The 72,089-nt window shown below is 37.0% G+C and overlaps 1 protein-coding gene across 4 annotated transcripts; it reads right to left on the bottom strand.

Annotated features, from left to right (window-relative positions):
• Positions 1-23,745: 23,745 nt before the first annotated feature.
• LOC122052299 lies at positions 23,746-39,606 on the bottom strand. Of its 4 annotated transcripts, XM_042613761.1 has the most exons (9): positions 39,107-39,605; positions 38,969-39,021; positions 38,177-38,311; positions 37,156-37,242; positions 34,160-34,294; positions 33,991-34,080; positions 27,802-27,951; positions 25,076-26,700; positions 23,746-24,988 (listed from the first exon to the last, which is right to left on the bottom strand). In XM_042613761.1, the coding sequence occupies exons 3-9, from the start codon at positions 38,261-38,263 to the stop codon at positions 24,067-24,069; spliced, it is 3,096 nt and encodes a 1,031-aa protein (XP_042469695.1). In that variant the 5' UTR covers positions 38,264-38,311; positions 38,969-39,021; positions 39,107-39,605; the 3' UTR covers positions 23,746-24,066. The 4 variants fall into 4 exon arrangements, with proteins under 4 accessions (XP_042469695.1, XP_042469697.1, XP_042469698.1 ...); XM_042613763.1 differs by lacking the exon at positions 27,802-27,951 and having other exon boundaries at positions 39,107-39,606; XM_042613764.1 differs by lacking the exons at positions 33,991-34,080; positions 34,160-34,294.
• Between the last annotated feature and the right edge of the window lie 32,483 nt (positions 39,607-72,089).

Here is a 72,089-nt window from a genome sequence, read left to right as displayed (position 1 = left end):
CATGATGAAAATAAGGATGAATTGGTTAAGGAAGACTAAGTAGAGGTTTAAGTTGATGTTTGGTTTCAATATTGAATTTTTGAACCTCAAAACTTCTAAATTTGGGTTTCTTATATGTTTAGGGATTCCAAGTCATTGTTGGTGTAATGACAGAAGTTTGAAGTATGTCTTTAGGGGGAGTTACTCTTTAAGGACATGAAAATCTATTTTTTCATATATCTTGGAAGGTGGTCAACCTTCTTTAACGTAAATGCTCAAAGTTGAGCTTTTCAAATACGGTGAAGAGTGGATATCTTCATTGTTTAGTTGTTCATGCTCAAGGGTAAGCGTTGGAGATAATGAAGGGTACGGGACCTTCATTATTGTGTTGAACACAACTAGTAAAGTTGTGAACAACGGTGAGTGACTCTTTAGGGGGAGAGTTTTTGATGTGTACCAATAGGGGGAGAATGTGTGGTTTAAGTTAGGCCTTCATTACCTATAGAGGGAGTTTGCCCTCTAGGAAAGGGGGAGAATGAAGGAAACCCTCATTCATACATTGACATGAAGGAAGTTGAGGCTATGGGATTAGCCTAACTTAAAGGTATTGTCAAACATCAAAAAGGGGGAGATTGTTGGTGCAATATCCCTAGGTCAAGGATGACCTGGTTGACTAAGCTTGAGTTGGCTCAAACTTGAATCTTTATGTTTGGGTTTCAATGTTTGACAATACAGATAATACGTGGAGATTACAGGTGTAATCATCCGATTGGGGAGATTGTTGGAGCAATTCCCCTCTATTTAGGGTTTGACCAGTCTGAGTTTGAAGAAGAGGCAAGTAGGTCAAGATTGATCGGATACTTGACTGGGAAGTCCTAGTGAGTGAAGCTAGGCAGAAAGAAAAATCCTGGTGAGTGAAGCCAGGTGAAAGACCTAGTGAGTGAAGCTAGGAAGTTGGAAAATCCAAGTGAATGAAGCTAGGTGAAAGTCCTGGTGAGTGAAGCCAGGCAGGTGGAAAGTCCCGGTGAGTGAAGTCGGGTAGTGGAAAAATCCCGGTGAGTGAAGCCAGGTGAAAATCCTAGTGGTTGAAGCTAGGTGAAAGTCCTGGTGAGTGAAGCCAGGCAGATGGGAAGTCCTAGTGAGTGAAGCTAGGCAGATGGAAAGACTTGGTGAGTGAAGCCAGGCATGTGGAAATCTAGGTGGGTCAAGGTTGACCGGACACCTGGTGTTTGGAAGTCCAAGTGGGTCATGGAGGACCGGACACTTGGCATGAGATGGTAAGTCCAAGTGGGTCAAGGTTGACCGGACACTTGACACAAAGAGAAAGTCCAGATGAGTCAAAAGTAGACCGAATTCTTAGCGGTCGTAAGTCCAATAGGGAGTTAGCATGGAACTAGGAAGTTCGGACGTAGTAAACTTCCGAAGGCCATAACTTTTGACTCGGATATCGGAATGAGGTAATCTCAGATGTGAAACGAAGCTAATTTCAAGCTCTATCCATTTTTCTGCTTTCCAATCGATTGGGGGGGGGGGGGGGTTCAATCGATTGGTTGACGTGAATTCGTGCAGAAATAGGCTGAATCGATTGGGTAATCGATTGAAACTTCCCCAATCGATTGGTCAATCGATTGGGAGAGTTTCTGAGCGAACAGTAAACTTCTGAATCGATCAGTTGATCAATTGAAACCTCCAATCAATCGACCGATCGATTGGAGCGCTGGAAATTGCTCGAGAAGTCTTGAATCGATCGGGTAATCGATTCAGGGTGATTCCAGAGAGCACAGAGGCGCTCTGGATCGATCGGTCGATCGATCTAAAGCCTCCCCAATCGATTGGGAGCAATCTAATCGATTGGGATTCGACCGTTGGCGCAAATAAAGTCGTTGGCGAGCGTGTCTTCGGGAAGCTCTTCGATTCTTCTCCACGGGCGATCACAGCAGCTCTCTATAGCGATCTTTTCTTCCTCACCGCCAGTTCTTGAAGGTTCTTGGAGGCTCATCCAAGTCAAGAGGCGAGTTGCAACCAGAAGAAGAAGAAGCTAGGGTTTTCATTGTAATCTTGTAAGATTCATTTGTATTCTGCTTATTTCTTTCTCATTGTTGTATTGTGAGGTTGTAAGGCTTCTCCGCCTTCAGTAGTTACCGAGAAGGAGTGTTTTTATAGTGGAGGGTGCGTGAGTGTGTGGATCCTTGGACTAGTCACCTCTTCTTGAGGTAGATACCAAGTAAATCCTAGAGTTAGCGTTGTTATTTGTGTTTCTTGTATTTCCACTGCACATCATCCCAAGAAGCGAGCAACGACGAGCACGACGATCGCGACGAGCTATTCACCCCCTAGCTACATTTAGGTCCCAACAACTTCGTTCGGAGCCTAACTCGACTCCTACTCGAAGGCCCGTGGTCCTTGACCACACCGATGGGCAAAACACTATAACCCTTTTTTCCGAAATCTTCAGAAAGAAGCAGATCGTACAGATACAAAAGGTATAAGATAGTAACAACCCTACTATCTTATTTAAAATTAAGTGCAATACAAAGATTATACCAACAGTAGTACTCGTAGAATGTACCTTGGTCGGTACTTCCAGACGGAGTGGCTTGCTGAGCTGATGTAGACGTGTAGCACGATTCGTATGCAAAGAAGAGCTTTTAAGATGATCAGAAGTATTATTCAACCTCAGACTTCGAGCCTCCTTTTATAGGTGTACTGGACGTTCGGTCGACCGAACCTCCTATTCAGTCGACTGAACACGCTCCCCTCCTTCTCGGCTGGAATATGACGCTGGCTTGATATTCTGCATTAACTAGTCTTTAATGGTTCAGTCGACCGAACAAGCTCTTTCCCTGTTCGTCGAAATCTGCCGAGATCTTTATTTAATGCGCCTTTAATGTTGATTGTATCGGTCGACCGATCCACGGGTTAGGTCGACCGATCAACCTAAATTTCCTTTTCCTTCTGATTTACACTGATGATCTGTTTTGTGCTGAGTCATCATGATTCGGTCGACCGATAGTCTGGTTTGGTCGACCGATCAAGTTTTGACCGAACCCTGGTCTGATCTGTTCTGAACTGATAACTGCTTTGAGTTGACCTGGTTCGGTCGGCCGATCCTCCTGTTTGGTCGACCGATCGGGCCGGACCTGCAAAACAATGTTAAGCAAAACATCCTGCAAAACAAATGTTAGCACAATAACATTATAATGTATAAGTAATATAAAAGACAGTAGAATTGTCTTGATCTCAACTTGAAAATATTCCCGGTTTCTTCAGTTGGATCAGTGACCTAAGGTTGTTCCCTACGGGAACCCGACCTCACTATCGCTCCTCTAGTTGTTTACCTCAACCTACCTGCCAAATTTAGATCCTCCAGATCTAATTTGGACTTTTCACTTGCTTTGATCGGCTCGCCAGGACTTTTTCCTTGATCTTCAGTCCTCCAGACCTCTTGATCGCACCGCCAAGCTTCGGGTCTCCTTGACTCACTTGGACTTGCACTTGGGTTCCACGATCTGCTAAGATTTCTCCTGCCTTGCCTCCAACTAGGTCTTTCAGATTGAGTAAACAGTCTGCACACTCAGTCAACTTGTTAGATCACAACAAGACTTAACTTGAACCTTTGACAACATCAAAACTTATGTTTGATTCTGGTGCAACTTGCACCAATAGAATCTTCCCCTAGGTTCAAATACCAGAAGTGCAAATGTTATACGGTCACATTGGCACAATACAATCCAAAAGAAGGTATATCAATTCAACGCAAATTACAATAGTGTTTACAGTTTATATCGAAGTGGTCATAGTGACGAAGATATATTGAGGTTTGCGTACGAAAATATCGATCCAAAAACAATGGTGTTGCATTCAATCTTGCACATGTGTGGAGAATTATCAAAGACCGTCCAATGTTTACTCCACAGTCCGCTGATCACTTTTTGGCTACAAAGAAGACGAGGACCTCAGAGTCAGGAGCAAGCAACACCTCCTCCAACCAAGATATGAGTATAGACTTAGATGATGAAGATACTCGTCCAATGGGACAAAAGGCAACAAAAAGAAAGGGAAAAGACAAAGTAAAATCGACCATGGAGGATCTCATAGTAAACTACAATAATATTATCACAAAGTTCACTGAGTACACAAGCGTGAAGAAGTTCGAAGTCGATTTGAAACAAAAATAACTCAAAGTAGAGGAGATTAAGGTAAAAGCTGTCTTGTCCAAATCTGAAGCTAAGAATCGTCGCTTGAAGTTAAAAGGAGTATGAAATATTGAACAAAGACACCTCGCAGATGACAAAGGAGTAGCTTATCATACATGAATGTCTATATCGGGATATTAGGTTGAGATGGAATATCTAAATTGTTTACTCAACGTTCATTTTTTAGTATTATTGTATTTTTGAGTGATTGTAATTTTTAAATATTATATTTCTAATTTCGATTAATGTGATTTTCAATTATTATAATTTTACAAAATAGTCTTTGTAAATTAGTCGTTGGAAACTAGTTGTTGCAACTAGCCATTGGAAACTAGCCGTTGCAAACTATCCGTTATAAACTAACCGTTGCAAATTAGCCGTTGCAACTAGTCGTTGCAAACTAGTCATTGCAAATTAGCCGTTGCATGAGAAAAACAATATATATAGACACATTGTTCTACGAGATTTTCATTCGACTATCATACCATTTCTCAAACATATATACTAAAACGTGTTTCCTTCAAAAATATCTCATTCTACAAGCAGCTCTAGCTCAAGTTCTAGCTTGACAAGCGAAGACGAAGTTCATGTTGAAATCGATGAGCAAACTTATGATCCTGGTGAAGAACTAATGTTATTGGTTCTTCAACAACACCAACAATTTATGGAAGCATATCAGAGAAGGGACACACGCAAAAGAAGATTCGTCCAAAGAAATCGTGAAGCCGGGCATGAGAGGCTCGTCAATGATTATTTCTCTATAAACTCGGTGTATCACGATGAAATATTTTGAAGATGATTTCGAATGCGAAGAGAGTTATTCCTCCGCATAGTGAATGCATTAAAGAATCATTCAGCATTTTTTCAACATAGGGACGATGTTGTGCTAAGAAAAGGGTTATCACCATTACAAAAACGCACCACTGCAATTCGTTAACTAGCTTACGGAGTCCCCGTCGATCATCTTGACGATTACCTACGTATGGGTGAATCAACTACCATCAGGTGTCTTTTCAAGTTTTGTGAATACGTGGTTAAAATATTTAGTGATAGGTATTTGAGAAGGTCAAATGCTGATGATGTTCAACGTCTTCTTCAAATGCATGATGAGAGGCATGACTTCCCTGACATGTTAGGTAGCCTTGATTGTATGCACTGGAAATGAAAAAATTGTCCAGTTGCTTGGAAAGATCAATTTATAAGGGGACATGGGTCACCAACAATCGTACTTGAAGTAGTCGCGTCTCATGACTTATGGATATAGCATGCATTCTTTGGGGTTGTCGGTTCATGTAACGATATTAACGTATTATATGAATCTCCCATATTCAACAACGTCTTGCAAAGAAATACATCGGATATTAATTTCACGATGAACGACACTACATATACAAAGTGCTATTATCTAACAGATGGAATATATCCCCGAGTGGGCTACTTTCGTTAAAGCTTTTCCTTGCACGGAGGATCCCAAGATAAAGTTGTTTAAGGAAAGACAGGAGTCTGCAAGAAAAGATGTCGAACGGGCATTTGGGGTACTCCAATCTCGATGGGCGATTGTCAGAGGTCCAACTCATTATTAGTATAGGAAAAAGTTAAAATAAATCATGTTAGCATGTATTATTTTGCATAATATGATTGTTGAGGATGAGGAAGGTCACGTGACAAATTGATACGATAATGAAGGTAATGAACCCGCACAACCTATCCATGGCTAAAACTGAGGATTTCAGGATTATTTTCAAACAAATTCTGAGCTACGTGACACTCAAGTTCATTACCAACTTCACGCCGACTTAGTTGAGCATATCTAGGGCAATACAACAACAATCCGTGAATTAATATTTCATATATTATTTTTAATTTCATCATAGTGTGATTTATTTAAGTTATTGTTGCATTTCAATTTCATATTTGCATGGTAATTTAAAATAAATTTTATTTTTCTAATTTTGTAATTTTAATCGTTCAGTTGTAATTTCATTTTCCCAACTTTGTAATTTCGTTTTCCAAACTTTGTAATTTCATTTTCTCACAAACATCTATTTTTATTTAATAAATATATTTAAAAAATTAATATTATTTTTTAAAAATAATAAAATTATATTTTTAAAAGTAAGATTATTATTAAAAATAATGTAGTATTGTGGATGTCCTAATAGAAAAGAAAAGTACTTAACACAATAGTTAGTTAATCATGTGAAGGCTTCAGGGGGGATAGCGAGCGGGGCTTGAAATCGTGACAATTTTTTAAAAAGTTTAGAAATGAAATGTCAAAATAAGAAAGAGGTCCAATCAAAGATTGTATTAAAATTGAAAATGAGAGTTTTTAAAAAAGAAGAAACTGCTGGGAATTTCGGACCATAAAAACAGTTTTTTTGCGTTGCGGAAATCCCGAACTCCAAGCCACCGGATCCGTGCGAAGTAAAATAAAACAAAAATTTTACGAGTACGAGTTTCTTACATCTATATCTACACTAGGAGAAGGAAGTTACCCTCGATGCGATGCCCTTCGCAATCCCGCTCGTCCAACGGTTCGCCGGATCTCGAAATCGTCAAGCGTACGATCCTCTAGAAATATCCACACGAACAAACTAGGTGGAGAGGCCAAACAAAAGGTGTGCTAGCACCTATGAAGTGTTCGGCCAAGGAGGAGGAGAGGGAGAAGAGAATGAGAGCAAGAGGAAGAAGATGGAATAAAATTGCCTTGAATGAAAAATGAATTCCATTCATCACAATAAGTGGCCGACCACTATTGTAACCTCCTCTCATTTAATGTGGTCATTAAAATGAGGAGGAGATTTGTAACCTCCATGAGGTGGCACACACATGTTCTAAACATGATGATGTGTAACATCATTATTGGCCACTTAATGCCAACTCACAAATGATGTGGCATAAAGTCAAGTCAAACTTGACATTATAACTCCCATGGTTGATCCAATCCAACCATTTGATTCAAGTCAATTTAATATAATAAATCTAATTCATTTAATTAAATTGATTTAATGAGTCATAATCTAAATTAGACTCATTGAACACATGAATCAACTTGAGTCCAACTCAATTAGTACAATTAAGATTACTCTTAATCCAATTTGATTCATCACATGAATCTAACCCTCTTGGTTCATCATATGAACCTAATCTCCATCTAATTGTCCTTTGTGTGTGACCCTATAGGTTCTTATAACGTTGGCAATGCTCCTAAACCCATTTAGAAGCATAAGTAATGAGCGGTATCTAGCAACACATCATTACTACCCAAGTTATAAGAATGTTGAGATCCAACATCACCTTGTGACTACTAATTGTGACTCCTCACAATATATGACATTGTCCTTCTATCCTAGACATCTAGATTGATCAATGTGAGACATAGACTGTGTCATCCTCTAATCAATCTAAATCTTGAACTCCAAGTAGACTCACTAAATCAAATGAGCTCAATATCTTATATTGACTCATTTGGGCATGACCATGCACTTCGTGGTCTCACTCTATCAAGAATACCGATGTCACTCCCGTCATATAGAAGGGATAGATCTCATCTACATCACTCACATCCCTCCGCATAATTTGTTACATACCCAGTAATCGCCTTTATAGTCCACCCAATTACGGGTGACGTTTGACGAAACCAAAGTACATAACTCTTTATGTAGGGAACCATGGTGACTTCAGGTCTAAGGATTAGTAGTCATACTAATAGTCACATGAGAAAGTATATGACACTCATATAACGATCCATGATACTTTCTCATGGCGGGTCATTCAGTATACATTCTCCAATGCATACTCATGTGTCAACTTGATATCTCCATATCCATGACTTGTGAGATCAAGTCATCGAGTTGACCTACATGCTAGTCTTATTGCATTAACATTGTCCCTGAACGTTAATACTCGAATATGAATGATTAAGAGTAGTGTTCCCTATATCATCTCACTATCGATTCAACCAATCGATTGATATAGGTAAGAATCTTCTACTCAAGGACGCTATTATACTTAGTTTATTTGGCACCAATACAAGTAAGCATAATAACCAAAAATCAAATGTCTTTATATATAAGAAATATGATACAATGAGTCCATACAACAATCATCAAATGATTGGCTCTAGGGCTCTAACTAACAATCTCCCACTAGCACTAGTGCCAATCAGTGTAGGCTCTAAGCCCCAATGACCTAGTGTGACCATCATGCTTCCTCTGTGCCAAAGCCTTAGTCAAGGGATCTGCGATGTTAGCCTCTGTGGGTACTCTGCAAATCTTCACATCTCCTCTCTCGATAATCTCTCGAATGAGATGGAAGCGCCGTAGTATGTGTTTAGTCTGCTGGTGTGAGCGAGGTTCCTTAGCCTGTGCTACAACTCCATTGTTGTCACAATAGATCTCAATAGGGTCAGTGATACTAGGAACCACCCCAAGTTTAGTGATGAACTTGCGGATCCAAACTGCCTCCTTTGCTGCCTCTGATGCAGCAATGTACTCAGCCTCTGTCGTAGAATCAACTATTGTGTCCTGTTTCGAACTCTTCCAGCTCACAGCACCACCATTTATGCAAAACACGAACCCTGACTGCGATCGATAATCATCCTGGTCGGTCTGGAAGCTAGCATCACTGTAACCATTTACAGCTAGCTCATCATTGCCTCCATATATCAAGAAATATTCTTTAGTCCTTCTCAAGTACTTAAGAATATTCTTGACCGCTATCCAGTGACTTTCACTTGGATCTGACTGGTATCTGCTCGTCATGCTCAAAGCATACGAGACATCATGTCGAGTACATAGCATGGCGTACATGATAGATCCTATGGCTGAGGCATAAGGGATCTGATCCATGTGGTCTCTCTCCTCTCTAGAAGAGGGACCTTGAGTCTTCGAAAGACTCACACCATGTGACATCGGCAGAAATCCCTTCTTGGAGTTCTGCATGGCAAACCGTAGGAGTACCTTGTCAATATGTGTACTCTGACTTAGGCCAAACAATATCTTAGATCTATCTCTATAGATCTGTATGCCTAGAATGCGAGATGCTTCACCTAAGTCCTTTATTGAGAAACAACTCCCTAGCCAGGTCTTGACAGACTGAAGCAAAGGGATGTCTTTCCCAATGAGTAGTATGTCATCCACATACAATATGAGGAAGATAACTATATCCCCTACAACCTTCTTATAGACACAAGGTTCATCTTCATTCTTGATGAAACCAAACTGTTTGATTGCATCATTGAATCGAAGATTCCAGCTCCGAGAAGCTTGCTTTAGTCCATAAATGGACCTATGCAGCTTGCATACTCTGCTAGTATGTTGTGGATCTACAAAACCCTCAGGTTGTGTCATGTACACATCCTCGAGTAGGTTTCCATTCAGAAACGCGATTTTGACATCCATCTGTCATATCTCATAGTCATGGTATGCAGCAATAGCAAGCATGATCCGAATGGACTTAAACACCGCTACTGGAGAAAATGTTGTTGGTGCGGTTTGCACTAACGATTTAACCCAGGTTTTGATGAATGACAAATCAGGTTAAGTTAGCTTGTTGTTGTCTAACACTCTGATCGAGTGTGCAGGAAAAGTCCAGCTAGGTCGACGGGCTGACCGGATAACTGGCGAGAAGTCCAAGCGGGTCGACGGGCTGACCGGACGCTTGGCGAGAAGTCCAGCTAGGTTGACGGGCTGACCGGATAGCTGGCGAGAAGTCCAAGCGGGTCGACGGGCTGACCGGACGCTTGGCGAGAAGTCCAGACGGGTCAACGGGCAGACCGGACGTCTGGCAGGTAAGTCACTGGAGGGGAGTGACTGCGAGGACGCGTTCCCGGGAAGGGAACATTAGGCGTCGATCCGGCTTAGATCCATTTCGGATATCTAAGTCGAGATCGTGACTAGATTCCGGTCTCGGAAAGACGGAATCTAAGTCATACTTTGCTTATCTATAAAACTGTGCTAACAATCTTTGCTGCAGGGTACATTTGCCTCGGACTAACCTTTTCTTGCAGGAGAAGGACTTTCTGGAGAAGAGGGGTCCGGGCGCCCGGAGGTCTGGGCGCCCGGAAGGGATCCGGGCGCCCGGGAGGCAAGTTTTATCCCGATTGTGCGTCGCCACGTGGAGCTCACTGGTTGGACCTGCCACGTCTCACCAGGGCGCCTGGAAGGGATCCGGGGCGCCCTGAGCTTCATATAAAAGAAGGGGCAAGGGTAGAGCTTCAACAAGAACTTAGAATCCAAGATCTGCTGCTCTGTGCTCTTGCGACGCCACGAAAAGCTCTCCGACTCAGCTCTGGTTTTGTTTTAATTCTATTGTCGGTATTTTCTTTATCTGTCAATTCTTGTACTTAACTCTGTAATATTCGAATTGATAGTGATTGCCCAACGAAAGTGGTCAAGGACCACAGGCCTTCAAGTAGGAGTCGTCACAGGCTCCGAACGAAGTAAAAAAACATCTGTGTCTATTTTACTTTTCCGCTGCGTTTAAACTCGTTGTTTTTCGAATCGATATTCACCCCCCTCTATCGAATCTAACGGTCCTACAAGTGGTATCACAGCAGGTACCCCTCTATATATACGCCTTTCGTTTTTTCCCTCCAAAACTGGTTTTGAAAAATACATCGTCATCTTTTCACTATTATTTAGTATCGACAAAATATTACATTTTCAAAAATTTGAGATAATATTTTTTATTAATATTTTAATAATATTTTATTATTTTTTTTAAAAAAAAAATTTAGTGAAATATTATTTGTTTTCCAGCACTGCTAATCCAAGACCAAGTCTTGGGATTTTGTCTTTGTTTCATTGTGTGCAAGAACAATGTCTTTTCAAGAAGGATGGAACCCCAATGAACCACCACCGTACGATGAAGATTTCAACTACTAGAGGCGAAGAATGGAATGCTTCTTAGGAAGCGTAGATATCGATTATATGCTAATATTGAAAAAACCTTCTCAGAACTCGGAGCTGAATAAAAACGTAAGTAAAATTATTTATAATATTTTACCTAACAATATTATATGCAGACTAGAAAAATACAAGAATGCATATGAGCTATGGACCCAGTTGATCAAGCTTCACGAGACGCCAATGGAGCTAGAAGATCAAGTTAAAATCGAATTCGGACTCGAGTCAGATCCAACGGAGAAGCCTGCTGAATTAGGGGTTGCGCTCAAGGTTAGTAATATTTACCAAAACACCCTTGCTAGTAGTAGTTTAAAATATGTGCATGTTAATTTGGATATGTCTGAAAGTATATGTGAAAATAGTGTACATGACAATACTTGCGAAAATACCCCTAGGATATTCTCTGATAAAATAAATATAATTAATTCAGAAAATATAGAAAATACCCCTAGGATATTTTCTGATAAAACAAATATAATTAATTTAGAAAATACAGAAAATCTAAAAATAATCAATAAATCTAAAAATTTGAATTTAAACCTAAACAAATTTGAAAATTCAAACAAAAAGGATGACAAGGTCAATATTAATCTAGACATAATTAATAAATTATTTAATAATCTAGACAATATCAATCTGGAAAATTCTATCCAAACCCAAGATAATTTAATTAACAAAAAATTAAATTTTAATGATAAGACTTATTTAATAAATTCCACTAATTATATCAACTTAAAAGGTAAAGAAAATATAAGGATAAAATCAAACACTTTGATAAAATCAAAACGAAAGTTAACAAACTTAAAATTAAATGTTAAAGATAACATATTAAACAAAAATAATCTAGAAAATTTAAAATTAACAATTAATAAAAAGTTAAAAGATAAACCTTTAAAGAAATATAATTCAAACAATTTAATTAACTCAAAAATAAATAAAAACCTAAACTTTAAAAATAAGCTATTAAAGAAAGATAATTCAATTAACCCAATAAAATTGAAATTGAAATTGAAAGAAAATTTAAATGTTAGATATACTCTTTTAAAGAAAGATAATTTGACCAATTTAATTAATTCAAAATTAAAAACTTAAATTTAAATTACAAATTAAACATTAAAACTTAACTAAAACCAACTCTAATTATACAAGAAATCTTAAAAAGAAAAATCAATAATTTAGGGGGAGGCTCCAGAATAGCTGGCACCTCCAAAAAATAACCTACCCGACAGGGTAACCCAAATAAACTAACCCGGCAGGGTAATTAGGATTAGTTAAAAAGGGACCCAGTTTAACTTGAATCACGGTACGGGTAAAGTTTTTGGATGATAGTACGTTAGGGAAGCTTGGGCATCGCATGTCTAGAAAGATATGGCTTCGATCTGGTGCATTTGGCCAAGTGGAACTGACCGAAGCTACCCTTAAACAGAACCTAACTAGTTAGACCAAGGTTTAGTACTAAGCTCCATGGATAGGACTATTCGGAAAACCTCGAAAGGTTGGTTACTTCTAATGACGTCCAAGTGACTCGCCAAGCTTAGAAGTTTATCCGAAGAATGCCTATTTGTTGATACCAAAGCTAAACCTGAATCTAACACAAGTTAAATCAAACTCTATAATTAAATCTAATTCATCTCACAAAATTGTAGGATTTCCTGATTGAAAATATAGATCAGGTGAGATGACTAAGGACCTAAAAGAAATTAATTAAATTAAATTAAATTAAATTAAAATTAAATCAATTAAATTAAAATATCATTTTCTTTAATTTAAAATTTTATTTTAAAAATTAAATTAAAATTTTCTTTTACTTACAAATTTATTTTAAAAATTAAACATAAATTATCTTAACCTAAAAAATTATTTTAAAAAAAAAAACTTTTAAAACTTATTTTAAAAATTCTTTTAAAAAAAAAATTTTAAAACTTATTTTGAAAATTATTTTAAAAATTCTTTTAAAAACTTTTAAAACTTATTTTAAAAATTCTTTTAAAAAAAAAAACTTTTAAAACTTATTTTGAAAATTATTTTAAAAATTCTTTTAAAAAAAAAACTTTTAAAACTTATTTTGAAAGTTATTTTAAAAATTCTTTTAAAAACTTTTAAAACTTATTTTAAAAAATTATTTTAAAAATTCTTTTAAAAACTTTTAAAACTTATTTTAAAAATTATTTTAAAAACTTTTAAAACTTATTTTAAAAATTTATTTTAAAAATTCTTTTAAAAAACTTTTAAAACTTATTTTAAAAATTATTTTAAAAATTCTTTTAAAAACTTTTAAAACTTATTTTAAAAATTATTTTAAAAATTCTTTTAAAAAACTTTTAAAACTTATTTTGAAAATTATTTTAAAAATTCTTTTAAAAACTTTTAAAACTTATTTTAAAAAATTATTTTAAAAATTCTTTTAAAACCTTTAAAACTAATTTTAAAAAATTATTTTAAAAACTTTTAAAACTTATTTTAAAAATCATTTTAAAAATTATTTTAAAACTTTTAAAACTTATTTTGAAAATTATTTTAAAAATTCTTTTATAAACTTTTAAAACTTATTTTAAAAATTCTTTTAAAACCTTTAAAACTAATTTTAAAAAATTATTTTAAAAACTTTTAAAACTTATTTTAAAAATCATTTTAAAAATTATTTTAAAACTTTTAAAACTTATTTTAAAAAATATTTTAAAACTTTTAAAACTAATTTTAAAAAATTATTTTAAAAACTTTTAAAACTTATTTTAAAAATCATTTTAAAAATTATTTTAAAACTTTTAAAACTTATTTTAAAAAACTCTTTTAAAAATTATTAAAACTTATTTTAAAAATCATTTTAAAAATTCTTTTAAAAAAAAAAACTTTTAAAATTTATTTTAGAAATTCTTTTAAAAATTACTTTTAAAAACTTTTTTTTTTTTTTTAAAAAAAACCCCTTTTAAAAATTACTTTGAAAACTTTTAAAACTTATTTTAAAAATTCTTTTAAAAATTACTTTTAAAAAACTTTTAAAACTTATTTTAAAAACTCTTTTAAAAAAAAAATAACTTTTAAAACCTATTTTAAAAATTCTTTTAAAAATTACTTTTAAAAACTTTTAAAAATTATTTTAAAAACTCTTTTAAAAAATAACTTTTAAAACTTATTTTAAAATTTCTTTTAAAAATTATTTTTAAGATTATTAAAACTTATTTTAGAAAACTCTTTTAAAAATAACTTTTCACTTTAATAATAATAATAATAATAATAATAATAAAAACTATTAAAAATTATGATTTTGACTTTAGGCATATTTTTAACATTAAACATTATTGTAACCTCAAACATTATTTTAACTTTAAAACTTTAAAGTTAAAACATATTTTTATAGTTAAAACTTAACATTAAAACTTTAAAGTTAATTTAGGTTTAAGACTTAAAATTTAAACATAATTCACAATTAAAATCAAACTTAAATTACCTTCAAAAACTATGTTAAGAATAAACTTAAAACTAAATAAAATTAAATAATTAAATTCAAAATTACATTGAAATATGTTGTTAACAAATAATTAAAATTTGATTAACTTAAGATTATAAACTCAATTAAATAAGTAAATAATTGAAATAAGAACTTAAAAAATTAACTTACACTAAAGAGTTAATTAATTCTTAATTTAACTCAATAAATCTTAATTTTAACGTTAATCAAAATCCTAATTTCACTATAAATTAAATCATAAGTTATCCTTATTAACTATTAATTCAAATTGAACTTTAACTATGTTTAATAATTTTTTTTGTACTTCAAATTACTACTAACTTTAAACTAAGTTAATCAAACTTAAAAGGAAGTAAGTGAAAAAATCGAATTATAACTAATACTTTTATTAACCAATTCAATTAATTAATACAAAGGTTAAATCATTTTAAATAAGTATTAAATTATTAAATCAAGTAAAAATTAATCGATAAATTATTGATAATGGTTAACTATTATTGAATTAATAAAATCGTATCTTATTTAACCTTAAACTAAAGCTTACAAGCCTGAATCTAAAATTAATGATTAATCAAACTCAAATAGATAATTATACCAAGGATACAGAGATAATAATATAAGTGTTACTAGATAGACAAATGTGTCAGGGCTTGAAATTTAATACACTCAAACCTTAGCATTATATTAAGGGGAAGTAATAAATAAGGAGGATTAATATATTAACGGAGTATCAAATTCAGGGGGAGGTTTATTTATCTCCTTAAGTGTTAGTTTTTAATCTTCTCTTTAAAATCTCTCTAGAAAATTCTACCTCAATTTAAAAAAAAAAAATTACTTTGAATATTTTTAGCAAATACTTTTAAAATTTTATGTCAAGTTCAGGGGGAGAGATTAATTAAAATTTTCCCTTTATTTAAAAATATTTTAAAATTTATGTTTGAAAAATGTTTTCTTAAACCTATTTTTGAAAAACTAAGCTGTTTTACTTTTTATTGAAAATTGATTAGATTTAACTTAGTTTTTGAAAATTGAATTTAAAACTCTAGCTCTTAAAATTTGATTTTACTTAATTTTGACATTTTGATTTGAAAGTTAACTTTTACAAAAATTAGTTTTAAAAATTGCTTTGTTATTGAAAATTGTGGAAATTAGATTTCTTTCAAAACTTAAGTTTACAAACTAAGCTTCTCAAAATCATTTTCCTTAATTTTGAAAATTGATTCTTTTACAAACTTAGTGTTGAAAAATAAATTTCAATCAGTTTTGAAAACTTAGTTTTGGAATTTTGATGTTGAGAACTTATGTTTGAAAAGTTGAAACTTACTTTGAAAATTTAATTTGCAAAAACTTAGTGTTGAAAATTGTGGAAATTAGATTTTTCAAAAACTTAAGTTTACAAATTAAATCTTTTAATCCTTTTCAAACTCAGTTTTGGAATTTTTGAAAACTTATTTGAAAAGCATTTCAAAATTAAAACTTGTATGTGAGATTTTGTCTAAACTTGGCTATTTTTCTAAAATCTAAAAGCTAACGCTTTAAACAAGTTTCAAAAGTTTAAACTTCCCCAGATTATCTTGACATGTTTTTTGTTTAAAGTCTATGCTTAGTTAATCCATGCTTATTTTTGATGAATGCCAAAGGGGGAGAGTTAGGTGGTTAAGTTAGCTGAACCAAACTGAAAATACAAACTAACTTAAAAACCACATTAAATGCATATTGTTTTATGTATATGTTTACACTAACTTAACCAGGTTGTCATTTCATCAAAAAATGGGAGATTATTGGTGCAGTTTGCACTAACGATTTAACCCAAGTTTTGATGAATGACAAATCAGGTTAAGTTAGCTTGTTGTTGTCTAACACTCTGATTAAGTGTGCAGGAAAAGTCCAGCTAGGTCGACGGGCTGACCGGATAGTGGCGAGAAGGGAGATCCGCAGGCGCGCCGTCCGCGGCGAGCCAGGGCGTCCGCGGTGGCCCATGATCGTGCTGCGCAGCCCCAAGGGCTGGACGGGGCCGGACCGGGTGGACGGCAAGCCCGTCGAGGGCACCTGGCGCTCGCACCAAGTGCCCGTGGAGGGAGTGCGGGACGCGTTCCCGGGAAGGGAACATTAGGCGTCGATCCGGCTTAGATCCATTTCGGATATCTAAGTCGAGATCGTGACTAGATTCCGGTCTCGAAAAGACGGAATCTAAGTCATACTTTGCTTATCTATAAAACTGTGCTAACAATCTTTGCTGCAGGGTACATTTGCCTCGGACTAACTTTTTCTTGCAGGAGAAGGACTTTCTGGAGAAGAGGGGTCCGGGCGCCCGGAGGGGATCCGGGCGCCCGGGAGGCAAGTTTTATCCCGATTGTGCGTCGCCACGTGGAGCTCACTGGTTGGACCTGCCACGTCTCACCAGGGCGCCTGGAAGGGATCCGGGGCGCCCTGAGCTTCATATAAAAGAAGGGGCAAGGGTAGAGCTTCAACAAGAACTTAGAATCCAAGATCTGCTGCTCTGTGCTCTTGCGACGCCACGAAAAGCTCTCCGACTCAGCTCTAGTTTTGTTTTAATTCTATTGTCGGTATTTTCTTTATCTGTCAATTCTTGTACTTAACTCTGTAATATTCGAATTGATAGTGATTGCCCAACGAAAGTGGTCAAGGACCACGGGCCTTCGAGTAGGAGTCGTCACAGGCTCCGAACGAAGTAAAAAAACATCTGTGTCTATTTTACTTTTCCGCTGCGTTTAAACTCGTTGTTTTTCGAATCGATATTCACCCCCCCCTCTATCGAATCTAACGGTCCTACAAATGTTTCATCATAGTCAATACCATGAATTTACTTGAAACTTTTAGCAACCAAGCGACCCTTATAGATAAGTCCATCCATGTCAGTCTTTCTCTTAAAGACCCACTTACACCCAATGGGTTTTACCCCTTCATGTGGATCAACTAAAGTCAATACTTGGTTAGTGTACATGGATTCCATTTCGGATCTCATGGCCTCTAGCCATTTCTCGAAATCTGGTCTCATCACAGCTTCCTGATAGGTGGTAGGCTCATCCTCTATGAGCACAACGCCATCATGGTCAGACAAGATAAATGAGTATCTCTCAGGCTGACGACGTACCCTATCAGATCTGCGAAGAGATATGTCTACTTGAACTGGTTGTTGTTCCTCAACTCCTTGTGGAACAACATCATCCACAACACTTTGTGGTTCTAGTTCAACTTCCATCGAGGCTTCAGTGCTATTGTTCGCATCTTGAACTTATTCAAGATCGAACGTACTCCCACTAGTCTTTCTAGAAACAAAGTCCCTTTCTAGAAAGACCCCAGTTTTTGCCACAACTACCTTGTGCTGACTGGGAATGTAGAAGTAATATCCCTTAGTTTCCTTGAGATATCCAATAAAGTAGCACTTGTCGGATTTGGGTCCTAATTTGTCTGAGACTTGACGTCGAACGTAAGCCTCACAACCTCAAATCCTCATAAAAGACACCTGGGCATCTCTCCCAGTCCATATCCTATATGGTGTCTTTATCACGGCCTTGGATGGAACTCGGTTGAGTATAAAAGCTGCCGTGTCTAGAGTATGGCCCCAAAGAAATGTAGGAAGATCTGTGTGACTCATCATAGACCGTACCATATCTAATAGAGTACGGTTCCTCCTTTCGGATACACCATTCCACTGTGGTGTTCCAGGAGGAGTGAGTTGGGATAGAATCCCACACTCAACTAGATAGTCACGAAACTCATGGCTAAGGTATTCGCCATCTCGATCTGATCGAAGTATCTTAATACTCTTGCCAAGCTGGTTCTGTACTTCATTCTTGAATTCTTTGAACTTTTCAAAGGATTCGGACTTATGTGTCATCAAGTACACATAACCATATCTACTGAAGTCATCAGTAAATGTGATGAAGTACCTATAACCGCCTCTAGCAACGACATTGAAAGGGCCACATACATCACTATGTATAAGTCCTAACAAATCAGTCGCTCTTTCGCTGTGCCCACTAAAGGGAATCTTGGTCATCTTGCTTAGTAGGCATGACTCGCACGTCTCATAAGATTCAAAATCAAATGAGTCCAGCAAACCATCCTTATGGAGCTGGGATAAGCGCTTGTCATTTATATGACCTAAGCGACAGTGCCAGAGATAGGTTTGGTTCATGTCATTTGACTTGAACCTCTTGGTATTTATGTTATAGATAGGGCTTTCAAGGTCTAGAATGTAGAGTCCGTTCATCAGAGGTGCACTACAATAGAACATATCTTTTAAATAAACAGAACAACATTTGTCCTTTATTATAAAAGAGAAACCTTTCTTGTCCAAACAAGAAACTGAAATTATGTTCTTAGTTAAAGCAGACACATAACAACATTCATCTAATTCTAATACAAGCCCAGAGGGCAGAGATAGAAAATAAGTCCCTACAGCAACACGTGCTCCATTGCCTACGCGTAGTTCCACCTCGCCCTTTGCCAATGCCCTGCTATTTCTCAGCACTTGCACATTAGTACAAATGTAAGAAGCACATCCGGTATCTAATACCTATGATGAAGAAATAGATAGATTAACTTCTATAACATATATACCTGAAGTGGAAGTCTCACTTCGCTTCTTCTTAAGATCTTCCAGGTACACCTTGCAGTTCCTCTTCTAATGCCCGGTCTGACCGCAGTGGAAGCAGGTAGCATCCTTGGCGACCCCTCCTTTAGGCTTCAGTGCCTTGCCTTTGCCCTTGGCTTGGGACTTTCCCTTGCATTTGGACTTGCCCTTGCCCTTATGTTTCTGAACCATCAGAACAGAGTTGGGCTTAACCTTCTTAAGGTTGAGCTCAACAGTTATTAACATGCTAAGTAGCTCGAGCAGTGACTTGTCAATTTCGTTCATGTTGTAGTTTAGAACGAATTGACTATAGCTATCCGGCAAGGATTGCAAGATCAGGTCAGTGGCCAGCTCTTGGCCAAGCGGGAACCCCAACCTCTGTAGGTTTTCTATGTACCCAATCATTTTGAGTACATATGGGTCTACGAGAGCCCCATCTGACATCTTGCACTGAAATAGTACCCTTGAGATCTCAAATCTCTCGTGCCTCGCTTGTCCTTGATACAGTTGACGAAGATGTTCAACCATATCGTAAGCGTCCATCAACTTATGTTGCTTCTGAAGCTCGGAGTTCATGGTCGCGAGCATCAGACAGGACACATCTAATGCGTCATCTTGATGCTTCTTGTAAGCATCTCGGTCAGCTCACGTGGCAGTGGCAGGAGGAGCCTCTGGAATGGGCTGCTCCAGAACGTTTAGTTTACGTTCCTGAGTGAGAACAATTCTCAAGTTCCTGTACCAGTCCAGGAAACTTGCTCCGTTGAGCTTGTCCTTCTCAAGGACAGAACGCAGGGAGAAAGAGTTCGTATTCGACGTCATGGTTATCTACAACAAAAAAATGTAAAAAATAAATATCATATTCTTTTAAATCATTTAATTAGGCCTTTAACTAAATGATGCTCCCACTGAATTCTATAATTCATGTGGGACAAGATCCACATCATACTACGCCTTGAGTTAGCTTTGGCTAAATCACCCAAGACTTAGTATGATCGGTAGGTAACAATTTACTAATTACATCTCTATGCAACTCTTGTTTATAGGATCAAGATCCGCATTTATATTAAAACACGAGTTAGCTTTGGCTAATATGCCCAAGAATTAATATAAATGTGATTTTGACCTATCTACCAACCATTGGAAAATGCCTATAGTTAAACTCGATCCAATTGAGTTAACTAGTTACTCAATCTAATTGAGTTGTACTCACCCATGCGTTGATAAGCGGGACCAAGATTGTCCCTCCATACCCTACCAAGATAATATGTGTTGCTCTGCTTTGACAGATTCAACAACACATGTGATCGAGGTAGTGATAGATATCACGGCACGGTAAACATTTGAGTTGACGCGATTAAGATCTAATCTAATCGAGAGGGTGCATCTTGTACACGATTTAGATCTAATCTAATCGTTAGGCACTAATTAACTACTAATTATGCATCACATACACACAAGCAATTAATTAAATTATTTGTGATTAGTCATGGCCCTACTACGATCTTCTCAAGCCAATGAGAAGATCGGATGGTCAACCTAGGGTCAACAGCTTCTCAAGCTCCTCCCTTTGACCACCTTGTGTTGCTCGCGCCCTCCTCGTAATTCCGTCTCGAGTGGACCTTCCACTGCTCCAATTTTGTACATTACAATTTTTGAAACTCGAGTTACATTCGAGTCTAAACTAATTTACAACAAGAATATAAAAATAGAGAAAGGCACGACGCGCAGGTCGCGAATCAAATATACAATACACACATCACATGACGGCACGCAGGCCATATTATGAATTACAACACATTTCCAATCAGATTGGGTCTTTTTGGGCCATGACTATCACAAAATAATACATAATTCTAAATTATCTATTTTCTATAATTTTCTGTAATTTTTACTACAATTTTTATAATTGTTATGAGTAAAATTCCCGGCGGTTCCGTTTAGCGGATTTTCGGGCGCAATCGCGGAACGAATCCCCTTGCGGGGCCAAGGGCAGCGCCCCTACCCGCGATCTAACCATCGCGAGTGTTCCTTAGCGATCCTACAGCGCCTTAGCCCGCTGTCCCAAAAAGATTTGGGACGAAACCTTGCCGTTTCGGAAAAAACTTCTCGGTAGTCGAAGCCTGCAAGTGTCGAAACACTTGTGCTTCGCTTCTACGAGAAAAATACCCATAAAAACTATAAAAATAGGAAATTTACAGAATATTACAAAACTGTTATTTTTCATAAAAATACAAAATAAACTCGTACAAGACTTCGTACGTGGCTCTGATACCACTATTGGGAATTTCGGGTCGCAAAAATCGCTTTTTTCGCGTTGCGGAAACCCCAAACCCCAAGCCACCAGATCCGTGCGAAGTAAAATAAAACAAAAATTTTACGAGTACGAGTTTCTTACATCTAGATCTACACTAGGAGAAGGAAGTTACCCTCGATGTGATGCCCTTCGCAATCCCGCTCGTCCAACGGTTCGCCGGATCTCAAGATCGTTAAGCGTACGATCCTCTAGAAGTATCCACACGAACAAACTAGGTGGAGAGGCCAAACAAAAGGTGTGCTAGCACCTATGAAGTGTTCGGCCAAGGAGGAGGAGAGGGAGAAGAGAATGAGAGCAAGAGGAAGAAGATGGAATAAAATTGCCTTGAATGAAAAATGAATTCCATTCATCACAATAAGTGGCCGGCCACTATTGTAACCTCTTCTCATTTAATGTGACCATTAAAATGAGGAGGATATTTGTAACCTCTATGAGGTGGCACACACATGTTCTAAACATGATGATGTGTAACACCATTATTGGCCACTTAATACCAACTCACAAATGATGTGGCATAAAGTCAAGTCAAACTTGACTTTTCCTCTTCCTCTCAAGTCAAGTCAAACTTGGCATTATAACTCCCATGGTTGATCTAATCCAACCATTTGATTCAAGCCAATTTAATATAATGAATCTAATTCATTTAATTAAATTGATTCAATGATTCATAATCTAAATTAGACTCATTGAACACATGAATCAACTTGAGTCCAACTCAATTAGTACAATTAGGATTACTCTTAATCCAATTTGATTCATCACATGAATCTAACCCTGTTGGTTCATCATATGAACCTAATCTCCATCTAATTGTCCTTTGTATGTGACCCTATAAGTTCTTATAACGTTGGTAATGCTCCTAAATCCATTTAGAAGCATAAGTAATAAGCGGTATCTAGCAACACATCATTACTACCCAAGTTATAAGAATGTTGAGATCCAACATCACCTTGTGACTACTAATTGTGACTCCTCACAATATATGACATTGTCCTTCTATCCTAGACATCTAGATTAATCAATGTGAGGCATAGACCGTGTCATCCTCTAATCAATCTAAATCTTGAACTCTAAGTACACTCACTAAATCAAATGAGCTCAATATCTCATATTGACTCATTTGGACATGGTCATGCACTTCGTGGTTTCACTCTATCAAGAATATCGATGTCACTCCCGTCATATAGGAGGGATAGATCCCATCTACATCACTCACATCCCTCCGCATAATTTATTACATACCCAGTAATCGCCTTTATAGTCCACCCAGTTACGGGTGACGTTTGACGAAATCAAAGTACATAACTCCTTATGTAGGGAATCATGGTGACTTCAGGTCTAAGGATTAGTAGTCATACTAATAGTCACATGAGAAAGTATATGACACTCATATAACGATCCATGATACTTTCTCATGGCGGGTTATTCAGTATACATTCTCCAATGCATACCCATGTGTCAACTTGATATCTCCATATCCATGATTTGTGAGATCAAGTCATCGAGTTGACCTACATGCTAGTCTTATTGCATTAACATTGTCCTTGAATGTTAATACTCGACTAGAAATTATTAAGAGTAGTGTTCCCTATATCATCTCACTATCGATTCAACCAATCGATTGATATAGGTAAGAATCTTCTACTCAAAAACGCTATTATACTTAGTTTATTTGACACCAATACAAGTAAGCATAATAACCAAAACCAAATGCCTTTATATATAAGAAATAAGATATAATAAGTCCATACAACAATCATCAAATGATTGACTCTAGGACTCTAACTAACAGAAACTATGAGAGTTAAACCTATTTTTTTAAAGAATTAAAATTCTAAATCAGGAGAAAGTTTAAGAGTTAAAAGGGCAATTTATCTTATACCTAACTTTAAAAAATATCAAAATATATATATATATATAAACTCCAACGACACCAAGAGCATTCACAGATGCAAACTCATGGCGGAGCTTATGGTAGCTGTAAAATCATGGCCTTCTAGTGGCAATTGTGCCACTGCCCGGCAGCTAGGTAGCCACAACCAGCCGCAAAATCACAGCTAGGTTCAAATGACCGAAACCAGCCATGAAATCACGATCAGGAGGCAGGGACCGGCCGCAAAATCTCAGTCCAACCTAGTAAAATTAATCATCCAGATTCAAACCTGGGTAAACTAAACAAGGGTTGGTTGATGAAATTAAATAGACTTCATTGTCACTTTCAGCTCTTGGCCATTTTTTGTTGTTGAGGAATTAATCAAACAAACAGTACACATTTGTGGTAAAGCAAGGTAGTGAGCAATAAATCAAGCGAGCTACCCTTGTTCAAAGAGATTTAGACCAAAGATACAATCGACTAAAATTTAACTAATATAGGATTCATCTAATTTTGCTCCAATCAAGGATTAGCTACAGTTTGACCACAGTGCATTCCAAGTTCACAGTTCTCTACCAAGTGAAGGAAGATGCTGAAAAACATACCGAAATGGATTAAATTTGTCTTTGCTTTCTGAGTATCAACTAAGTTCACAGTATGATGTAGGTTATCGCAAAGTTGACAATAGAATCATCAGCAGTCAATATCCTTGCAGCAATATTCTGGTCTAAGTTATGTCATTCTTTTCCCAGGCATTATCTGAATTGTACTCAATCCGATTCGTTAGACCTGTTAAATGAGACAGCATATCCTCAAGGGACGAGACATGCGGTGAGAATGTATTTTTCAAATCTGTGGCATCAGATTGAGCAAGTGCATTGTTCATAACCTTCAGTCCATTCTGGAGTAGCCCAATTCCTTCAGAAATTCTATCCACAAGCTTCCTTTTCTTGTTTTTGTCATGGTTCACACTTTGTTTGGAGAAAGAAACCTGTGAATTAGTGACAATTAGTTTGGCTACTACTCTTCTCAACTCGGTCCCTTCTTGCACAAGAACTAATAGTTCTTTGGCTGGAACAACCCCGTGTAAAGCTGCAGATTTTTCAAGAACACATTTCAACTCAGACATAAACCTATCTTCACTTGGATCAGTGCCTGTGCAGGTATCAAATGAAAGAGTCGCATCACAAGGAACAAATCTCCAAAGCTGCGCACAGGAAGTGCGAGCAGCAAAATAACTGAAAGCTACTAGAGCAAGATGAGCAATTGCCCAATGGCGTTCCCTTAGTAACATATGATACAGATCCCATATCGAACAACAAAGTGTCTGACTTTCATCTTCTGCTATTTCCATGTAGCTAAGACTAGCTATGAAAGAAGAAATGGATCCCATGCAGTGATGCAATGCATCATCAACATCTGAAGGACATCCCACAAGGTTGCGTAACTCTACAATTAGTTTTTCAAGTTCCAGAGAACCATAATGATTCCTCATGCTTGAGATGATAAACAAAATTGCACTAAGAAGTTTAGCCAAAGGGTACTTGTTCACATTAGTTGTGCTTCTATACTCGTGAATGACCAAGACTGCAAAGTTTACAATCTTTGGCATATTCTCGTCACCAGCAATATCAGAATCCTTAACCTGACTGCAGAATGCCAAAAAGAGTTACATATATTCCAATTACAAAAAATTAATGCAAATATTTTTTTTTGTTTATGCGCGAGTCGCTTACCTACACTGTAAGGCAGAGGATAGTGCATGCACAGGTAGTCCAAGGTTACTGGAATCATATACATCTGACTCATTCCATAGCAGTGCCTGTTCATTGGTTTTGCTCTCTATGAAATGATAAAATGAAGTAACTAACTTTTGGATGGCAATCAATTTGCTATCATCAACTAATAAATCCAGAGGGAAACCCTCCATGAGTAATGCTACAGATACAATCTTTGTCAAATTAGAGTTATCTTCACTGAAAAAAAACGTATTGTAAAATCTGTCAATGGAAGCGGGAGACACATAAGAAAGCAGGATGCATACGAGCCGTGATATCTTTCTCAGAACACTTAGAGGTCCAAGATTGGGATCTGATGATGCTACAAGCTTTAGTATTGAACCAACCCTATCAAGAATGAAATCAGACATACTTGTTTCAGCATGACTCAAAAGGAAGCACCACATTTCCGTGATAATTTCTAGACAGAGAAAGTGAGGGTGAAAAATATTCTCAAATAGGAAGGCTTCAACCTTCATCCAAGCTGCAGAATAAGAAGCTGAAATAATCATAAAAGTCTTCAAGGATAGCAAGATGAAAGAGAACATTGGCTGCCAAGTTACTCCAGAGCCTTGTGCCAAACCACAAAAGAGGGGGATCTCAAGACCAAGAGCTAGGGAGTACACTTCTTCATGCATCAACATATCTAGAAGTAGTTCTAGCTTCCCAGAGATTGCAACTACTATTTCCTCTTTTAGAACTGCAGAAGTCTTAAAAAGATTTAGAAAAAGCACAAGTCGTCCTATTTTTACAGCTTCAGCAGTGAAAATATTATCACAGTTTACAAGAAATATGCTCCCTAGCATATCTGATCTAGCAGAACTGTAAACATCTTCCACAGAAGTAGATGTAGGATCATTTTCAGCACAGAAAAGTGCATCCAAAATTAGGAGTCTTGACTCCAATTTTATATTGCTTGTATTTAGAAGTGTATGCAGGAGAAGTAATGATGTCGGTTCCAGAAACTCTGCTAGAGCTTCACTTGCAGCCCTGAATTTGGCGTCTTTGCTAAATGAAATGCCTAGAGATAAAATGAGCAAAGAACAACGAATTAAATCCCTGTGTACCGCAAGGGACTCATGTGGATAGTCAGATGAAATCCGTACAGCATTTATCAGGTAAAATTTTATTGGGAGAAAGGTTCTTTTAGCATCAGCACTTGCAATCTTTTCATTTAACGTCAAGGACCATGCTTCAGCAGCACATCTCAAAGATTCAATGGCCATAGAAACAAGGTTCAAAATAATATCAGCTACATCTATCTTTCCAGATAAATACCCTTTGGCAAGCTGCAGCAAAGAAACAACACCTTTCCATGACACATTGAGTAGAGTAACCAGACTTCCTCCACCAGAAGCAGCAAACAATCCCAGATCATACAAGTACTTTATAGTGCTTACTACCATGTCAATTGCATGGCTAGCAATATCTAATTCTTCCTCAGCGCTTCCATTGTTTTTGCAATTTTTTATTCCACAAGTTTCCAATTTAATGGCTTGAAAATAAGTCCTGCAAAGCTTTACTGCAGCATCTGATATGACTTGGGACAGCTTAAGTACCTCTGAAGCAATTGCGGGAATTTTCTGTTCGAAAGAATGTTCTGTCAATAAGCAGAATAAGTAGAGGCAATAATTGACATGGGTGGGGTAACCTGTTTATATTAAAGGTACCAATTATATATTTAGAAAAATGATAAGGAAAAGCATAGAGAATAGTCATACAAAAGGGTAAAATATGATATATTAGAGGATATGGAATATGAATCTGTGTGCTTCTGAAAACATCATGGCCTGCTATCAAGAGTGAAATTTAAAAGTAAATGCCTCTCTCATGAGCTAGTCACTATGCCAAGGGCTAATAGGCACCCGTGATTTACCTCCTCCGTGTTGATCCTAGGATGGATTGGCGGGGGTGCTTGGGACGAGCGCAGTCGCCTTTTGCCAACAAGAGTGAAATTTAAAGGATTTTCCTTCTTATTATTGACATTAAAACAAGTTTATAGAATTAGCAATGTCAATATCATGCTATCTAGACATTTCTGCAGCTGAATAATTATAATGATTTCACACAACCATCTAAGTTACCCAATCTTACTCAGTTTTGTAATATTAACTGTTTATAGTTGATATAATCCATTAGAAAATTGTTTTAGTTAGGCAACCTTGCAGAAAAAAAAAAGTAGTGTGCATGCAATTGATCTTTCAATATGACACTTGACTTAATCAGCCAGATGCCAGCTAGGCAAACTATCATCCAATGATATTATACGTAGACACTAGATAAGGGTTATGGATGTTTACAAATTACATACTATAATCTTTTCAATATACTTAAGCAGAGAAATGCCATATCACAAAAGCCAAATAAATAGTAAATATGTAAAATAGAGAAAAGCAATCAGCCTAAAAATCTAGGAGAGAGAAATAAAGAGGAAAGGAGAGACAGCATATGACCAGTACGCATGTAAACTGACAATGAATCCTTGATTTTCCTACAGATTAATATTGACTGAAAGGTTTCATGTCATTCATATGGATCCCAAATGGTTCATCATTAATTCTTAACAACTTCCCTTTAAAATTTATTGGTACAGCAAGTTATCAATTGTAACAATTCAGTTAAAATGACAGGCACTGGTCATTGCAAATTTAACATGACAGCTGCAAATTTAGCAAGATAGTCACCTTAATCTCCATTATTGAAGTTTTTGTCAAATTTAATAAGTCTGAAACATATTCTTGAATAATGATGATCAGCATCCTCTCCTCTAATATAGGGGATTTTGTCCAAGCAAAGATAAAAGTAGAAGAGAGATTTAAGGAATCTAAAATTATCTGCAAAGGATCAAATATGGAAGTAAGTTCAGAATTTGGTATTTTCAACAAGTACATGGATGAGCATTGAGTGAATTATTTCTAAATAGTCATATTTGACATAAACAAAACTGGAGATACATTAGATTGTTCAATTCAAATGGCATAAGGTTTTTTAAACTATGAATTTCCTGGAATAAACAAAAATGCTTGTGTTACTTGTATATCTATTTTGTATTTGTCTTTTCATAAGACTGGAGGTTATGTTCAAGGCAACCTTGTTATCACATACAATTTTATCTTCTCTACAGAAGCACTACCTAACTCAATTATCAATACACGTGGTCAGAGCCATAGCCCTCTATTATACCTCTGCAGGATTTGGCCACTATAGTTTGCTTAGTGTTTTCCCAGATATCAGATTGACTATCAGATTAACAAAATACATCATGGGTGAGAACAGGCTCAATCAACATCTATGGACCCTGTTATCTAAGATGCCCACAATAACAATTTGAGAGACCCTTTCTAGAGGCATTCTTGTGGTTATGAAGTATTCTTAGAGCTTGTTTTACTGAATGAACTAATACATTCCTACTCACACCAAATTGGAGGAAAGCAAAACTAAATTTAACAAACCATACTCTAGGAGATTTCTTTAGGCCGTATCAAGACTTTCCCCTCAAATTGTAAATATTTAGGAACCTAAGCGTAAACAAATGATGGTTTATTTGTAGGCATTTCAATTACATGGATGTTGTTAGAATAAGTATAGGGGTAGTTTGGTCTTTTGGTTTATTCTTCTTTTCTATATAAAGGTCTAACTCGTGGTTCCTAATACACGAGATTTTAGGTTTTACTTTGTACATGGTATCAGAGCAAGGTTAAAACCCTAAACCTAATTTCCTTATCTCTCGCCGCGCCTCTCCCTCGTCAACGCCGCGAGCAGCTCCTTGCGCTGCGCCCGATTTCCTCCGATCCCAGCCAGCGAGCTTCCGTTCAGCGCGAGCTTTCCTCGCCGCGCCTCTCTCCTCCGATCCCAGCCAGCGAGCTTCCGTTCAGCGCGAGCTTTCCTCGCCGCGCCTCTCTCGCCGCGTCTCTCCCTCGTCAGCGCCGCCCGATCTTCCTCGCCGCGAGCAGCACTCTGCACCGCCGCCGCGAGCAGCACTCTGCACCGCCGCCGCCGCCGCGAGCAGCACTCTGCACCGTCGCCGCGAGCAGCACTCTGCCTCTGTTCGCACATTTCTTCTCACGTGAAGCTAGGGCCCGCGAGCTTTCCCTGCGCCACCTCCTCTTTCTTTCTTCTCTCCGGCCGGAGGCTTCTTCTGCTCTCTCGCGAGTTGCGCTGCGCAGGGAGAAGAACGCGATCTTTGGTGGTCAGCCGTCAGACGCCACAGTGAAGGAAGCAGCGCAGGTTATAAAAAAAAAGAAAAAAGAAGAAGCTCTGCTCGCGTCGGCTAGGGCACACGGCAGATCCGGTAGAGGGTTCTGGGCTCTGCCGCTGTTGGTTCTCCTGCCTTTCCAAAACAGATCCGGTGCAATTGTCAGCTAGTTTCCTAATACGATCAGTGCTTTCTTCTTCTGTGGATTGGTTGCTAAGCAAGCTCACATCATATATTCCAGCAGTCTGGTTCACAGCTCTATTCATGGCTACATCTGGCGCCCCAAAGCCAGATACCTCAATCTTTACCAACCATATAACTGCACCTCTTTCTTCCGAGCAGTTGGATGGTAAAAATTATATCTCTTGGGCATCTCACATTGAGCTTTGGCTTGTTGGACAAGGTTATGAGACGCATCTCACTCAAACTGAAGAAGATGTTCAAGTCGCCGATCGTCCTCTGTGGAAGAAGGTTGACGCTCAATTATGTTGTATTATCCGAGCCACCATCCATTCATCTCTTAGGAATGTCTTCTGTACTCACAAAACCTGCAAAGCTGTTTGGACACAATCTCAACAACTCTTTACAAACACCTCTCGGCGACTCTATCAAGTTTGTGAAGATCTCATGACCATCCTTAGCGCCCATCAGATCAAGGATTCAATGTCGACTTATCTGGGTTCAGTTTCTAGCCTTCTTTGTGACTTCAATGAACTGCTCCCACTTGCGGCCAATCCTGTTGAAGAGCTTGAAAATCGGAAGAAATTTTTTATGTCTTTGGCTTTATATGGTCTGCCCACATATTATTCTCATGTCCGTGACCAGATCCTGGGCAGCCCCACAAAAGCTACCATGGAAAATACCTGGGCGACTCTTCTCCGTGTCCCGGCCAAAGTCTTGACGATGCCTTCTTCTGTTCCTGTCGACTCGTCAGCTTTGGTCTCTCGACACAAAGGACTTCCACCTCGCAAGGGTGGCAAAGGACGCCCTTAGTGTGATCATTGTCACCGACCGGGACACACGATTGATAAATGCTGGAGTCTACATGGTCGTCCTCCTCGTGCTGCTCAGATTGTTCAGAGTTCTGTTGCTCCTTCAGCTTCCACTTCACAGTTAACACCTGATTCGACTTCAACACCTTCTTATACTGACTTTCTGAAATGGTTTGAGGATCGACAGGCTTCGGGTTCCACTGCTACCATTGCAGACGCTGGTACTTCCTTTGCTGGCATATCTCGTTCTTCGGGTCCTTGGGTTCTTGATTCTGGGGCCACCGATCATATCACTGGTAATAAATCCCTTTTTTCCTCTCTCACTACTTCTGGTAATTTGTCAATGGTCACCATGGCCAATGGTTCCCAAACTCAATCCCAGGGTATTGGTATTGTTCATCCTTCTTCATCTCTTTCAATTCATAATGTTCTTTATGTTCCCGGCGCTCCTTTTAATCTATTGTCGATAAGTCAACTTACTCGATCTCTTGATTGTGTCATTTCTTTTACTAACACGTCTGTTTCCTTACAGGACCAGAGTACGGGGAGGATGATTGGCTTCGGATGTGAATCTCATGGCCTATATAGGCTTCAACAACACTCTTTTGTTGGTTCGGCAGCGGCATCTCCACTTCTTATTCATGCTCAGTTGGAACATCCAGGTCTTAATAAGTTGAAACAGTTACATCCTAGTCTTTCTCACTTAGAGTCTTTATCTTGTGCGTCGTGTCAATTAGGCAAGCATGTTCGTAGTTCTTTTTCTCCTCGTATTGAAAGTTGGGCTATGTCTCCTTTTGCTTTGGTTCATTCTGATGTTTGGAGTCCGAGTCGTGTTTCTTCTACAATGGGGTCAAGGTATTTTGTTACTTTTATAGACGATTTTTCCCGTTGTACATGGTTATATCTAATGAAGGATCGTTCAGAATTGTTTTCTATTTTTGAATCCTTTTTCCTTGAAATAAAAACTCAATTTGGTACTTCCCTTCGAACTTTACAAAGCGATAATGCACACGAGTATTTGTCTACTCAGTTTCGTACCTTCTTGACATCTCATGGTGTGCTGCATCGCACGTCTTGCCCTCATACCCCTCAACAGAATGGGGTTGCAGAACGCAAGAATCGTCATCTCCTTGAAACCACTCGGACTCTTCTTCTCCATTCTCATGTCCCTCATCAATTTTGGGGTGATGCGGTACTTACTGCGTGTTATCTCATCAATCGCATGCCTTCATCCACTCTCCAGGGTAAAATCCCTCATCAAGTGCTTTATCCACATCAGTCCCTTCATCCTCTACCACCTCGGGTCTTTGGTTCTATTTGTTTTGCTCATGCTCTTGATCCCGGCATTGACAAACTCTCTCCTCGGTCTCATAAGTGTGTCTTCCTTGGGTACCCACGGTCTCAGAAAGGGTACAAGTGCTATTCCCCTACTCTTCGTCGGTACTTCATCTCTGCTGACGTCACATTCTTTGAATCGGTTTCTTTTTTTTTTGGTCCTTCCGCTTCAAAGGCCGAGGTTTCTCCCTCTCCACCTGCACCAATGACTATCTTTTATCCTCCGGAGGCGCCTCTATCACCTCCTGCCTCGTCTCCTCCTTTGCAGGTTTATCAGCGCCGTCCTCGTTCTGCTTTGCTACCGACCAACACTGACACTACTGTGGGCACATCTGTGGAGCCAAGTCCTTCGTCGTTTCCTCCGGTCCCATCTCCTGACTCTGATGTTCCTATTGCACTTCGAAAGGGTATGCGTTCCACTCGTAATCCTTCTCCTCACTATGTTTCTTTAAGCTATCATCGTCTTTCCCCATCCGATTATTATTGTCTGTTTTCCCTGTCGTCTGTTTCTGTTCCAAAGACTGCAGGTGATGCCTTTGCCCATCCAGGATGGAAACAGGCTATGCTTGATGAAAGTGCCCTACAGAGTAGTGGGACTTGGGACCTCGTTCCTCTACCTCCTGGGAAGTCAGTGGTTGGTTGTCGATAGGTGTTTACGGTGAAAGTTGGTGTAGACGGCACGGTTGATCGACTTAAGGCTCGTCTTGTCGCTAAAGGCTATACTCAGGTATTTGGATTAGATTATGGGGACACCTTTTCTCTGTTGCAAGATGTCTTACATGCGTCTTTTTCTATTCTGCGATTCGTCATTGGCATCTTCTGATTGGACATCAAGAATGCATTCTTACGGTGACACGCTCGAGGAAGTCTACATGGGCAACCTCGTGTTTTGTTGCTCGGGGAGTCTTACGGTCTTGTATGTCGGAAATCTTTATATGGTCTCAGCGACACCCGCGTGGTTCGATAGATTTATCGTAATTCAGCGGTTTGGCATGACTCGAGCGAGGTGATCATTCTTTTTATCGCCACTCGTCTCTGGTTGCATCTATGTAGTGGTTTATGTTGATGATATTGTCATCACAGGTAATGATCATCTTGGGATTTCACAAGTAAAACAACATCTTTTGAACATTTCCAGACGAAGGATCTTGAACTCAAATATTTTCTAGGGATAGAAGTGGCACGATCCTAAAGATGGGATCATTATATTCGAAGGAAGTATCGATGGATATTTTGGAAGAAGCAGAATGTTAAACTCAAAGATAGTGATCCCACGGATCCTAATGTCAAGCTCCTACCAAATCGGGGAGCCTTTTCAGATCCTGAACGGTATAGGTGATTGGTAGGGAAACTAAGCTACCTTATCATCACTCGTCCGGATATCTCATTTGCGGTGAGTGTAGTAAGTCGGTTTCTTAACTCTCCGTGCAAAGAACATTGGGATGTTGTGACTCGCATTGTTCGATATATCAGGGGTGCACCAGGAAAGGGCCTTCTATATGAAGACAAAGGACATACTCAAGTCGTGGGATATTCTGATGCAGATTGGGCAGGATCTCCCTCTGATAGAAGATCCACTTCTGGATTTTGTATATTTGTCGGAGGTAACCTCGTTTCTTGGAAAAGTAAAAAACAGAATGTTGTGGCAAGATCCAGTGCAAAGGCAGAATATCGAGCTATGGCTATTGCTAGTCAAGAACTTATATGGTTAAAACAATTGCTTCAGGAACTAAGGTTTGGAGAGGTTACACAAATGTCACTCATATGTGACAACCAGGCCGCTATGCATATTGCCTCAAATCCAGTCTTCCATGAGAGAACAAAGCATATTGAAGTTGACTGTCACTTTGTCAGAGAGAAAGTCATATCTGGAGAAATATCTACTAGTTTTGTAAACTCAAATGATCAGCTAGCAGATATATTCACTAAATCACTTAGAGGTCCTCGGATTGACTACATATGTAACAAGCTTGGTGTATATGATCTATATTCTCAAGCTTGAGGGGGGAGTGTTAGAATAAGTATAGGGGTAGTTTGGTCTTTTGGTTTATTCTTCTTTTCTATATAAAGGTCTAACTCGTGGTTCCTAATACACGAGATTTTAGGTTTTACTTTGTACAGATGTAAATATAAAAAATGCTATAAGATAATATAAATAGGAAATTTGGAGAACCTAAGGCAACGATTCTGATAATTTTCCCCATCTAACATGTTATTAGAGTTAACCTAAGGCAATAATTCTAATAAATGCTTATTAATCAACTATAGACGAGCATTGCTATTTTTGTATATATCTGAGAAATTGTGCCTTCCAATAAAACACTGAAAGCCTGACATGTAAAGTTCCATACCTGAGAAAACATGACAGAGAGATTTTCATCTTGAGATGCACCATTTGAATGAAGTATTAAATTGAGATGCCTTTCACACCATTTATTTGCCTAATAAATGATTCACAATAAGTTATTGTTGTCACCAACTGATTACTAGTAGCATATTAGCCTTAAATATAGAAATTACCTTTGTGCCAAGAACAATAAATTGGCTGGCACAACCAGATATATCTGCTTCCAGGTACTTTGAAACTATGCTCAAAATTGTTTTGTTTAACACACACTGAGACTGACTCAAGCATGTAGAGTCATCCCACAATTCCTACACATTTGTTAAGTTGACCACATAAGAATGAATCAAAATTCATAAATGTGCTTCCAGAATTTATCGGTGATGTGGCTGAAAAGAATATACTAAAAAGGCAGCCCAGTGCCTGAAGCTCCCATCAATGCAAGTTCCCATCAATGTGGGATCCCGGGGAAGGGTCAGACCACATTAGATTTATTGTATGCAGTCTTATCTTGCATTACAAGAGGCTATTTTCACAATTCAAATCCGTGACCACAAAGTCACACCACAACAACTTTACCGTTGTGCCAAAACTTCCCTTCTTGAGATTTGAACTCAAGACCGATTGCTTACTAAACGGGCGCTCTAACCAACTAAGCTATGAAAAAGAATATAAAGGGCAACCCGATGCACGAAGCTCCCGCTATGCGGGTCCTGGGGAAGGATCCATTGTACGCAGCCTTACCATGCTTTTTGCAAGAGTTGTTTCCAGGATTCGAACACGTGACCTTTTGATCACAAAGCAACAACTTTACCGTTGCTCCAAGGCTCCCCTTCATGAAAAAGAATGTACACTAGAAAATTAATTATGGTAAGATTCCTCAGCACTTTCATCCTATTATATGTTTTTTAAGGAAAAGTTAGGTTAAAGGTTTGCCAATATATTAATCAACAACAACTTAGCCTTCATCCCACTATGTGAATTCGGCTGTATGGATCCTCCTGCGCCATTAAACTCGATCTCCTACTATATCATCATTTATATGAAAAATAAATTTTATCCTCTTTTATCATTGCTAACCAAATTTTTTTATCTCCCTCATCCTTTATTAATGTATGTATTTGTCATGATCTAGCATCACCTAGCTAAGGCATTTATTGGACGTCTAAATACATATACATCATTTTAAACAGGCCTCTCAAAGTTTTTGTGACTCTTATCTTCTACCCATGCACTTACTTCATAGTCTAACATTCAGTTCCACATAACATAACTAATCTTACTACCATTTTGTAGAACTTCCCTTTAAGCTTTCAAGGTACCTTACAATCACAAAGAACCCCCATTTTAACTATCCTACTTGTACCCTATGTAAAACATCTCTATCAACTTCTCCATTCTTTCATGAAAATGATCCTAGATACATAAAGCTCTATAATTCATCATCTATAATCTTAACATTTATCTTGTGTCATCTAACACTACTAAACTTAAATTTCATAAGGCCTAAAACCTTTTATTCTAGTGTTTCCTGCTAAGATTCGAGTTTAACATTTACTCTTCACGTGTCTCATCGACCAAAACAATATCATCTGCAAACAACATGTACCATGGTAATGTGTGGTGAATGTATCCAATAAGTTCATTAGTGACTAGTATAAAAATGTATAGACTTAGAGTTAATCATTTATGTAATTCTATTTTTATAAAAAAAAATGCTTTAGTTAATCCATCTGAAGTTTTCACTCTAGTCATTATATCCTCATATATATCCTTAATTATTTTAATAAACATTATGTTAACACTTTTTTTCTATAATTCTCCATATAATTTCCTTCAGGCCTCTATCATAAACTTTTTTTAGTCAATGAATACTATGTGTAAGAAAATATATAGCTTCTTTTCCTTGATACATTTCAATCAGTTATCTAAGAAAATATATAATTTATATTGTCGATCTTTTAAGCATGAATATAAATTGATTTTCAATCACTTTGGTCTCCTTAATCTTTTTTCTACCACTCTTTTCTAATGTTTCATGGTGTGGCTCATTAGCTTCATGCTCCTATAATTCACAATTTTGTACATCTCCATTGTTTTTAGCCAACAATAGGTGAGGATGTGATGCATAGTGGTGGAGAATTTTGTGGGTCAGCATGATGATGTCCTTGATGTATTGGACCAACAAGAAAGTTGACTATTTGAAGACTATTCCACAATCCTCAATCAAAGGCCTTCAAGACCAGTATAGGAATAAAGTAAATTGAGCGTCAAAACCTATTATTACCCTAGTTGACTTCTAGGCATCAAGGTAGAGAAGAAGTTGCTTAATGTGCAAATATCTAAGATCCCCTTAAAGATCGGTTTGAAGCTCCATAATTACATAGATCTAAGGGGGGCCTAAAATGTTATGTAAAGTTCAAAAGGAAATTCATCTGGGTTAGGAGACTTGTCGGGTTACATGTTGCACAAGGCACATTTGACTTTGGATACCAAGGAAGGGGTATTCAATCCAATAAATTGCCCAATGCTAGAAGCTGGAGTCTGGGCCACTATAAATTAACAGTAGCCCAGTGCTCAAAGGTCAAAAACATGTAAATCTTGTAGGATATCTCAAGTATAATATCATCCTATTATATTTTTTTAAGGTTATAGGCATAAAAGGATGAAGTAGCATTTAGCATCTTGAGGTGGTTTCTAAAAGGAAGGATAAAAAAAGCTTTTTCCATCAATATATCACCATAAAATAATAGCAAATATTCAGCTATCTTTGGTCTTATATTAGAAACTTCAATGGCATTGAAAATTTAAAGTTGGATGTTCAAAACTTGACTCGAATATGTTGCTAATACAAACTTAATATCATTCAACATTATCAAAGGCAGAATATTTTCCTCAAAAAAAAAAAATGTCAAGCAAGCAAAAAAGATTTGTTAAACATATAGAAGAAGAGAATGGATGAGTGCAATAAGTTTAAATCAACAACTATGGTCCTTACAAGTCATTATTGCGGACCAACTGCTTCTAGCTCCTAACCAAAATAATGTTCCATGTGTATTATGGAATTTAATTTAGAAAAAAAAATCAACTAAAAAATCTTTAATATAGAGGCTGATAACTAGTTAAATCACATTAAATTGAAAGCACACAAGAAAGAAGTGCAATAGGATACTGAAAGATATTGAAGTAAAATAGTCTGGTCTGCAGATTGGTCGAAATTTCCAAGTTGGCTGAGCAGTGAGATTTGGCACTCCAAAGCCTGTAACAAAGTTATCGAGTAAATATATATGTGGTATTTACAATATAGGAGTTTTATAACTTCAGAGAATGAATACTAATAAGAAGGAAAGAAAAAACAAGAACATCATATATGGTTCGTCCATCCTAGAATTTCTAATTATTATGCAAGAAAAAAATTGTAGGACGATGCCAACTCAATTGTGATTTTCTAATTATTGCTTGATCTTTTTACCTTGATATGAAACATACAAAGCATATGGATGAGAGATACATATATCAACAGGCTCCTGTTGCTTTAAAACTAATTAAATAGAACCCTAAGAATTGAAATGTCTCTGTTACAGAATAAATTACCCACCTTTGCACCAATACAAAAATGGCATGTAGGCACAACAAAAGAATGACATGTTGGTGCAAACTAATTCAATAAACCTTAGTGATTGATTCAAAAAAATTGACAAAGCAATCATATAGGTACAAACTAATTTGAAAGTTCTTTCATAATTAAATGTTCATTCTACAAGACTATGGGTCAAACCAATTCCAAAATCCTTTCATAATTAGATGCACATTGCACATATTTAAGGGGCATACAACCCTTCTTTAGCTGTCACTATTATATATCTCCCAAATGGAGAAGACAGTCTTTCAACCTTCAGTTTAAGATTTATTCAAACATCAAAATATAAAATAACAAACTGAAATATTATCAAGTAAGGGAAATGTGTGTGTGTGAGGGTACCCTTCAATTTCAAACCCTAAAAATCAGATAAAATTCGGCCTCATTCAAACTAATTGACTCGAGTCATAGCAGGCAAGTAAAACAGCCTCATTCAAAGTACATTTGATAATTTGATCGAAAATTCTACTGTTTTTTTTCTTGAAATAGTTTATAAGATCAACAAAAGAAAGCAAGATCAGATAAAATGAAAAAGGGAGATAAAATCCCTTACATTTGAAGATTTAATGGCTTTGATTAAGCTGTCCAAGTCATTCCTCTTCGTCTCGCCTTCCATCTGCCTCATTGTTGGCTCACTCATCCCTTATTCTCACCCTCAATCACTGCACACTGCATTGTACTCTGTTTCCTGCCTCATATATGTTTATGTTAGTGGGAAATCATAAATGAATCGACCTGCAGGAACAATTGTTGTTATTCTTCAATTCCAGTTTGTAGGCATCAACTTGTAGTTGCTACATCATCATTGTCTATGAGTAACCACCAAACTAAATGAAAATTAAAAACTTTTAATTTTTCCATCTATAATTAATCAATTAAATAATTTCCATGGCCACGAAATTGCTTGTGCTTAACCTTGACCACTTCGCCAAGCTTTAATAACCAAAGCTTCTATTCTCACACTCAGGTCCATTCTAATGTCACGATCCCATATAGTAGATCGCTCTAATTCAATGCTTAGAACAGATCAAACACAACGTGTACATGTAGTCAGTTCTCAACTCAGTGCAAATCTTTCATAATTCTCCACAACGGGTGCAATATGGACTGCACATAGATTGCATGAGCACAATAATCTCTCCATATTATGTTGCATAATCCCACCCTAAGACCACAACTTGATGGTAAGACAGGTTCCATATAGATAACACATTACCTCACCTCAAACATAACACCACACGGCCTCAATTGTCATCACAATATATTCACACAACCGCATATCAGAGAACCCCGTCAGCTCATTGCCTCAAAGGCAACACAACATAAACAAAGGTGAGGATCATACCTCAAATATCCTTGACTCCAACTTGTTCCCTACCGATGATGGCACACCAGTTGCTGCCAGTGTCAAAGGGTAAAAGGGTGAGAGCATTTCCAAAGAGTGATATGGGAATAGAACAATAAGTCAGAAATCATGCTATACCAGGCTTCTGCGATGCTTGTCGGTCACACACGAGCATACAAAATCGAAGCACCAATTGCTTCTGCGAAACCCCGTGATGAAGGAGTAGGGATCGGCTACTACGGGAAGTTATCCCTCACATTGTTTGGGGAAGAAGCGGCAAGTCTCGGGCTCATCTGCTCAAGGGAAAGCAAGGGACAACGCACATAGCTGTCGGCGCTCAAGGATGAGGCATCAAGTAGTTGGGATCGAGCTCTCTCTCTCTCTCTCCCTCCCTCTGGCTGCTCTTCCCGCCAGCAAGGCTTCGACACGCCACAGCAGCGTCGGTCACCGAGCCGCTTGTCGCCCGTCGCTAGGGTAAGAGGTGTGCGGATACTGTGGAGGGGTCTTCCGTTACAGGCGAAGGAGGCCGGCCGGTAGTCGGCGACGGCGAAGGTGGGATGGAAGTAGCGTTACGAAGGTTGAGGGAGGTGCGCCAGTCGAGGGAAAGGGATTTGATTTGGAAGCGTAGGGGTCGGGTGATAATTAAATGGCAAACTTCTGAGAGAGCATTTTTTTTTTTAATTAGAATAGCATTTAATTCCTAATTTAATAATATAATATGCTTCTGCACTTCATTCGGGAGTTTTTGACAAAAATTCAAAAGAATATTTTTTTAAAAAAAACAATTAATCCCAAAAATACAACGTACCTTATAAAAAGCCAGAGTTTAGATCAATCCATCAGTCTAATATTTTTACATTAGCCATTACTATCTCCTTGTATTACTCCAAAAATAAATTGACGAAAGCACGGGATAAATAAATCATCTTTTACCATATTAAATCAACAGTTGTTAAAAAAATTATCCATTAATTCATTCAAGTTGGGACTCGAATACTTTAAAAATTAAAAAGTCATCTTACTATTTCATCATTACTAGAGGTAACATTTTCTTTATTGGATCAAAATATTATAATGTTCACATTAGACTACTTGATATTGTCAGTCCCTGATTAGATATAGATAAATAAATTATGAAAAACATTTTATGTTAACACAATGATATTTACACGAGAAGGTCAGAGAGTGTTTATAAAAAAAGATTAAAGTGTTTATGTTATATAACTATGCAGTGTCTATGTTTAAACCGTTATAAACTATAACTACTATAATATAGTATATTATATTAGTGTTGACCAAAATTGAAATGTCCATGGTATAATAATTATAAATTATAGATAAAATTGGGTTGAAGAAGGATAGAGTATTGTTTGGATGATAAATAAAATATATATCCTTTTAACTATTCCAATAACAAAGAATGTTTTTTTAATCCAAATATTATTATCTTAGTGTTATTTATACAAAGCAAATATATATATAAATATATATATATATATAGAGGGGATTGATATCTTGCGCGCCCGCACAATGTGTGACTGGGCGCGCGCGCACGATATCAATCGGATTTTTTTTTTGATTTTTTTAATATTTTAAATTAAAAAAATCAATTAAAAAATAAACATTTTCTTATATAAATCTCTAATACATTAATATATCCCCTCAACCTATTACAATACTCAATAAATACTTAAATTTATTTTATTTTAATTTTTTTTAAACTAAACACTATAATCTAATTGAGAAACCTAAACCCCAGAGGTAAAATCTAAAAAAAATAGCTTTGATACTATAACCCAAAGCTTGAACCCTAGAGGTAAAAATCTAAAAAAAAAATAGCTTTAATACTATAACCCAAAGTCTGAACCCTAGAGGTAAAATCTAAAAAAAAAATAGTTTTGATACTATAACCCAAAGCTTGAACTCTAAATAGATTTGATACTATAACCCAAATCCTGAACCCTAGAGGTAAAATCTTAAAAAAATAACTTTGATACTATAACCCAAAACCTGAACCCTAAAAATAAAATTTTAAAAAAATATTTTAATTATTTTTTAATTCAAAAATTAATTATAAAAAAAATAACAAAACACAACATTTTGAATTTAAAAACAATATTTCTTTATATAAGTAGCTATGTTAAGATATCCCCTTAACATATTACAATATTCCATAAATATTTAAATTTATTTTATTTTTAATTTTTTTTTAACTAAATATTATAATTCAATTGGAAAATCTAAACTCTAGAGATAAAATCTTAAAAAAAATTAACTGAAAAATTATATCCCAATTAGGATGCCTGAACCCTACTAATAAAATCTTAAAAAATATATTTTATTTATTTTTTTAATCAAAATTAATATATTTTAGTTATTTTTTAATCAAAATTAAAAAAAAACAAAAAAATCATGATATATTGCGTGACGCGCACAGTCGCGCACTGTGCGCGTCGCGCAGTATATCAAAAAAAAAAAAAATATATATATATATATATATATATATATATATATATATATATATATATATATAGTTAGATCACACTACAAAAAAAATTATAAATTAGGAATGAAATTTAAGGATAAATATTTTTCGTCCAAATCTATAACAAATTTAACGACAAAAAACCAATTCATCTCAAATTAGCAACAATATTTGCAACCATATATTTTCGTCGCAAATCAGAAACAAATAAAATTTTGTTACAAAATTTGTTGCAATTTCTGGGATGATATTTAATTTTCATTCCAAATTATGCAATAAATAAAAGATTCGTTGCCACTTTTGCAACGAAAATGAGATTCATTACAAATTTTAAGATGAATTAATAATTGTTGAATATTCTACCAAGAATTAATAATTTGTCATGGAAAATTAATATTTTAAGTCAAATTTAGGAAGAATCCAGAATTTGTTTCAAAATTGAGAACAAATTTAGGAAAAATCGAGAATTTGTTTTAGAATTGGAAACAAATTCTAGATTCATCTCCCATTCTGGGACAATCTAAAATTCGTTTCAGAATTACAAATAATTAAAATTTAATAAAAATGAGTCCAAAACCTTAAATATTGACATAAAAATCTTTAAATGGCATGAAACAAGTTTTCATGTGTGTATCTTATTCTCCTGATTATATAAATGGTCTCATATATCATTTTGACCCAATATTTTAAGAGTAGTGATTTTTTAACACGACTATAGTTAATTTGATCTAATATTAAAAAATTATTATCTTAATATTAAAAAATTATTATCTTAATATTAAAAAATTACCATATAAACATGATAATCAAATATGATTTTTTATAAATAAATAAAATTTATTTTAAAAAATCACTACATTCAATATATTGGGTTAAAATTATATTTGAGGTTAGTCATCTAAAGGGAATATTATTACAAAGGGATGAAGCAAAGGCACGAGAAAGGGAACAAATGGATTAACTAAGGTTGCAAAAGGATCAACAAATGGTGTAAAGGAATCAAGAAATTAGCGAGTTGCGCCGACAACAAGACTTAATAATGTGACAACTTCAGTTGAGCTCCGTTCAAAGTCAGATTCCTCCCTATTTTGATGATGATGATGGCAACGACGATGACAATGGTGGATTGATGGTGATAGTTCTTCATGGTTTAAATTATGTATGAATGTTATTTGTCTCATAATTAGTATTTTTAAATATTAATCCATGGATTGTGAACCCTTCAATTTTTTATTTTTTATTAATATTATTAATTTATTTTTAACAAGGTCGGTGAGATGAAATTTATGTCAAAGGAAAAAATAAGTATTAAGTTTTGTTAGAGATTTTGACATATTGCTTGCACTTTTCTTTTTAGTAAACTATTTAGCTTATAGTAAATCTGTTGGATAATCATTTTGTATTCATTTTGTATCATATTGTTATGTTCTTGTAGTATTTATGAACTTTCCAAGTTTTATATTCCTATAGAATCAAAATTATTCTTATAGCTATCTTCTTGTTAGCTTTGATCTGTTCTGTTTGTTTATTTTGATGCAGGAAAAGAAGATTGGATGAAGAAAAAAGTTTTATGGAAGAAGATGAGTTGATGCTTGTGTAGTTTTTTTTTTTAAAATAAATTGTTTAATTCTTAGAGTGTTGGATATTTTTAGATATCATGACTTGTATGTATTTGATATATTCTCTTGACACTTTTTTTTGTATGGATATATTTTGACAACTTTGGACTTGTATTATTATAGATTTGATTTTGAATATTAATAGGATGGGTATATATGTTAAGGATGCTTAATAAGATGTGTAATAAGATGTGATAATGTTAAATAGAATGTATATAATATGTTATTTGAATTTGTTGTAAATAGGTTTATCATGAATGTAATGGATTGGATTATATTAACAAGATAAATTGTAGAAATGAATTTGTTCTGTATTTTTTTTATTTAGGGATGAATTTGATGATAAAAATAATTCATTGCCAAATTATCGTAAATTACTTTGTATCGATAATTTTATGATGAATAAATTCCATCCTAAATTTCGTCCCAAAATTTGGGATCATCCCAGATTTCATCCTAGAATCTGAGACGAATCCAGAAATTCATGTTGGGACCGATGTGTCCGCTAGAGGGGGTGAATAGCGTCTTGTCGGTTGCGTCTTGATGATGATATGCAGCGGAAATAAAATACAAGACTCACACAACGCTAACAAGTAGATTTACTTGGTATCCACCTCAAGAAAAGGTGACTAATCCAAGGGTTCACACACGACACACTCCTCCACTATGAACAACTCATTTTCAGTCGCAGCCGGAGGTGGAGAAGCCTCGTACTGTTAGTGAGAGCTCTAAAGCCGATCATGTGATGATTGTTGTATGGACTCGATGTATCATATTCCTATATATTTATAAAGGCGTTTCTTTGTGGTTATTATACTTACTTGTATTGATGTTAAATAACTGAGTATAATAGCATCCTTGAGTAGAAGGTTCTTATCTATATCAATCGATTGGTTGAATTGATAATGAGATGATATAGAGAACATTACTCTTAATAATTCCTAGTCAAATATTAACATTCAGGGACAATGTTAATGCGATGAGACTAGCATGTAGGTCAACTCGATGACTTGATCTCACAAGTCATGAATATTAGATATCAAGTTGGCACATGGGTATGCATTGGAGAATGTATACTAAATGACCCGCCATGAGAAAGTATCATGGATCGTTATATGAGTGTCATATACTTTCTTATGTGACTATTAGTATGACTATCAATCCTTGGACCTGAAGTCACCATGGTTCCCTACATAAGGAGTTGCATACTTTGGCTTCGTCAAACGTCACCCGTAAATGGGTGGACTATAAAGGCGACTACTGGTATGTAACAAATTATGCAAAGGGGTGTGAGTGATGTAGATGGGATCTATCTCTCCTATATGACAGGAGTGACATCATGATTCTTGATAGAGTGAGACCACTAAGTGCATGGTCATGCCCAAATAAGTCAATATGAGATATTGAGCTCATTTGATTAGAGTGAGTCCACTTAGAGTTCAAGACATAGATTGATCAGAGGATGACATGGTCTATGCCTCAATTGATCAATTTAGATGTCAAAGATAGAAGGACATTGTCACATATTGTGAGAGTCACAATTAGTAGTCACAATGGTGATGTTTGATCTCAACATTCTTGTAACTTGGGTAGTAATGATGTGTTGCTAGATACTGCTCATTACTTATGTTTCTAAATGGGTTTAGGAGCATTGTCAACGTTACAAGAACCTATAGGGTCACACACAAAGGGCAGTTAGATGGAGATTAGGTTCATATGATGGACCAAGAGGATTAGGTTCATGTGATGAACCAAATTGGATTAATAGTAATCCAAATTAGACTAATTGAGTTGGACTCAATTTGATTCATGTGTCGAATGAGTCTAATTTAGACTATGATTCATTAAGTCAATTTAAACCAATGAATGAAGATTCATTAAATTAAATTGATTTGAATCAAAGTGTAGATTTGATCAACCATGAGAGATAAGAGGTCAAGTTTGATTTGACTTGAGAGGGAAGATGAATGGTCAAGTTTGACTTGACCAAATGCCACTTCATTGTGACTTGGCATGGGTCGGCCAATGATGATGTTCTATATCATCAAGGTTACATCATTGTGTGCCACCTCATGAGGAAGACCAAGAGCCATGACTCTTGGTATTACAAAGAGGTATAAAACCTCTAATAAGTGGCCGACCACATTAGTGTGAGGAGTGAAGCAATTGTGTGCTCATTTAAGACATCTTCTTCTTCCTCTCTAGCTTTCTCTCCCTCTCCTCCATTGCCGAGACCTCTAAGAGTGCTAGCACACTCTAAGTGGTTTTTCTCCACCTTTTATCCGTGTGGATACGTGTAGAGGAGTGTACACTTGACACTCTACGAGATCCGGCAACCATTTGGACTAGCGGGATAAGCGAAGGGCATCACTACAAGGATAATACCTTTTTCATGTAGATATAGTGTAGACAAACATGTACATGAATATTTTTTTATTTATCTTCGCACGGATCTGTGGCTAGCTTTGAGATTTCCGCAACACAAAAAGAGGTTTTTGCGGCTCGAAATTGCTAACACGTACAAACTCACACACAACAACACAACTCACACAAGAAGAAAATACAAGATATAAATGAAATACACCCTTCTTCTTGCTTACTTGTTTCTTGTTGTTGCCTCTTGAACCTTGGGAATGCACTCAAGCGCCTTCAAAACTGACGGTGAAGATCAAAAGAAGCTCGCGTGAAAATCGCCGAAGATCGCATGAGAAGAACGCAAAGTTCTAGCGAAGAAAAACGCTCCTCCCAGGCTATATACAGTGCCTCCAATCGATTAAAATCAACCTCAATCGATTGCCATGTCAGCACCGCTCCATCGCAGCCGTCCATCACCTACATCCTACGCAATGGTCGAATCCCAATCGATCATCCAATCGATTGGGGCAGTCTGAATCGATCTACCGATCGATTCGGATGCTTTTTGTGTTCTCGCGATCGCGCGAGAACTCCCAGCTCCAATCGATCGACCGATCGATTGGAGATTCCCAATCGATTGCCCGATCGATTGGGAAGGCCTCTATGCTCGCGACTCATGCTCCCAATCGATCGATCAATCGATTGAGTCATTTCTTCCTTCGCAGCACACTCCAATCGATCGGCTGATCGATTGGACCCTGGTTCAATCGATTGACCATCCTGGACTTGACTCAATCTCAAGTCCAAAGTCTCCAACCCAACTCTCGGTCAACCGTGACTTGTTGGGTCTCCATTCCTAGCATTTGGCCACACCCGACCAACCTTGAACTAGCCTTCTAGCCTCCTCCATCAGCCTCGCGTCCCTCGGATATCTCCCCATCCTTCATGCCTTGCCTTCAGGAGCTTCCTTCGGCCTCATCCTAGTTGTCGGGTTCTCCTTGCCAAGTTACACTAGGACTTATCTTGCCAAGACCACATGATTTGACTTACACCCTTTGCCAAGATCACACTTAGACTTTCCAATTGCCTTGCTCCTCACCAGGACTTTCTCCTTTGCCAAGATCACACTTGGACTTTCTCCTGTCTAGCTCCACACTAGGACTTTCCCGTTGCCTGGCTCCTCACCGGGACTTTCTCCTACCTAACTCCACACTAGGACTTTCCCGTTTCCTGGCTCCTCACCAGGACTTTCTCCTACCTAGCTCCTCACCAGGATTTTCTCCTACCTAGCTCCTCACTAGGACTTTCTCGTTTCCTGGCTCCTCACCAGGACTTTCTCCTACCTAGCTCCTCACTAGGACTTTCCCGTTGCCTGGCTCCTCACCAGGACTTTCCAAATGTCTAAGCTCCAGTTAGGATTTTCCCAGTCAAGCCTTCTGTCAACCTTGACCTACTTGACTTGTATTCTCATCAACCTGATTAATCCTTTAATCATCTCCACAACCGGACGATTGCTTCAGCAATCTTCTTATATTGTCAAACATCAAAACTCAAATCTTGACTCAAGTTTAGTCAAACTGGTCAAACATGACCTTGGAAAATTGCCCCAACAATTCATCCCAAAATATGAGACAAAATATGTATTCATTGTAGATTTACCAACGAAATTATTATATGTCACCAAATTTGGCCATCTATTTTCGTTGCCAAATCTCCAACAAAAATCATTTTCATCACCAAAATTGGAACTAAATGTAAATTTCTTTGCAGAGTTGCCCATAGAAATTTTGCGACAAATTTTATTTTTATTGCAGAATTGACAATGAAATTCTAATTTGTTGCCAAATTTGACAACGAATGTGATTTTTTTCGTCGCAAAAGGCAGAAACGAAAATTTTGGGACGAAAAAAATTTTGTCACATAATTTGTCCCAAAATTTTTTTAACACTTTTTTTTAAAAAAAAAAATCATCCTAGAATGACTGGTTTTTTTTTTAGTGTCAGCCAATAAGAAAAAATAAAATAAAATACCGAGATAATAAAAAAAAGAATATATAGTTCTAAACTTAATGAGTTTAGTTTGCTAATATATATATGAATAAAGTCCATAAATAATTTATCAAGAGACTTATTTATTAATTTACATAAGTTTTTATCAACATACAATTTATCAATAAAATAAATAATTTTGATTTTCTCTAAGAGTGTCTAATAGTCTTTTGTATAAGTACTTTTCAACAATTTAAAAGCCCCATAGAGTTCTCTATCTTACCTATGGCATGAGACTACTATTTGCTCAGTGATTTTGTTGTCATTTGGATTGCCAGCACTAATTCTCTAATAATTTTTAATTAAGTAGTGATTATGAGTTATTAAAGCGACATATTGAAATAAGCATCAGATTCGATTTGAAATCAATAGTTTTCAAACTTAATTACATATTTTCATTATCAACTTTGGTTCCTTATTCTTAGAAGCTCAACCGATATTCGAATGAGAGCATAAGGAATACAAGGAACAAGCAATGTAAACATTCATAGGATTCTAAATTAGGGACGGTAATTTCATCTTAATCTAATGAAGAATCCGATATCCAATCTAAATACAATAAGATATGGAAGGACTATTGATATCTGATACCTTATCCGAATACTCGATTATATATATAAATGAAAATTTTCTTTCTCTAAAATCCACTAATTATTTATTTGATATTAGAAGTAGATTATATAGATATTTAATTTAATTTTTAATTATATATATATTTTTAATATGATGTCAAATCTCATATATTTTTATTGAATGATGATAGTTGGATGGATTGAAGAAAAAATTATTAGTATAAAAGATATCTATTCTTAAATGGGTATAGATATGAGGATGGATATCCTATATCCGATAGATATAGAAATGAATGATATTGAATTCCATCCAAAATCGGCCCATTATCATTTCTATTATGAATGAAATAAAAAAATTTAATGTCAAAAGAATTATTACTGCAGGGACAGAAAATACAAGTGATTGAATAATATCACGTTCTAACCTAATAAAAAAAACAAAAGGTAAACAAATTATATAAGTTTTGATTTTATTTTTTTTTTAATTAAGGTACTGAGGGTTTAGGATTCAATTAATTCTAGAGATAATTAATTTGATCCATTAAAATTTTCTACCGATTATTAAAATAAATTAAAAATTATAGATGCATAAATTTTTTAAACTCTCTAAGGCTACGTTTAGTTGTGTGTAATGTAATTGAGCTTATAATGTAATCAAATTTGTAATGTAATGTAATGTAATCCTGATTACATTACTACGTTTGGTAATGTAATGTATGTAATCTTTGATTACAAGGGTGATTACATTCTTTTGTTTGGTGTCCATTATTTTTTATAAAGAATGTAATTCGTATTATTATAAAATGATAAAAATATCCTACGACCTCTACCAGTAGGCGCTACATCTCTGTCGGAGTTTGCGGCCGTCGCCGTCGCCACCGCTGCCGCCGGTCGCCGTCGGCCGATCGTCGGTTGTCGGCCGCCGCCGGCAGTCGTAGGCCGCCGGCGGCGGCGGGCGACGATGGGCGGCGACAGATTAGGGGTATATTTGACATTTAAATTTTTGTTAAACGATGACCTTGTAATGTAATCGGATTACAATGTGTTTGTTTTGTAATCCAGATTATATTACATTACAAGTTAAAAATGAAACCAAACAAATTAATCAGCCTTATAATGCAATCTGTATTATATTATAAGACAGATTATCCCCTACCAAACGCAAACGCAGCCTAAATGTAATATATCATGGATAAAATTTTAATCCTCATAGTATTGAGTCAGTTCAATTTTTTACCATCTAATGCTAGTCCCCGGATAAGTTTTGGTTTTACTGAACCTTAAGGAGGTAAATAAGCAAATTAAATACGTTCGAAGCTTTATTGATTTTTTTTACTTAAAAAAATGTAAAAATTTTTTTTTAAAAAAATACAAAGGTTCAATTATAATCCTATAAGGCTCATTAACGAAAAGGGAAGAGTGGGGAAGGGAGGGAAAGGAAGGAAAAGTAAAATATTTATATTCTCCTTATTTGAGAGAGAGAAAATGTTCATTTACATAATATGTGTTACTGTGTTTGAGAAGAAAATGATGGTAACGAAGATTAAATATATAAAGTTAGAAAATTATCCTCACTTTTGTTAAAGGTTTATGTGTTTAAGAACATAATGCATCTTGCATATATTTATTGGTTAAGACGTACGCGTTCAAGTAATTGTAGCTCATTTGTTAAAGTTTTTCAATCATGGAACTTTCAAAATGAAGTTTTGAGAATCTTGTAAATTAACAAAACAGTACCAGTTCCCCCTTTAAACATAAGATACACTATATATGGTTAAGAGACAAGTAGAAATTGTTTGTCAAAGTAGACTTACATCTAATAACATTTTACATTTGCCAGGCTCAAAAGAGATACTGTCGACGTCAACATCGATGAAGTGCGAGCATCGGCCAATGCAAGTGTTTTTCATCGTGACGCAAAGAATACCTAAAATAATAATTTTTGGAATTAATATAATAAAATAGGGCTAAAATTGAAATATCAATTTTTTAGTTCCTTTTACCCTTCTTTACACGCTAAATCGGGATGTAAGAAATTTTTTTGTTTCATGGATATGGAAGGTTAAAGCTTACCTTTCCTTTTAGTAGTTCACTTACTCCTAAACAAGAATTTAAGTTTCCCCGCTTCCAATTTACCCTTTAATCCTCTTCTCTCACCTCCTCCCAAATAGTGTGTAAATGTAATCGAAATTGATAATTCTAAACTGTATTTCAATGTTATGGTCAAAATTTTTAGGAACTGACTTCGAATTATGATTGGATCAAACTTCACTGACATGCCCAAAGACTATTGTTCTATTTCCTTCAAGGCTCAGATTGAGGACGGAAAGGAATATGTGAAAAATAAATTCTTGAGAGGAGGAAGAGAAAAGAAATAGGAAAGAAGGGGAAAGAGGGGAAAAATGGGAAAGTACAAAACTCAATGTGCTCATGTGGGAGGCAAGCGCCCGCACAAGGCCATCCTTGTGGTGCGTTGTGAGGCAGCTGCTTGGTACGGCTCGCGTGGGAGGCGGGCGGTCGCGTGACCTGAAGTATTCGGAAGCGGCAGGGCCATTGAAGTCATCGTAGACACCGATGAACATATATCCACCCGTGTGTTGCTCCGACATGATCACGTGTATCCGATCCTTGCTAATTAGGGATGTCAAAATAAATTTAACCTAACGATATGATCTTAATTAATCTGAAAAAATTAGGTTCAGATTGAAATTTTTTGGATTTTGATTGGAGGAATTTTGGATTAAAATTTTTTGGGTTGGATTAGATTTGGGATGATCCAATTTGACCTGAATTTAGGGTTTAGTCACTTAGTGAGTATTTTTTTGGTTAAATCAAATTCTATTTTGAAAATTTATGTATAGTAATATCAATATTACTATAATAATAATGAAGTATTGAGATAAAAGTGAAGAATTATATGAAAAATATTTTTAAAAAAGTCATTTTTAATCGAATTTTTAGATTTTCGGGTTATTCAGGTCGGATTTAGATTAATCGGGTTGGATTTAAGGGTTTCAGGTTGAATTTGGATTCGAGTAGGGTTCAGGTTGAGAATTAAAAAAAAAATCCCAACCCGACTCAACCCACCCAAATAACACCCTATCTCCGACTTTCCCTCCGCCTGCCCATGGGTGTTTGCACCGTCGTATGAGTAGGATTTGTTGCCAATGGAGTCAAAGTTGATATATCACTATTATAGATGGTAGTTGAATTTTCATTGGATTTAGTGGCGGATGTTAGGACTAAAAGAATTTAGATATTTCCATAATTGTATGATATTGTCCACTTTAGACTATGGTTTTATTTTTGGACTCTAGTCAAAAGACCTCATGATCCTTTCATGGAACTTTGCTTGCAACCATCACATCCCAACAATTTCCTCTCAATTGATGTCAACTGATTCATGACCCGCTATGACTTTTCTGCCTCCTGTATTAATAGAAATATCTTTCTCTTATAAATTCATATCATTTTCATGTGTTTTCAATGTGGGACTTTGTTTGTAACTATTGCAATCTAATAGTGGAGTCCGGATAGGCAGCTCCTTTTGTCGGTGGTCATGGTTTGAGAGGTGGTTTCTTCAAGGGACTGGAGTTGGGATTGATTTCAGACGTTTATGTTAGGACCCTTGGCGTGTTGGTTGCTACTCGGAAAACCTAGAGGTTCCACTGTACAAAAATTTTGTACAAAGGTCTGAACCTTTTCCTAGCTACCATGTGTTCTTTTAAATTAAATTTTGGATCTCCTGCGGAACTTAACACGTTTGATCCAAAACTTAATCTATTTGTTCTTTAAGGTTTAGACTTGGATCTCCTGCGGAACTTAACACGTTTGATCCAAATCACCTAAGTTATTAATTTCATTAAATATTAATTTTCATAATTGGTTCCCAGTACTGACGTGGCGAGGCACATGACCTTCTTGGATATGGGAGCAACCACCACCGACTAGACAAAACCTTTTATAGAAAGGTAATATTTAATTTCCTAAAATAACTTTAGGTTAACCGAAAAGAACAATCAAATCACAAGGAAAAGAAAAAACAAAAAAAACACAACATCGAAAAACATATTCGAAATTCTAGAATCGTAAGCCTCTTGTATTTGGTATTATTTCCATAAATAACTAGTATGATGCGGAAAGGAAAAATTACTAGTTATACCTTCTAAAAGACCTCTTGATCTTCTACCGTATTCCTCTTCTAACCTTGGACGTTGTGTGGACAACGATCTTCCGAGATGAGAACCACCAAGCACCTTCTTCTTCCAAGCTAGTTTCGGCCACCACAATTCTCCAAGAGAAGTAGAGGTCCGCCACCACCACCAAGCTCCAAGGGATGCAAGAAACAAAACCACCTTTCTCTCCTTCTTCTCCTAGCTAGAACCGCCACCATCAAGAGCTCCAAAGAGAGGTTGCCGCCATAAAAAGAAGAGAAGAGGAAAAGTAGGGGCCGGCCACCAAGGAGGAAAAGAGAGGAGAAATAAATAGAGTTGATCACCCATGAAGACACCTCTACCCCTCTTTTATAATCCTTGGTCTTGGCAAATAAGGAAATTTAATTAAAACTTCCTTAATTCTTTTGCCATGGAAAAGAAAATTTTATTAATTAAAAATCAATTTTCCTTTCTCAATTTATATGGCCGGCCACCACAAGTTATAAACAAGGAGAGTTTTAATTAATTAAAACTTCCTAATTTGTCTCCGAAAATTTATAAAAAATTTCTCCAATAATTTTCCCTTCATGGTGGTTAATAAAAAGAAATTTTATAAATTAAAATTTTCTTTTAAACATGTGGATAATTTCCAAAGAAAATTAAAATCTCTTTCAATCTACAAATAAGGAAAGATATCAAATCTTTTCTTAATCTTTTAGAAACTAATAAAAGAGAATATTTAATTTTAAACTTCTCTTTAAATTATTATCATGGTTAAAAGGAAAGTTTTCTTAAAATAAAATCTCCTTTCAATCTACAAATAAGGAAAGATTTCAAATCTTTTCTTAATCTTTTAGAAAGCTTTTAAAAGGAAAGATTTAATTTTAAACTCTTTAAAACTATGATATCCACATAAGAAATAATTTTAATAAAAATTCTTTTAATATGATGTGGCCGCCACCCAAGCTTGGGCTTCAAGCTATTGGCCGGCCACCTTAAGGCCAACCTTTAGCTTGGCCGGCCCAAGCTTGAGCCCAAGCTTAGCTTGGCCGGCCCCTATTGGTTGGGTAAGGAGGTGGGTATGTGGTGGGTATAAATCTCTATATACAAGAGGCTACGATAGGGACCGAGAGGAGGAATTGGTTTTGGTCTCCCGATAAAATTAAGCATCCCGTGCTCGCCCCGAACACACAACTTAATTTTATCAATAATAATTCATTCCACTAGAGAACTATTATTGAACTACCGCACCAATCCCAAATTACATTTTTGGGCTCCTTCTTATCATGAGTGTGTTAGTCTCCCTGTGTTTAAGATATCGAATGTCCACTAATTAAGTGAGTTACTGACAACTCATTTAATTAATATCTTAGTCCAAGAGTAGTACCACTCAACCTTATCATCATGTCGGACTAGGTCCACCTGCAGGGTTTAACATGACAATCCTTATGAGCTCCTCTTGAGGACATTATCAACCTAGTATCTCTAGGACACAGTTTCCTTCTATAATCAACAACACACACTATAAGTGATACAATTTCCCAACTTATCGGGCTTATTGATTCATCGAACTAAATCTCACCCATTGATAAATTAAAGAAATAAATATCAAATATATATGTTTGTTATTATATTGGGATTAAGAGCACACACTTCCATAATAACCGAGGTCTTTGTTTCTTTATAAAATCAGTATAAAAGAAACGACCTCAAATGGTCCTACTCAATACACTCTAAGTGTACTAGTGTAATTATACAGTCAAGATAAACTGATACCTAATTACACTACGACCTTCTAATGGTTTGTTCCTTTCCATTTTGGTCGTGAGCTACTGTTTATAATTTATAAGGTACTGATAACATGATCCTCTGTGTGTGACACCACACACCATGTTATCTACAATATAAATTAATTGAACAACTACATTTATCATAAATGTAGACATTTGACCAATGTGATTCTTATTACTAGATAAATGTTTATACCAAAAGCTAGGCTTTTAGTATACACCCTAACAATCTCCCACTTATACTAAAAGACTAAGCTGCCATATCTGCTGCCATACATCTGATTCCCAACCCTTCAACATGTCCATCAAAAGCTCTCGCCTTAAGGACCTTAGTGAAAAGATCTATAGGTCATCATCTGATGCATTCTAGGCGGCAACAACTTCTCCTCATTTATACGATTTCTCGTATTGGGTGGTACTTGCGCTCTATTGTGTTTACTTGCCTTATAGACTCATGGTTTCTTCGAGTTTGTTACTGCACCATTATTATTACAATAAATTGTAATAATCTTTGGACAAACTAGAAATCATATCTAAGTCTATCTTGAGATAATTAAGTTATTCAGCTTTTATGGCTTCCTCAGAGGCTTGCCATATACTAAGCTTCTATGGTGGAGTCCAGAAAAACACCTATGCTTATCACTCTTCCATAGTTATGACTTTACCTCGTAAAGTAAACACAAAACCCTGAGGTTGACTTATTATTGTCCCTATCCGATTGGGAGTCAAATTCCGTGTAACCCACAGGGACCAAATTAATTGCCTTGTAAGCTAGCATATAACCTCTAGAGCCTCTAAGGTACTTTAATATATGCTTTACTGCAGTCCAATGTCCTTGTCTAGGGTTACTTTGATATCTGCTAACTATGCCCTTGGCAAAACAGATTTCTGATCTCGTGTATAGCATACATCAGGTTGTCTAACTGCCGAAGCATAAAGAACTGCCTACATGTCCTCAATCTCTTTTGATGTCAACGGAGACATCTCTTTAGATAGAGACACTCCATGCTTAAAAAGTAAGAAACCTTTCGAGGAGTTTTGCATGCTTAAAACGAGCAAGGATTTTCCGATGTATCAAGCTTGGGATAAGTAAAATATATTTTTCTTTCGATCCCTTATTATTTTGATCTCAAAAATATATACATTCTCCCAAGTCCTTTATATCGAATTATTTGGACAACCATACCCTTACTTCTGACAACATTTTGATATTGTTTCCAACTACCAAAAATGTTATCTACGTATAGTACAAGAAATACCACCACGCTTCCATCACTCCTTTTGTATACACAAGACTTATCCAGTTACTAAATAAATCCATAGATCTGGATTACTTTGATAAATCGGATGTTCCAAGACCTTGAAGCTTTGCCTCAGTCCATAGACTGATTGAGCTTACACAAGATGCTCTTAGCCCTTTGCAATGAACCCTTCTGGTTGCTTTATATGGATGCTTTCTTCAAAACTTCCATTAAGGAATGCTGTCTTGACATCCTCTTGCCAAATAGATAAAAGAATCCGGATAGACTTAAGCATGACTACCAGTGAAAAAGTTTCCTTTTTCATCAAGCCTTGCTTTGAAAGTTACTACCTTCCTGTCTATCCCTCTTTTCCTATTATAGACCTCTTTACACCCAACGGCTTTTACACCATTTGGTGATTCTACAAGCTTCCATATATTCTAATTCTTTTATTCATTACTCTTTGCCAAGATGCTGCATCTTTATCTTGGAGTACTTCATCATATGACCGGAGATCAGGTTCATGCCCTCCAGGGATCGAGTCTAAAAACTCTCCCAAAACATGAACCTATTTAGGTTGCATAACAACCCTCCCACTACAATAAGACACTTTCTGTAATTGTGTATCAATTTGTGATACGTGTTGCAGTTTTCTTGTGGTATCTCATCTTGTACAGTTGGTACTAGGTTAGACATGTCCTTTATTATTTCCTTAAGAACAAATTTACTTATGAGCACGTGGTTCATTATATAGTCCTTTTCTAAAAAAACAGTCATTGATGCTAACAATGACCTTCTGATTTTTAAGACTATAAACTTACTTTTGTTTATCTAGGATAACTTACAAACAAGTGAACTCCTATCTAACTTATCATTGTCTCTCTTTAACATATGTGCTGGATTACCCGAATCCGAATATGCTTCAAAATAGGTTTTCACCTATTCAGCAATTCTATATGAGTAGAGAGTTCTAACTTGGAAGGTACTATGCTCACTTTCGTTATCAGAGTTTATCCTTAAAACAAATTTGATAATTTTCTAAATAACTCATCATCTATCTAATTATTTCATAAGAGTCCTTTACCTTCTTTCTACTACACCATTCTGTTGGGGTGTACCAGGTGCAGTTAGTTGGGATTGAATCCCTACTTTTGATAAGTGACTCCTAAATTCTCCCAAGAGGTACTTGCCACTACGATATTTCCATAGTGACATTTACTTTAACATTTCTCCGCATCAGCCTTGTACTCTTTGAACTAATCAAAGTACTTAGTCTTGCGGTACATTAAGTAAATTTATTTGTATCTTGAATAGTTGTCTATAAAATAGATGAAATATTCAATACTACCTCTTGTCTGGATAGTCATAGGATCACACAAATCAGAATGAACCGATTTCAACATATCTTTGACTCCATACCCCTTGGACTTAAAAGCTTCTTGGTTATTTTCCTTCCAAGTAAAACTCGCAGGTTGGAAAGATTTCCACTACTAATGAACCCAAAAGTTCATCAGCTACCAATGAATCCTACTTAAGTTAATATAACCTAGCCTTAGATGTCAAAGATATAATTGGTTCATTTTCGAAAGTTGCTTTCTCTTAAGTTAGAAGATGTGTTATTAATTTCCATTTGTTGCATCATGGGAGTTATTGGATTATAAATTGTCAACCAATCATACCAGAATAGATAACTTGCCTATTTTTCTTGATAACAACTTTGTTATCAAAATATAGACACAATATCTATTCTATAATAGTTTAGAAACTGAAATCAGGTTCTTTCTAAACTTAGTATGTAAAGACAATTCCTAATAATCCAAATTTTATTCCTATTAGAGAATAAACCTCTCCCACTGCAACAGCTGCTACTTTTGCAGTAGTGCCCATGTGGACGGTGTTTTTTATTTTCATTTAGTTGTCGGGTATCCTGGAACCCTGCAATGAATTGCAGACATGATCAGTGGCTCCCATATCTACACACCAGGTACCGGTAGATAACTCCACTAAACATGTATCAACTAATGAATAAAATACACCTATATTGTTCTTAGTTCTAAGAGGACAGTCTACCTTAAAGTCCAAATTCTATTTCCAATCAATTATAATTGGGACCACTAAGTCTATCCTAAAGTATATCAGCTAGGGATTGACCATCTTCCTAAAAATCACAAAAATATTTGGTTAAGACCAACTCCTTAAAAATCCCCATGAATTTTGTATGTCACGTTAGTGTGGACGTATACAAATTCAAAGAGGAAATTTTATTTAATTTTATTATCTCGTCAACCTTACTTTATGACGAATAAAATTAATAGTTGGTTTATCTTTAATCAAATATTTGGTCAAGACTCTAAATTTAAAATAATATTGATTCCTCTAACAATACTATTTAAATTTACCAACACCTCAAAACACCGTGAATTTTGCATGCCACGTTAGTGTGGACGTATACAAAATCAACATTTGTAAGAGGAGGGTTTTACCATTAACTATCTTGTCAACGTAACTTTATGACAAATAAAATTATCTCAAACACCGTTAATTTTGTATGCCACGTTAGTGTGGACGTATACAAAATCAATCATTTGTAAGAGGGGTTTTAACCCTTTAATTTTATTATCTTGTCAACCTAGTTTTATGACAAATTAATAGTTGGTTTCATTTGGTCACACAAATAATAGCAGTGACTCCGATGGGGAGGATACTATTAGATGTATCTAAGTGTATACCATTACTTGACACTAAGTCCATTAATAAGATTATGCCCCTTCCGTTGGGGAAGATCACACGCTCTTAATTAACTTCCTATAGTCATCCAAAATGGAAGTCTGTTCTAGTGATCCGCAAACAAGCTCATCCGTTATGGAGGAAGGCACTCAGAGCCAACGCGCAAGCTTGTTTGCATCACTTACAAACCAGTAATGGAGACCATGGGATTTACTTAAAAATCCCTCCCACTTAGTTATTTATTAATGAGGAATTTTAACTATGCTAGCCTACTAAACTTGTAAACTAACATGCACACACAGCACAATATAAAAGCAATAAATAGAAAATCTAATTTTCAACTATTATGGCTTTTATCTCTAGTTGTCCTCCGTGTGTTGTCATCCCAAGCTGCTGCCATATTTGGCCATCGCCACCGGGTCTAGCTGTCGCATCCATCTTGCTCCTTGTTCCGCTGCGCCTCTGGTCCTTAGAAGGTTCCACGCTTTGCAAGATTCGATCCGCGACATAAATAGAATTTTACAATTTTGATCCTATATTCCATAAAAGGAATGTACATGTATCTAGATCAAAAAATAAAATCCTAATAAAACTAAATACAGCTCCTGCTGTATTTTATAATACAATCATGCACACACAATAAAATGCCCTTGACATGTCCAAGGGTCCAATCACACACATAATAACTATAAGCCATAATAGTTGGATCCTGCATCCACAAAGTTAGCACATCCTACTATTATCCTGCCTAAATTATGTATGACATGTGCATAATTAAACTAATACCAAATACACAGAGGCAAAACCCTAGCTCTGATACCAATTGTTGGTTGCTACTCGGAAAACCTAGAGGTTCCACTGTACAAAAATTTTGTACAAAGGTCTGAACCTTTTCCTAGCTACCATGTGTTCTTTTAAATTAAATTTTGGATCGCCTGCGGAACTTAACACGTTTGATCCAAAACTTAATCTATTTGTTCTTTAAGGTTTAGACTTGGATCTCCTACGGAACTTAACACGTTTGATCCAAATCACCTAAGTTATTAATTCCATTAAATATTAATTTTCATAATTGGTTCCCAGTACTGACGTGGCGAGGCACATGGCCTTCTTGGATATGGGAGCAACCACCACCGACTAGACAAAACCTTTTATAGAAAGGTAATATTTAATTTCCTAAAATAACTTTAGGTTAACCGAAAAGAACAATCAAATCACAAGGAAAAGAAAAAACAAAAAAAACACAACATCGAAAAACATATTCGAAATTCTAGAATCGTAAGCCTCTTGTATTTGGTATTATTTCCATAAATAACTAGCATGATGCGGAAAGGAAAAATTACTAGTTATACCTTCTAAAAGACCTTTTGATCTTCTACCGTATTCCTCTTCTAACCTCGGACGTTGTGTGGACAACGATCTTCCGAGATGAGAACCACCAAGCACCTTCTTCTTCCTTACAAGTTTCGGCCACCACAATTCTCCAAGAGAAGTAGAGGTCCGGCCACCACCACCAAGCTCCAAGGGATGCAAGAAACAAAATCACCTTTCTCTCCTTCTTCTCCTAGCTAGAACCGGCCACCATCAAGAGCTCCAAAAGAGAGGTTGCTGCCGGCCATAAGAAGAAGAGAAGAGGAAGAAGCTAGGGCCGGCCACCAAGGAGGAAAAGAGAGGAGAAGAATAATAGAGTTGATCACCCATGAAGGCACCTCTACCCCCTCTTTTATAATCCTTGGTCTTGGCAAATAAGGAAATTTAATTAAAAACTTCCTTAATTCTTTTGCCATGGAAAAGAAAAATTTATTTAATTAAAAACAATTTTCCTATTCTCAATTTACATGGCCGGCCACCATCAAGCTATAAACAAGGAGAGTTTTAATTAATTAAAACTTCCTAATTTGTCTCCAGAAATTTATAAATTCTCCAATAATTTCCTTCATGGTTTAATAAAAGGAAATTTTATAAATTAAAATTCTTCTTTAAACATGTGGATAATTTCCAAAAGGAAAGTTATCTCTAAAATTAAAATATCTTTTCAATCTACAAATAAGGAAAGATATCAAATCTTTTCTTAATCTTTTGAGAAACTAATAAAAGAGAATATTTAATTTTAAATTTCTCTTTAAATTATTATCATGGTTAAAAAGGAAAGTTTTTCTTAAAATAAAATCTCCTTTCAATCTACAAATAAGGAAAGATTTCAAATCTTTTCTTAATCTTTTATAGAAAGCTTTTAAAAGGAAAGATTTAATTATAAACTCTCTTTAAAACTAATGATATCCACATTAAAAATAATCTTGTTAATAACATTAGAGGTCGCCAAATGGGCCGACTGGTCGACGACCTTAGGTCCCAACTTGGCCGCCTAATGGGCCAAGAGCTTCGGCTCGTTACATGGGTAAGGAGGTGGGTATGTGGTGGGTATAAATCTCTATATACAAGAGGCTACGATAGGGACCGAGAGGAGGAATTGGTTTTGGTCTCCCGATAAAATTAAGCATCCCGTGCTCGCCCCGAACACACAACTTAATTTTATCAATAATAATTCATTCCACTAGAGAACTATTATTGAACTACCGCACCAATCCAAAATTACATTTTGGGCTCCTTCTTATCATGAGTGTGTTAGTCTCCCTGTGTTTAAGATATCGAATGTCCACTAATTAAGTGAGTTACTGACAACTCATTTAATTAATATCTTAGTCCAAGAGTAGTACCACTCAACCTTATCATCATGTCGAACTAGGTCCACCTGCAGGGTTTAACATGACAATCCTTATGAGCTCCTCTTGAGGACATTATCAACCTAGTATCTCTTGGACACAGTTTCCTTCTATAATTAACAACACACACTATAAGTGATACAATTTCCCAACTTATCGGGCTTATTGATTCATCGAACTAAATCTCACCCATTGATAAATTAAAGAAATAAATATCAAATATATGTGCTTGTTATTATATTAGGATTAAGAGCACACACTTCCATAATAACTGAGGTCTTTGTTTCTTTATAAAATCAGTATAAAAGAAACGACCTCAAATGGTCCTACTCAATACACTCTAAGTGTACTAGTGTAATTATACAGTCAAGATAAACTGATACCTAATTACACTACGACCTTCTAATGGTTTGTTCCTTTCCATTTTGGTCGTGAGCTACTGTTTATAATTTATAAGGTACTGATAACATGATCCTCTGTGTGTGACACCACACACCATGTTATCTACAATATAAATTAATTGAACAACTACATTTATCATAAATGTAGACATTTGACCAATGTGATTCTTATTACTAGATAAATGTTTATACCAAAAGCTAAGCTTTTAGTATACACCCTAACATGGCGGTCGTCTACAGGGGGTGAATATCCTTGTAAAGAAAAAGAACCTTCCTCGAACTTTTATAACTTAATTAATATTAACACTTGCATAAACAAAAAATTAAGAAACTAAAAAGAAGAGACACAACGGATTTACTTAATTACAACCGGGGAGGTTATTAATTCAAGGAAGATGAAAAACATACTAAACTCTCCTTCAGGCGGAGAAGCCTCTTTACAGCAGTTGAAGTACTAAAAATACGAAGCTAGACAACAAAAATCGTTTACAAGTGTTCTATATAGACTTTTGGGATCAGAGTTGTATTTATAGCCCTGGTCGGGATGTCTGGAAGGGTTTTAGGCGCCTAGAGGGGGATAAAACTCTATCCCCGTCGCAATGGATAGCGTGTGACGTGATTTGGATAAAAATCCTGGTCCAGGCACCCGAACCCAAGTAACAGTTTGTTAACTTGTTTGGTCCGGGTTCTTGCTCCGGCTCCGCTCGCTTAGGTCCGGATCTTCCGCTCCAGCTCCGACTCCACTTGGGTGATCTCCGCCTTCCGGAATAGAGTTCACTTAAACCTAACTTCCGGCCTTCGAGCAATCTTCCGCTCCAACTTCTCATCCCTCAGAAACGCCACGCGCCTCCTTCTCATCCGCTTGCGTATTCTTCCACAGCACCTCGTCCCTCTGACGCACCGAGCCTGTCGGCTCTCTCTCGTGCCATCCTTCTCGTTAGCTGCGTCTTTCGCTCGACTTCCTGTGCTCCTAAGTTCCTGCACACTTAGGCACAGGGTTAAAAACCAACAGGAACTAACCTAACTTGGTTGATCATATCAAAACTACCTTGGAATACTAACAATCTCCCCCTTTTTGATGTGATTGAACCCAAGTTAAGTTAGGGTAAACGATAAACAAATAGCAGTTATAGTTTTTGCAAAAAAATTGCAAGTACAAAAATTAAATTAAGTACAAAAAGTATAAAATTTTAATTAAGTACAAAAAATAAAATTGTACTACCCTCTTTCTAGACTTAATCTTTACTACTTCTCCTTTTCATCACATTAAAAGTGGGGTACATTAAACATATTACTTGGAAGGTCTAAAAAGTCATAAGGGAAAAACAAAAATAAATATGAAAAGTTGAGTTTCAAAAATTTTGATTAAAAAAAATTCTAGCAAGGGTTGAAAAAAAATTCACAGAAAGTTCATAAAAACTTTAAAAGTTTTTAAAAAATTTATATTTTGATCACTAGTTCATGAAAATTTTAAAAGATGATTTAGATTAACCTTTTAAAAAAAAAACTTAAACAAATTTTAATGATTAGAATTAATATTTTCTAACAAAAATTTAAAGTATTAATTAAATGTTTCACAGTAAGTTAATTAAACATTCAATTCAGTAATTGGCTTTCAGGCTGTAGCGAGGTACTAGGTCTTCTTGGTCATTAGAGCATTAACTATTGGAACCCCAAGGTTGTTTTGATGTGATCAAACAAGTTAAGTTAAGTCCTGTTGATTTTTAATCCCTGTGTCTAAGTGTGTAGGAGTTAGGAGCACAGGAAGTCGAGCGAAAGACGCGACTAGCGAGAAGTGTTGGAGCAATCCCAATGGTCCGTAGGACCATGTGTTTTAGTGTTTGGGCAAAGAGTTTAAGTTAGGTTCACCCTTGTTATTTGATATGTGTACTTGAGTTGTGTAGGACTGCAGGATACACATGTGACTCAGGTTGACGGCTTCGGGTCCGGTGAAGGATGGAGCATCCGAGGGATCGTGGACAAGGCAGCAAGGACAAGGGCCGAGGGAAGCGACTTCGAGGCATACGCGAAAGATGACATTGGGGACGAGTCGCGGGCTTGCATGCATCCGAGGGACGAGAGCCAAAGAGAAAGTATGTTTGAAGGCAAAAGGTCAAGGCTGCGAAGGAAGCGTCAAATGAGTCGTAACAGTGAGGATCCGAGTGTTGTGAGAGAATGCACTCGGTACCAGTCGACTGCATGTTTCATCAGTCGACTGGTTAAGTCGACTGGGAGTGAACAGAATGCTTCTGTTCGCTCAACCAGTGTGGAGCAGTCGACTGCTAGTTTTAGCAATCGACTGGTATCGAGCCGTTGAGATGTAACGGTCGAATTTTCATAGAGGGCAGTCGACTGATAGGCGAGGTTTTCAACCCACAGCCTATATAACCAAGGCTTGAAAGCTTGGTTATCCCTGACGAAATAGAGGTGGTTAATCTCTATTAGCAGTCTACCTGTGCCCTAGCTTGTAAAGAGTCCTTGGTGAGAGTTGTGGTGAGGTTTCTCCACCCACAAGGAGCTACGTGAGCTAGCCGGAGGTCTTCCGGGGAGTAATCCACCGACGGATAGGGATCACCCACCTCAAGGACACGCCGTGGAGTAGGAGCTTTATCTCCGAACCACGTAAATGATCGTGTAGCTTGGTTTGCATTCTTTCTTGTCTTTAGTTTAATTTCCTTTAGCTTGTTTGTTTTGTATATGTCGCTGCATATACTAACAAGTGTAGGAAGATCAATCGATTTGGGGGTGCTATCTATTCAACCCCCTTCAAGTCGGCCGTCCGATCCCTAACAAGTGGTATCAGAGCGAAGGTCACACTTCACCGGACTAATCGCTGAGAAGAGCAAATACAAGAAGATGGCCGACTTGATAGCACCTCCAAAGTTTGAAGGAGGAAGCCTTGGGGGCATCACATTTTGGATGATGAAGATGGAAGTCTTCTTCAACACGGATTGGGATACCATGATGGTGATCAACGACCCTTTCGAAGTCCCAAGAGACAAGAAGGGAAAAAGACTCCGACCACAACATTGGACGGAAGAGCAAACCTCACGTTCAGAGGCAAACTCAAAGGTAATATCAATCTTAATAGATATATTGTCGTCTAATGTGACAATTGGTGTAGGTGAATATAAGAACGCCCACGATTTGTGGAGCAAAGTGAAGATGGTTCTACGGGAAGAACCTAAACCTACACAAAAAGAAGAAGAACCCAAGGAGATGGGTTTAATTGCTCAAGTTGAGGAGAAGCAAACGGAAGTTGAGTCACGCTCAACATCCGAGGAGGAAAAGGAAGATGAGATATCATCTACATCCTCAAGAATTGAAGAAAATTCCAAGACAAGTGAAGAAGAAAAAGAGGTCTTGGAAGTGGTCAACCTAGCAAGCACCTCGACCGAAGTAAAGTCAAAGGACCACATAATTTGCTTCGAGTGCAATGAGAAGGGACACTACAAGAGTAGGTGTCCAATGGGTAAGAAGAAGGTAACTCCTAAACTCATTCAAGTTAATTTGAATACTAACAAGGGTTGTAGGAATGAAGAAACTCAAGGAAGGAGAATGCGCATCATATGCTTCACGTGTGGTGAGCGGGGTCATTACCACACCAAATGCCCAAAGAAGAAATAGATCAAAAAGTTGGCGCATTTGAAGAAGGAGGAGAAGAAGTGGAGGAAGAATGGAGACTCATGTCAAGGGGGAGCTCCAAAGGTAAAGGGTAAGGTAAACCCTAATTTAAATTTGAAATCAAATTTAAATTCCTCCATACATGTTAGGAAAAATAATGTTAATCATTATATGCCCATGCAAACTTTTGGTTTCAAATATCATGATAGGAGTAGGGTAATTGTAGATGAAAACCTTAGGAGACCCATTCATGAAAAATCTAGAAATGGTAGACCTAAGGAGACCCAAGGAATTAATCCCAAGAAGGGGAGACATATGCCTAGAAAGGGTAGGTCTAGGAATGTCCAATTTGGACAAATTAACTCTAGGGCTAGGAACCTAGAGAAGGAGAATCAAGCCTTAAGGGGAAATCTTGATAAGTTAGAACAATTCCTTAAGAGATTCAATGTTGGATCTAAGAAATTAAATATGGTGTTGGGTAGCCAAAGACCCAACCATGGTAGATCAGGCTTGGGATACCGATCTAGTCCCTCCAAGGCCAATGAGAGATCATATGCTAAGGTGGCAAATGATCATGGCAAGAGAGAGTCCTCTAAAGCTAAGGGAAAGTCTTATGCTAGAGTTGCATATGACTATAGTAAGGAGAAGCCAATAAATGGCAAGGGAAATCCATTTAAAGGTAAGGAAAAATTAACCAAGGACAAAATGTCCAAGGTTAAGAAAGTTAGGTTTGTAGGCCAAGTGTCACCGGAGGTACATCGATGTGGCCTAGCCATTATGGATGAGTCACCTAGGGAGGTGGCTAAGGTTAAGAGCTCTAAGGGGAGCTCTAAAAGTCAAGTTGGGACCCATGGAAAATGGATCTCAAGTGGATATTACTTGGGAGTCTAGATTGGGTCATGAAATGTGCCAAGTGGTTTGGAGACGGACTTGAGTCTCAAACCTAGGGTTTTGGCACAATTGAGTTATGTTTCATGCTTGAAAATATGACATTGGGGTTATATAGCATGATAATTGGTTTTGGATGTATAGATGTCATATAAGCCAATGCTAGGGATGCATTGTGGGTTAGTATGGGCAAATACATCAAGAGGAAGACAAAACTAGGACTTTAGGTCAAGGTTTAAGTGAATCATTTAGCTAGTTTTGAATTTTGTGTCAATCTTGGGATTGGTAATAAATACATTTTGAATGTATTTTCCCAAGTAGAAATGGGTAAAACAGATCTCTCCACAAAATTTGGGGATTTTTGGAGGTCTATGAATTTAATGGTGCATTTTTGAAATTGGGTCAAAAATGTTGAAAAGGGTCGAAACAGTGTGCCAGTCGACTGGTACAATTACCAGTCGACTGGTAACAGTGAAAATTGAGCACAGAATGGTTCTGTGTGCTATTTCGATGAGGCCAGTCGACTGATACCAGGCTGATTCTGTTTTCAGCCTTGGTTTGTGACCGAGTCAGCTCATATATGTGTATGAGATTCATGGGGGATGAATACACGAGTTTATGGTCAATTTGGATGACAAGTTTTCAACAATTGGGATATTGTTAAAGAACCTTTTGGATGTTAGGCAAAGGGGGAGAATTAAGATTTAGTTAGGAAAACCTTAGTGCCTTTGCGTAGGGGGGCCTTGTAGGTTCTTAAATAGCCCTGTGGTAAAATTCCTAGCTCAATGGGGAGCTTAGGTGTAGGGGGAGCCTTGTGATAGGTTCAAATGCATGTTGCATTGTTTTTGATTCGGCATTGTAAGTTCAAGTGTGTAGCCTTGGCATCGTAAGTCCATTCAGCAGTGTAAGTCCAAGTGTGTAGCCTTGCCAATGTAAGTCCATTCGGTGTTGTAAGTCCAAATGTGTAGCCTTGGCATCATAAGTCCATTCGGCAGTATAAGTCCAAGTGTGTAGCCTTGACAATGTAAGTCCATTTGCTTTAGCATGTTTATTTGCTATTATGTTTTCCCTAACTTAAACGTATTGCCAAACATCAAAAAGGGGGAGATTGTTGGAGCAATCCCAATGGTCCGTGGGACCATGTGTTTTGGTGTTTGGGCAAAGAGTTTAAGTTAGGTTCACCCTTGTTATTTGATATGTGTACTTGAGTTGTGCAGGACTGCAGGATGTACATGTGACTCAGGTTGACGGCTTCGGGTCCGGTGAAGGATGGAGCATCCAAGGGACCGTGGACAAGGCAGCAAGGACAAGGGTCGAGGGAAGCGACTTCGAGACATACACGAAGGATGACATTGGGGACGAGCCGCGGGCTTGCATGCATCCGAGGGACGAGAACCAAAGAGGAAGTAGGCTTGAAGGCAAAAGGTCAAGGCTGCGAAGGAAGCGTCAAATGAGTCGTAAGAGTGAGGGCCCGAGTGCTGTGAGAGAATGTACTCGGTACTAATCGACTGTATGTTTCATCAGTCGACTGGTTCAATCGACTGGGCAGTCGACTAGGAGCGAACAGAATACTTCTGTTCACTCAACCAGTGTGGAGCAGTCGACTGCTAGTTTTAGCAGTCGACTGGTATCAAGCCGTTGGGATGTAACGGTCAAATTTCCACAGAAGGCAGTCGACTGCATGTTTTGGCAGTTGACTGGTAGGCAGGGTTTTCAACCCGCAGCCTATATAACCAAGGCTTGGAAGCTTGGTTATCCCTGATGACATAGAGGTGGTTAATCTCTATTAGTAGTCTACATGTGTCCTAGCTTGTAAAGAGTCCTTGGTGAGAGTTGTGGTGAGGTTTCTCCACCCACAAGGAGCTACGTGAGCTAGCCGGAGGTCTTCCGGGGAGTAATCCACCGACGGATAGGGATCGTCCACCTCAAGGACACGCCATGGAGTAGGAGCTTTATCTCCGAACCACGTAAATGATCGTGTAGCTTGGTTTGCATTCTTTCTTATCTTTAGTTTAATTTCCGTTAGCTTGTTTGTTTTGTATATTCCGCTGCGCATACTAACAAGTGTAGGAAGATCAATCGATTTGGGGGTGTCGTCTATCCAACCCCCCATTCAAGTCGGTCGTCTGATCCCTAACAAGAAGGACAACACGGGAGAGAGTCGACGGGCTTGGTGTGTCTGAGGGATGAAGCGCTGCGGAAGAGTACACCGATAGACGAGAAGAACATGCATGAAGTCCGAGGGACGAGAAGCCGGAGCGGAAGCCTGCTCGAGGAGAAGGTCGAAATTGGGTTCGGGTGAGCCTTATTTCGGTTGGCCGAAATCACCCAAGCGAGCGAAGCTCAAGCGGAAGACTCGGACCGAGACGAGCAGCACTGGAGTAGAGGGCCCAGACCAAAAAAGTCAACCATGTTGACTTTAAGGGTTCAGGCGCCCGGACCAATCTGGGCGCCCGAAGCGATTCCGGGCGCTTGGAACCCGATTCTATCCAGATCATTTTTGACTACGATTCATTGCGGAGGGGATAAAGTTTTATCCCCCTCCAGACACCTGGAACCCTTCTAGGCGCCCCGACTAAGGCTATAGATATAGCCTTGGTCCAAGAAGCTAAAATCAATAAGCATTCTTGCAACAACACTTGTATATGCTCTAATTTTCATTTAGCTTCTAATTTTTTGTGCTTACATTGCTATAAAGAGGCTTCTCCGCCTGAAGGAGAGTTAGTGCATTTCACTTCCTTGGATTAACAACCTCCCCTGTTGTAACCAAGTAAATTCAGGTGTCTCTTTCTTTTTAGTTCATTTTCTATTCTATCTTTATACAAGTATTCATTTAAGTCTGAGAATGGTATTTTCTGTTTTAATTTTTGCATGGCTATTAAACCCCCCTTCTAGCCAACCCAACGATTCCAACATTAACTATTGGTACCCCATGGTAGTTTTGATGTGATCAACCAAGTCAGGTTAGATCCTGTTAGTGTTTAACCCTTGTGTCTAAGTGTACAGGAGCTTAGGAACACAAGAAATCGAGTGGAAGACGCAGCTAGTGAGAAGGATGACACGGGAAGGGAGTTGACGGGTTCAGTGCATCTGAGGGATGAGATATTGCGGAAAAGTACACAGGTGGACAAGAAGGACGCCCACAATGTTCGAGGGATGAGAAGCCGGAGTGGAAGCTTGCTCGAGGAGAAGGCTGGAAATTGGGTTTGGGTGAGCCCTATTTCGGTTGGCCGAAATCACCCAGGCGATCGAAACAATGGAAGAGCTAAAATGGAGCTATGGAGCTGTTGGAGGCGCCTTCAATAGGAGTTGAAGGCGCCTCTGTGACCTTCAGGCAGAAGGCACCTTCGACCAGGCAGATTGCGTCGTTGGCAGTGGATAAACTTTTATCCACTGCGCCTCACTAGAGGCGCCTTCCTGCTCTATGGAAGGTGTCTTCCAGCCACAAATAAGTTTTTAAGGGCTATAAAAACACCCATGGACCTAGAAAATAGGTAACAACTGTTGTATTCATTTCCTAGCTACTTTTTGAGCTTCCAACGAGTGTAAGAGGCTTCTCCTCCTTCAAAAAAGGAGATCTTTAGTGCATTTACTTGCCTTGGATTAATAACCTCTCCGGTTGTAACCAAGTAACTCTTTTGACCTTATTTTTTTTTGTTGTTCATTTATTCTTTTTTTTTAATCTAAGTTAAAAGTCGAGGAAGGTTTTTCTTAATATCTAGTTCACCTCCCCTCCCTTCGGCCTACCTTGGACCAACAAGTGGTATCAGAGCCAAGTTCTCTTTAGGAGGACTAACCACCGAATGAAGCACACGAGATGGCTGGATCAAGCATCTACCCATTGAAGTTCGAGGGAGATTTAGCCAACTGGAAGAAGAAGATGGAGGTATTTTTCAAAACTGATTTCGATTTACTTTTAATAATGAAATTTGGTTTTGTAGCACTCGAAGGCAAAGAAAAATACCACTAGACCAAAAAGGAGCAGACTGATTTCGTGGAAAATGACAAAGCAGAGTTTCATCTGTTAAAGTGTCATACCTCCCCAAGAAGTCAACCGGATCAGGGCCAATGAGTCTGCAAAAGAGCTTTGGGAGAAATTCTTGGAACTATACGAAGGAACCTCAGAGGTGAAACTCGCGAGACGGGATTTGCTCAGAAACCATATCAGCAGCATCAAACTGGAAGTAGGTGAAACTGTTGCACACCTTCACTCAAGGATCAAGGAACTCATCACTAGACTCACGAATCTTGGAGAAAAGGTAAGTAACTGAGATTCGCTAAGATATGCTCTTAACGCATTTCCTAGAAATACTGAATGAGCATAATTAGTAGATGCTTATTATATATCTAAGGATCTAGATTTAACTATTTTAGAAGAATTATTTTCAACTTTTGAAGTTCATGAAACGAGATGTGCAGGTTCGAAGAAGGAGTATAACATTGCCTTAAAGGCAAAGGTTGACGAACAAGATTCAAAATCTTCTCTCAATGATAGTGAAACATCATTGATGGTACATAAATTTAAAAAGTTATTTAAAACTAAAAAATTTAATCAAGTGTAGGGTAGGAAAAGAACAATAAGATGCTACCACTGCAATGAAAAAGGGCATATGAAAGATAACTGCCCTAAATTGAAAGACAAGGACAAGAGCAAGAACAAGAAGTCGACCCAAGTGAACAAGTACAAGAATATGAAGGTGACGTGGGACAAAAAGTCGTCCGGATCAAAAATTGAAGCTATCGCCAGACTTGCGCTAGTGGCAAGTCACTAAGAAAAAAGAGACGAAGCAAGCTGGTCTGAAATGAGCATCGAAAACATCGATGAAGGGGGAGCGACATTGAAAGAAAGAAGTACTTCAGGAGGAGTTTCGGATCACGGGATCGACAAGGTAAGTCAGGTACGATCTCTTCCTTCTAACAAATTATTTCAATTTATTAAATTATTAACAAAAAATTACTGTGAAATAGAAAAAGAAGTTAAGGAATTAAAATCAATACTAGCTGAATCTTGTCGATTAGAAGACTTTGATAAAGTTAAAATTGAGAATAAGAAATTGCATAAAGAGCTAGAAACTTTGAAAAATCACATATACTCAAATATTCAACATAGTAGAAAATATAGTGGATTGAATTGGTACTTTAAATACCATAAGGGCCAAAGTAGAAAATTTTCAAAGAAATACGTAGCTAAGAGATTCTTAGTTAATCTAGTTGGAAGGAATCTATCTTGGATCCCAAAATCATATTTAGATTAATTGCTTTTTGACTTAAGGTTTTCAGAGAAAATTAAATATTGAATTTCTTTAAGAAGATTTGTCTAGAAAGTAGTTGTTGTTCTAATAGCAAAGAAGGTCTAGTGTCTCGCCACAACCTGGAAGCTAATTATTGAAATAAGTATTTAATTGACTAACTATTAAGCATTTAGAAGTTATAAAAATGTCTTAATTTTCTGTTAAAAAATTAATTAAATATGCTTTTTTAATTAATTCGTATCTTTTTAACAATTAGAACTTTTTTTCTTTTTTACTCTTAGACTTTTAAAAGTACCCTATTTTTAATGTGATCTAAAGGGGAAGTAGTAAGAGATTAAGTCTAGGGGGAGAGTAGTACAACAAATTACAAATTTTAATTTTTGTACTTGTAAAATTTTACTTGCAAAATTTTTATAATTGTTTTTGTAAAATTTTATTTGCAAAATTTTTATAATTGTTTTTGTAAAATTTTACTTGCAAAATTTTTAAAACTGTTTTTTATTTATGCTTTACCCTAACTTAACTTGGGTTTGATCACATCAAAAATGGAGAGATTGTTGGTACCCCATGGTAATTTTGATGTGATCAACCAAGTCAGGTTAGGTTCTGTTAGTATTTAACCCTTGTGTCTAAGTGTACAAGAGCTTAGAAACACAAGAAGTCAAGCGGAAGACGCAGCTAGCGAGAAGGATGACACGAGAAGGGAGATGACGGGCTCGGTGCATTTGAGGGACGAGGTGCTACGGAAGAGTACACAGGTGGACGAGAAGGACGTCCGTAATGTTCGAGGGATAAGAAGCTAGAGCAGAAGCCTGCTCAAGGAGAAGGTCAAAAATTAGGTTCGAGTAAGCCCTATTTCAGTTGGCCGAAATCACCCAGGCGATCGAAGCAGCGGAAGAGCTAAAATAGAGCTATGGAGCTGTTGGAGGCGCCTTCAACAGGAGTTGACAGTGCCTCCGCGACCTTTAGGCAGAAGGCACCTTCAGCTAGGCTGAAGGCACCTTCAACCAGCCATGGAAGGCGTCTTCGACCAGGCAGATTGCGTTATTGGTAGTGGATAAACTTTTATCCACTACGCCTCACTGGAGGCGCCTTCCAGCCATGGATAAGATTTTTCAGAAGCTATAAAAAGACCCCTGGACCTAGAAAATAGGTAACAACTATTGTATTCATTTCCTAGCTACTTTTTGAGCTTCCAACGAGTGTAAGAGGCTTCTCCTCCTTTAAAGAAGGAGATCTTTA

This window comes from Zingiber officinale, chromosome 3A (assembly GCF_018446385.1).
Source record: "Zingiber officinale cultivar Zhangliang chromosome 3A, Zo_v1.1, whole genome shotgun sequence".
NCBI lineage: Eukaryota > Viridiplantae > Streptophyta > Magnoliopsida > Zingiberales > Zingiberaceae > Zingiber > Zingiber officinale.
The sequence above is the reverse complement of the archived record's forward strand: the minus strand, read 5'-3'. Positions and strand labels throughout refer to the sequence as shown.

Excerpts from the sequence above, each read along its gene's own strand:
- LOC122052299 (XM_042613761.1), bottom strand. The coding sequence starts at position 38,263 with ATGAGTGAGCCAACAATGAGGCAGATGGAAGGCGAGACGAAGAGGAAT. Across the intron at positions 34,295-37,155 it reads TTTTACTTCAATATCTTTCA|GAATTGTGGGATGACTCTAC; the intron begins GTATCCTATTGC and ends ACAAATGTGTAG. Across the intron at positions 27,952-33,990 it reads TCTCTGTCATGTTTTCTCAG|ATAATTTTAGATTCCTTAAA; the intron begins GTATGGAACTTT and ends GATCCTTTGCAG.